Genomic DNA, 72,089 nt, shown 5'->3' with positions numbered 1-72,089 from the left:
ACCTTGTGTGCAGATCCAGGTGCTTTTGGTCCCGGTAGCAGTCACTGATCGAGGTTGCAGGCTTCGGAGATTGTTGAGGTATCTGCATGGAGATCGCAGATCTTGGCCCTCCTTCTTTATTCTAGTTGTGTTTCAGTTGTATTCAACAAACATTGTAGTAGACTATGTTATTTCTCTAGACGCTCATGTACTCCGTGACACCCTAATTTTGGGATGGTTGTATCGTAACATGAATCTTTCTTTTATATCTTAAAATTTTTATTTAAAATGATAAAAGTTTTTCCGCAAATGATTTGATTTTAGTATTGTGGTTTTGGGTTGCGTGAGTTGAGGCTTGCCTAGTTCCACGATAGGCGGTATCACGACTGTCACGACCCCAGTTCGCCCTCCGTGAACAATCATGACGGCACCTAGTCTCTACGACTAGGTAAGCTTAACAATTGCGAAAGAGAAAACAAATGATAAAAACTACCCAAAAACTGCGGAATAAAACATAATGAAGGTTCAAAATGCCGCTCGGAATATACAATATAATCTCAACTGAAACAACTCCCAAAACCCGGAATCTCATAAAATCACAAGCTATGGATAAGACATAGTGCTCTAACTCCAGAATGTCTAAGTCAAAATAAATACAGAAGGGCTATAACTACAAGAGAGAATGGAGAGGGACTCCCCGGTCTGCGGACGCAGCAGATATACCTCAAAGTATATGAAGAATCGCCTCGCCTCAAGGATAGTAGGGTTGGGTCGAAGAACCTGGATCTGTACACGAAAGATATGTGCAAGAAGGGCATGAGTACACCACAGCGATACCCAGTAAGTGCCAAGCCTAACCTCGGTCGAGTAGTGACGAGGAAGGTCAGGGCCCTACCAGTCATATACATATATATATAAGGAAACGAAACAGTATGAAGTAACACAGTAAAATAATAAGAATAACAACGATTACAACACAGAAAACATCACAGAAAGAATACAGTTCAACACAGAGATAGCAACCGGGGATCTACCAGGATACCGTCCTGTAGCCCCCAAATTTAAATATCCAGTGGATCTTTCGGGTGTCGTCACGTAGTCCAACTCATAGTGCACGGGGATCTACCGGAATCCCGATACGTAGTCCCAAATGTAAATACCCAGTACTGGGGGGAATCTACCGGGTGCAGTCCCGTAGTTCCATATAATTGTGCAGGGGGATCAACCAGAATATCAATCCATAGTACCAAATAAACAGGCAAAGGGGGATCTACCGGGAAATCGCCCGTAGTCCCAAAGTAAACACACAACAACAACACGAATAATATCCAATTCAATCCAATTTCATACCAAAGTAAACATGTAATTCTAACCTAGCATGCTGCACATAATTTAGATAAAGCAGTTTGAGCAAGTAGAACAATCGAGTCATTTAGACATGCTTTCCTAGCTAACAGTATGTTTAACTTTCAAGTAGTGTAAACAGGAAAGAAATACACAATTATTGTTACTTAATGAAAAACCGGATTTCCAATAATTAGCACATATACGCACTCGTCACATCACGTACAAGGAATTTCATATAACAACAATACCTATCCTAAGGGGAGTTCCCCCACACAAGGTTAGGCAAGCCACTTACGTCGAACCAGCTCAATCAACTCGAAATCACGTTCTTGCCACGAGTACCCGACATCAAATGGTCCAAATCTATTCAAAGTAATTGCATAATGTAAATGTAACTTCAAGCAACTAATTCCACTAATTAATTCGAAGCAAACACGCAAAATTAAGAAAATCACCCAAAAAGTCACCCGGGCCCACGTCTCGGAATCGAGTAAAATTTACAAATTCAGAATCCTCACACTCTCACGAGTTCATACATACCAAAATTATTCCAACCCGACACAAAAATCTTGATCAGGCCTAATAACTTTTCCAAATTTCTCCAGATTTTCATCCCAAATTCGAATTCAAAAGATGAATTTAAGCATAGATTCGTGGAAATTAATCAAAACTGAGTAAGAATTACTTACCCAAAACAACCAGGTGAAAATCTCTCCAAAAATCGTCAATCCCCGAGCTCCCAAGTCAATTTCCAAAGTTTTAGTTCAAACCCTCGATTCTGCCCTTTTTCTGACCACCGAATCCGCTTCTGCGGCCATGAGACCGCACCTGCGATCCCGCTTCTACGACAAACAGACCACACCTGCGACCTTTTATCCGCAGATGCGGCTGCAGTAACTGGGCCGCATCTGTGACCAAACCCCAAATCGCCTCAGACTGCACCTGCGGTCCTCCAACCGCTTCTGCGGTGCCGCACCTGCAGTCGCATACACGCAGGTGCGGTTATGAAAAGTTCAGCCAACTTCAAATTTCTCCTAAGTCAAATTCAACTTCCGTTAAGCACCCGAAACTCACCCGAGGCCCTCGGAACCTCAACCAATCATGCCATCCAATTTCAAAACATCATACGAACTTATTCCAACCCTCGAATCACATCAAACAGCGCTAAAACCACAAATCACTCCCCAATCCAAGCCTAAGGATTTCCAAACTTCCAATTTCTGCTTTTGATCAAAATGTCTATCAGACCTCGTCCGAATGACCTGAAATTTTGCACACACGTTCCAAATTACACAACGGACCTACTCCAACTTCCGGAATTCCATTCCGGCCTCGATATCAAAATCTCGCTATCGAACCGGAAACTTCAAAAATTCAACTTTCGGCATTTCAAGCCTAATTAAGCTACGGACCTCCATAACACAATCCGAACACGCCCCTAAGCAAGAAATCACCCAACAGAGCTAACGGAACCAACGGAAATCCATTCCGAGGCTGTCTTCACACTGCTCCGACTACGGTCCAAATTCTAAAGCTTAAGCTCTCATTTAGGGACTAAGTGTCCCAAAAACACTCCAAACTCAAAACGAATCCTCCCGACAACTCACAATAGCAAAAAAACATGGGGAATGCAGTTAATAGGGGAACGGGCGTTAATTCTTAAAACAACCGGTCGGGTCGTTACATCCTCCCCCTCTTAAAACATTCATTCGTCCTCGAACGAGCATAAAGACGTACCTGAAGTAGTGAAAAGATAAGGGTAACGGCTGCGCATATCCTACTCGGTCTCCCAAGTCGCCTCCTCGACCGGCTGACCCCACCACTGAACCTTCACTGATGCAATGTTCTTTGACCTCAGCTTTCGAACCTGCCTATACAATATCGCCACTGGCTCCTCAACATAAGATAGATCTTTATCCAACTGGACTGAACTAAAATCCAACACGTGCGGCGGATCACCGTGGTACCTCCGGAGCATCGAAACATGAAATACCGGACGAACTCCTGCCAAGATGGGAGGTAAGGAAAGCTCATAAGCAACCTCCCCAACACGCCTCAATATCTCAAAAGGACCAATAAACCTCGGACTCAATTTCCCCTTCTTCCCAAATCTCATAACGCCCTTCATAGGCAAAACCCGAAGCAAGACCCGCTCTCTGACCATGTAGGAAACATCACAAACCTTCTGGTCATAACTCTTCTGTCTAGACTGGGTTGTGCGAAGTCTATCCTGAATCACCTTAACCTTCTCTAAGGCGTCCTGAACCAAGTCTGTGCCCAATAATCTAGTCGCACCCGGCTCAAACCAACCCACTGGGGATCTATACCGCCTACCATATAAAGCCTTATACGGTGCCATCTGAATGCTGGACTGATAACTGTTATTGTAGGCAAACTCCGCCAATGGCAAGAACTGATCCTAAGAACCTCCAAACTCCATTGCACACGCACGGAGCATATCCTCAAGAATTTGAATAGTGCGCTCGGACTGTCCGTCAGTCTGAGGGTGAAATGTTGTACTCAACTCTACCCGAGTACCCAACTCATGCTTTACGACCCTCTAGAACCGTGATGTGAACTGAGTATCTCTATCTGAAATGATGGAAACTGGAATACCATGCAGACGAACAATCTCCCGAATATAAATCTCCGCCAACCGCTCCGAAGAATAGGTAGTATACACAGGAATGAAATGCGTGGACTTGGTCAGCCGATCCACAATCACCCAAATGGCATCAAACTTCCTCAAGTCCGTGGGAGTCGAACTACGAAGTCCATGGTGATCCTCTCCCACTTCCACTCCGGAATCTCTATCTGCTAAAGCAACCCACCCGATCTCTGGTGCTCGTACTTCACCTGCTGACAATTAAGGCACCGAGCTACAAACCCAACTATATCTTTCTTCATCCGCCTCCACCAATAGTGCTGCCCCAAATCCTGGTACATCTTCTCCGCACCCGGATGAATGGAATACCGCGAACTATGGGCCTCCTCTAGAACCAACTCCCGAAGCCCATCAACGTTGGGTACACGTACCCGACCCTGTATCCTCAATACCCCATCATCACCAATAGTCACATCTCTGGCATCATCGTGCAGAACCTTGTCCTTAAGGACAAGGAAATGAGGGTCATCATACTGACGCTCTCTGGTTGATCAAATAAGGAAGACCGAGAAATCACGCAAGCTAGAACCCGACTAGGCTCCGAAAGATCCAATCTCACAAACTGGCTGGCTAAGGCCTGAACATCCATCGCCATGGGCCTCTCCGCTGCTAGTAAGTAAGACAAACTCCCCATACTCTCCGCTCGGCGACTCAAAGCATCGGCCACCACATTGGCCTTGCCCGGGTGATACAAAATAGTGATATCATAGTCCTTCAGCAGCTCTAACCACCTCCTCTGGCACAAATTAAGATCCTTCTACTTGAACAGATGCTGCAAACTCTGGTGATCAGTATAAATCTTACAAGCCACACCGTACATATAATGATGCCAGATCTTCAAGGCGTGAACAATAGCAGCTAACTCGAGATCATGGACATGATAATTCTTCTCATGTTCCTTCAATTGTCTAGACGCGTAGGCAATCACCTTACCGTCCTGCATCAATACTGCTCCAAGGCCAATCCTCGAGGCATCACAATAGATAGTATAAGACCCCGAACCTGTAGGCAATATCAAAATTGGGGTTGAAGTCAAAGCTGTCTTGAGCTTCCGAAAGCTCGCCTCACACTTTTCCGTCCACTAGAACGGAGCACCCTTCTGGGTCAGCCTGGTCATAGGTGCTACAATAGATGAAGACCCCTCAACAAATCGACGATAATAACCCGCCAAGTCAAGAAAACTACGAATCTCTATAGCTGAGGATGGTCTGGGCCAACTCTACACTACTTCCACTTTCTTCGGATCCACCTTTATCCCCTCACTCGATACCACGTGACCCAAGAATGCCACGGAATCCAACCAAAAGTCACATTTCGAGAACGAGTCAAGATGTGCCCGGAACACACTATGCATCAAATGCATAAAGGCTGCTGGGGCATTGGTCACCCAAATGACATAACAAGGAACTCGTAATGACCATACCGAGTCCTGAAAGCAGTCTTCGGGATATCTGGCTCCCGAATCTTCAATTGATGGTAACCTGAACGCAACTCAATCTTAGAAAACACCCGTGCACCCTATAGCTGGTCAAACAAATCATCAATACGAGGCAAAAGATAACGGTTCTTCACTGTAACTTTGTTCAACTGGCGATAATCAATGCACATACGCATTTAACCATCCTTTTTCTTCACAAAAAAGACAGGAGCACCCCAAGGTGATACACTGGGCCAAATAAAACCCTGATCAAGCAATTCCTATAACTGATCCTTCAACTCTTTCAACTCAGGAAGAGCCATACGGTACGGAGGAATAGAAGTGGGTTGGGTGCCCGGCAATAAATCAATGCCAAAATCAATATCTCTATCGAGCGGCATGCCCGGAAGGTCAGCTGGAAACACATCAGAGAAATCCTGTACTACTGGGACTGAATCAATTGTAGGGGTATCAATACTGACATCTCTCACAAGCTAGATATGCGTCACACCCCTTCTCAACCGTTCGCTGAGCCTTAAGGAAAGAAATAACTCTACTAGGAGTGTGATCTAAAGTACCCCTCCACTCAACTCGTGGTACACCTGGCATAGCCAGTGTCACAATTTTGGTGTGACAATCAAGAATAGCATAATGGGGCGACAACCAGTCCATGCCCAAGATAACATCAAAATCTACCATGCTGAGAAATAATAAATCGACCCTGGTCTCAAAACCACTAAGAAAAACCAAACACGATCGATAAACGCAGTCCACAACAAGAGAATCTCCCACAGGAGTAGAAACATAAACAGGGGAATTTAAAGAATCCCGAGATACACCCAAATGCAGGGAAAAATAAGAAGAACATAAGAATAGGTGGAGCCTGGATCGAATAAAACCGATGCATCTCTATGACAAACCAGGACAATACCTATGATGACAGAATCGGAGGTGACAGCCTCGGTACGGGCAGGAAGGGCATAACATCTGGCCTGGCCTCCCCCTCCAGGGCGACCTCTACCTCCCTGACCTCCACCTCTAGCTGGTTGAGCAGGTGGGGTAGCAACTGGAGCTGTAATCATAGCCTGAGAGCTTTGCGGGGCACGCTGTGGCTGAGAAGTCTGTGAGGGTACACCCCTCCTAAGTCTGGGGCAATCCCTCACCATATGGAGTGTGTCACCACACTCAAAACAAGCTTTGGGAGGATGTGGCGGCTGTGACTGGCTCGGGCCAGGTCTGCTAGACTTACCACTGAAAGCACCCCGCGTAGGAGGCGTACTAGATACTGGAGGTGCATAATAAGGCTCCTGAGGCCTAGGAGGAGCTGGAATACCACCGGCTGCTGGAAGAGCTGAATGAACGGGGCGGCTCTTATAACCCCTACCATGATGAACTGCAGCTGGAGCATGGGCAACAGAATAATGGCCCGACTCTTGAGACCTCTTGGCCTCCCTCGCCTTTCTGTCCCGAGCATGCATACCCTCCACTCTCCTAGCAATGCTCACCGCCTGTTGATAAGAAATATCCATCTCCAACTCACGAGCCATGATAGACCTGATGTTGGGAATGGGCCCTTCAATAAACCGACGAACTCTCTCACGAACTGTAGAAATCAAAGCTGGTGCATGTCTAGCCATGCACACGGTGAAATCGGAGGGACGATTTCTCATCGACAAAATGCTTCAAAGGATCACCCCGGAGGCCTAGGACCTCGAGTCGGTCACTTCCCTCAAGATTTGTCGACACCCAGCCGAGGATAACATCGACCGAAACCCCGACGAACGTAGGAAGCCCCCGGAGAATACATCCGGGGTTGATTAAGTCTATTTGTTCAGCTCAACGTCGGCCCACACATACATCATAAAGCTAGTTGACTTTCCCATCCCATTTCCTTTATCGCACAACGTATCTTGTACTAAGTTAGGGCTCCCCCCTCTTATAAAAAGGGGAGTCGTTAACACCCTAAAGGATGGAGCTCCAACTATTCTACACAATATCAATAATATCTCTCTCTCTTTCTTCTCTAACTGGCTTATTCGTACTAGCTCGAGGCTACTCTTAGCACCATTAGTTTCATACTTGCTCTGCATTTATTGCTTGATATTGGCCATAAAGAGCCTTGCTCGATCATATTCTAACTTTTACCCCATTCCCGACTACCCCCGATAGCTCGAGATCAAGCCTAGATATTGGCCTCGAGGTCCTCCATCGACCAGTCCAAAGCCAGGGCAGCAAGCCCCTCGGTTTGATTATTGCCCCGTTTTAGCTTGTATTTTATCGTTAAACTTCATATTCTTAGCACCATCTGCTCTAACAACTAGCATAAAAATAGATCACGTATTTTTAGAATCCCATTTACAAATTTAATTGTTGTTACCATTTTCACGGTAAAAAGTTTGGCGCCCACCGTGGGGCTAAAAATAATAGTGATTATTTTCTTGCTCGGAGATCTTTGATTCCAGGTCAAAATGTCTGGCTCGGTAAACAGAGTCGAAAACGACAATCCCGAAAACCACAGGGAAAACGGCATGGGTGTTTCGGCTGTCCGCGCGACATCATAGAATCCCGATAACGCGCACGGGCCAATTCCAGCGGACTCGGATTCACAGGGCGCACAACAGATCAACAAAACCTCACACACCGACAGGAGCGTAGGGCATAGCGACCGACAGGAAGCCCAAAGAACCCCAGCCCGGGAAGAACAGGAAGTTAGTCTTCATGTTATTTTTGAAATGTTGCAGGCACAACAGTTGTCTATCGCTCAGTTACAAAGCCATCCGAAGACTCCCAGCACAGCAGCGCCGGAAACAGCTCCCCCCGTCGAAAAAGTACCCGAGAGATCAAGCAATAACGGATCGGTAGCCGACCCTGCCATAATAAAGATGCTTGAGGACCTCACCAAAAGGATCGAATCGGGTGAGAAAATGATAGCAGCCAGCGATAAAAAGGTCGAGACCTACAACTCTAGGGTCGATCAGATCCCGGGTGCACCCCCGGTCCTCAAGGGCGTGGATTCCAAGAAGTTCATACAAAGGTCGTTCCCCAAGGAAGCGGCCCCGAAGCCCATTCCAAAGAAATTCAGGATGCCGGAACTCCCTAAGTACAACGGTACCACTGACCCTAATGAACACGTTACTTCCTACACCTGCGCAGTAAAAGGCAACGATATAAAGAATGATGAGATTGAGTCCGTATTGCTGAAAAAATTTAGGGAAACACTCTCGAAGGGAGCCATGATGTGGTATCGCAACTTGGCTCCTAATTCCATAGATTCATTTGCCATGCTAGCAGATTCCTTCGTAAAGGCGCATGCCGGAGCCATCAAGGTAGCAACAAGGAAGTCCGACGTCTTCAAAATCAAGCAAAGAGAGAACAAAATGCTGCGGGAATTTGTGTCCCGCTTTCAGATGGAACGAATGGAGCTACCGCCAGTCTCCGACGACTGGGCAGTACAGGCCTTCACCCAAGGCCTGAACGAACGAAGCTCGGTGGCTTCAAAACAGCTGAAAGAGAACCTGATCGAGTATCCGGTCGTGACCTGGTCGGACGTGCACAACCGGTACCAGTCGAAGATCAGAGCCGAGGATGACCAGTTGGGAGCCCCTTCGGGCTCAGTATACCCAAACAGACTCCCGGCAAAGGAACCAAAGCCGAACAAAGAAAGGTGTCAACCATACCTCGAGGATAAGAGGAACGCCCCGAGGCGCAACCTACCCCGCAATGATCGGAGGATAAATCGAGGATAGAACCCTCGAGGGCTCATCATTAGAGCCATGATCGATTGAAACATAGTACCAACAGGTGCACCCCACCTATCAGAATACAACTTCAACGTCGATGTGTCAGACATCGTGTTCGCTATCAGTAAAATCAGAGACGCCAAATGGCCCAAACCGATACTGTCAGATCCTTCGCAAAGGAACTACAACTTAGTATGCGAGTTTCACAACACACACGTCCACAGGACCGAGGATTGTCATCAACTACGAGAGGAGGTAGCTCAGCTACTTAACAAAGGGCATCTCCGAGAGTTTCTTAGCGATCGAGCCAAAAATCAGTTCAGAGAAAGGGAGGCAACCAAGAAGAACAAGGCAAACGAGCCATAACACGTCATCCACATGATCATGGGGGGCGCCGATGCCCCGCAAGAACCCGTAATGAGAAGAACAAAAATATCCATCACTACAGAAAAGCAGACTCGGGGATATATCCTCGAGGACGCCCTCACGTTCAATGAAGAAGACACTGAGACCTATCTCAACCACACAACAATGCCCTGGTAATTTCCTTATTTGTAAATTCTTTTCAGATAAAACGTGTACTCGTGGATCCAGGTAGTTCAGCCAATATTGTCAGGTCGAGGGTAATAGAACAACTCGGATTGCTCGACCAAATTGTGCCCAACACTCGGGTCCTCAACGGATTCAACATGGCAAGCGAAACAACTAAAGGAGAAATCATCCTCCCGGTCACCGTGGCGGGCACGACTCAAGACACCAAGTTCCATGTCATCGAGGGAGACATGAGGTATAATGCCTTATTCGGGCGGCCATGGATACACTGCATGAGAGCAGTACCCACCAACCTCCACCAGATGATAAAATTCCCAACAAAGGACGGGATCAAAACCGTCTACGGGGAACAGCACACGGCAAGGGAAATGTTCGAAATACACGACGTGGTACTAACGTTCCTGCCTCCGCCCCCGAATAAGCCAATGGGAGAATCGGGTCTCACCCTTGATCGAACTTGACAAAACGAGGCAGAAGTCCATACCACGCCCTCGCCTCAGGAAATTACAACAAGTCAATCCCGAGGCATCGCCAGCGTATCTCACTTCAAGGTACGACCATCTCCCTTTTTATTTCGAATTCAGAACTAACCCTCGTGCAGGCACCCGACCAGAGCTGTCATAGCGCTTGCACTGCTTGAAGACCTCAAGGCTCTAAAAACGCACCCGTTGCACTCTTTTCCTTCGATCGAGTTTTTGTCCCAAAAGAAGGGTTTTACCGGCAAGGTTTTTAACGAGGCAACGTTTGCGAGCTGCCTAAGGAAAACTCCGCAAATACTCAAGACTCCTTTTGCAGGCAACTTTCTGAACAATGAGGGGTGTTCCCCCAGAAAGCTACCCAATCGAAAAGGTGTAATGGTTGTACCAAGCAAATACGTGTACTATTGTACCGAGCAATCAAAGAATATCTTTTGTCAAATACACCTTCGCAAGGTAAGATTACAATTCTCTCGCCAAAAATGTCCCGAACACTCGGGACTGACGCCGGTAATTCGCCGCTCAGATGGCCTCCGGGTCGAAAACTCCAAAATCACAAAGCCTTCGTGTAAGGCAGCGCGGAAATCGCCCAGCATCACCAACATCGGGGGTACCTTGAATATTCAGGGATTGTCGCCAATCGCCTTATAATGGAAAACCCGAGGCCGTAAGACCCCGAGCGGGCAGACTCGGTATAACCAGATCTATTCTACATAGCAACAAAAAGAGTAAGACCTCAACAGGAATGACAAACTGTAAGACCTCAACAGGCATGACAAACTATAGGACCTCAACATGCATGACAAAACTGTAAGACCTCAACAGGCATGGAAATTTTGTAAGACATTTCTATAGGCATAAAACTCAATCCCGAAGTTTAGGCTATACGTCGCATTTGTAAGAATCCCAAAAAGGCATACCCTCGCTGTAGACACCTAAACTATCACTCGGGATCAAATACGGCTCCGGCCAAACACATATGACTACGGTCAAAACGGCTGCTCCAGCCAAATTAACCCGACTCGGGGACGCCCGACTGTCGCTAACAAAATCGCAGGCCATTACTTCGAATATACTTCGAAAAGAACCGGTTAAAACAGGCTTCCCTCAACAGGAAAACGAGCTTCGACCATGTTAGCTCCAAAACACAAGGCTTCGAGCTACTCAGCCTACGAACTAAGAACCTTCTGAGGTGCTCAAACATCGCCGTTAACGACTTGAATCGAGGTTCTTCCTGAACCGATGACGGGTCAGGCAAAATCATTTCAAAAAGACCTTAACGAGAGGAAAACAAAGCCTACAAAAAGCCCACGGGCAAAAGCGTAAGAGCCATTATCGCCACCCAAACGAGCCTCCGGGCCGCACACTAAAAGGTCTCAACGACCAAACAGCGTAAGAGCCACTATCGCCAGCTCGAAAATTGAAAACTTGAGGATTAAAATGAGCTCGAGTCGTAACCCGATTCGGAGACCGGATCCAAAATAGTTAAACTACACATGCCTAAGGACACGGCCTAAGTGCCATTATCACCAGCCAAATAAGCCTCCGGGCCACGCACTTAAAAGGTCGCTTCGACCCAAAGCGCAAAAGCCATCATCATCCGTCCATGCGGGCACGAAAGAACATTAGGGTCAATTAAAGCTCGAGTCGCAATGCAACTCGAAGACTGGACCCAAAATAGTCGAAACAAAAATGCCCAAGGGCAAGGAGCAGGAAAAATCACCATCCGCCCATGCAGGCACAGGAGATTGGAAGCCAGGTAAGCCCGAGTCAAAACCTGACTCGGGGACTAGGCCTAAACAACTGGGCAAAGCGCAAAGGCCCCGATGCCTACTCACGTCGGAAATCGCACTTAAGAGACTCTATGCTTATCTAGTAAGCTACGGATCCATAGGGTTCCCGCCAGACACCGAGAACCAGCCTGCCTGGTCGAGAGCAATGAAAAATGAGATACAAAAGAGATAAAGCTTCAAGTTTTCTCTTATTTACATGTGCAAAAGGCGCACTCTCCATCTACAAAAATGCTCTGCAAATATCAAGTACGGACTGGAAAAGCGAAAAAATCCACGCTCCGCTCCAAAAGGCTACAGCCTGCCAGCCCCAGATTCGCTCTCTATGACGTCAGCAAGAAGGGACCGAGCATCGCGCTCGTCCGCCCTTGCTCGGACCAACTCCTCCGAGAGAACGAAGCCCCTAGCGCCGATCTCCTCGAGTACCTCTCTTCGGGATCTGCAACGGACATATTCCTTGACCCTTTTCTCGCGGTCGAGGGCTCTCTTTAACTCGGCTTGGGAATCAGCAGCATCCTATATATGAATCGCCATCTCCTGATCAGCCTTGGTTAGACTTAATGCTGCTTCAGCTCGGGCATCGATTATCTCAGCCCTGAACTTCGAGAGATCGGACTTGAGCTTCCCGATTATATCCGCTTGGACTGTAGCATTGTCACGAGCCAAGCGGAGTTGGGCCTCAAAGGCGCAAACCTTGGCCAAGGCGCCCCTCTCCTCTAAAGCTTGAGCCTGCGCCTGAGCCCTCAGTTCGCCACAAGCATTCCTGACGCAGTCGGCTTCGCCCTTAAGATACTCCCAGGCCTCCATCTTTTTCTGCAGCTAAGATAGGCAAAAGGGTTAACCTTAAGGACCAAAGAGAGCGAAGCATGTACTACGGAAGGATACCTGCTCCGTCAAATAGCTCTCGTAATTCGAGCTCTGACGCGCCTCATAACGCCAGTACATCAACTCAACCTCCTTCTCCTCGCTAAGGAGCCTAAGGGACTCGCCCTCGTCCAGAGCTTTCTGAAGCCTAGCCCCATGACGGAGCAGCTCAGACCTGAGCCTATCAAAGGCCTGCAAAAGAAAAACTCGATAAAGAAAGGAAGACGCGAAACGCAGAAGGACTGTGCCGAAACTCAGCATGAAGTGAAGCCGGCGAACTTCCTCGAAGGTAGAGCACACTCCTGTTGATCCTGCCACTTCGGCCCCAGGGGAACCAACCTCGGGCAAAGCATATTCACTCGGAGGAACCATCGTCCTAGAATCAAACACTTCGGGAACAGCAGGCTCGAGCAACGCCCTCTCCTCGAAGACACGAGCCCGGTGAGCCCCATTAAAAGCTCCACCACAATGCGGGTGCAAATCCCATTTATCGCCATCGTCCCTCAGCTCGGAGGAGACGACTCCTTCCTCCCTCCGGAAGAGCACTGCCTCGCCCCAAGGGACCGCCCGATACCTACAACGGCAAAGCCGGTACATAAGAAAGAGGAAAATGTTATCTCAAATATATGAAGGCCAAGGTAGGAGTAGCGCACACGCATACCCTGGTATTTCGCTTCCCATCTGTCACGGGACACAGCTCGCCACCTACGCTCATCGCAAGTTGAATGGGTTGCCAGCTTCCGGACCCAGCCGGGCAGATCGAGAACTTCGCCCGGCATCCATGAAGTTGCTGCAAAAAGGAAGGAGACACGATTACTCAACTAGTTTTCGCTATAAGCAAATCCAAGGAAGCACCAACATCTCCACTCTCGAAAGAGTCAAAGGGTAAGCGAACCGCGTCTTCGGCCAAGCCCGATTGAACCTTGCGGAGAGTTGTACTAGAGTCCATACCCGAAAATAGCAAGAACATACCAAAACTCGGAACGTCACCTACACATCCCGCGGTAAAGAAGAACTACCAAACTCTTTTGTTGTTTTTTCACTAACCTATATGCAGACAATCGGCCGGGGCGTTCGTAAGTCCTAACTCTACCCGGAGACCCCAAGGCCTTAACAGAACCTGCCGCGCTCTTTCCCCTCGGCCGGACTTCCGCCCCGAAGAGGGTCTCGCCAGCAAGGTTCTTAGCAGAGCAACATACCCCCTGAGGAGGATCCGGCAAGACCACAGGCCTTCTTCTGCAATCAAACGATGAGGGACGACCCTTATTTGAAGGCGCCATCCGCTTGGAAGGGCCGGTGAACGGAAGATTGAGTCTCGATAGGGAATCATGTACCAGACCAAACGATCCAGGGGGCCGCGCCCGCGCGGGCCGAGCTCACGACAATGAAACAGGATCCCTCCACCAAATGCGCCCCGGGATGCTCGGAGACTTAGCGCCAATAATTTGGCACCCGCACGACCCCAGGGTCGGAACTCCGGGCTCACAAGGCCCCAACAAGGCAACTCCGAGCTCACGAATAACGGACTTCGAGCCTAAGTAAACTCGACGACTCGGAGACTGTCGTCAATCGCCATACACTGGGAGAACTGCGATGATTCGAAGCCGATCGAAGACGGCAACCAATTGCACCACCTCCGGCCTTGAGGCAATACTTAACTTCGAAGACCTCCGTCATAGTAAGGCTGCACTCCAGAGAGCCAACAATGCCTTCACCAACACAAGATGGCACGCAACTTGGAAGATCTCCGCCAAGGGAAACCAGTCTGCGAAGAAATGAGCATTTTTTTACGACACTCGTACAGACCGGGCTCCGGGTGCTGTCCAGGATGGTCCGAGCGCGAGCGAGCCTCTGTTCAGGGGATGCTTTTAGGAAATCACCAGCATCCCCAGTCCGCGGGTCCCCGAGCAAATTTCTTCTCGAAGGTTATTATGAGGCCCGAAAACATTATCCACATTTCCACGTAAAGTTAGGGTCCCGGGGGCCCGAGGTTATTGGCCTTATTCGGGTTCAGTCCGAGGAACCACGAAAGGCCCTGCATGAAGTTGTTTCCACCAACCGAAGGTCGAAAGGAATACTCGCATTCAGGAACAGTATTACAGACGGCAACACAGGATCGTGCGTTCGGAGCTGCCACAAACATGAAAAAATACAACAAGTATCAAAGGCAGGAATCAAGGAAATATCTTTGTATTTATAAAATGTTCGCTTACAACGACCCTCGGGGGGTCCTTACATATGATTACAAAATCCCTCAAGGGGATCCTTACACAGAAATAAAGAAGTTCAAAGATATGCCTAAGAATCTAGCCTATTCCCAAAATGCGGCATCTCCAGCATCATCTCCTCAGGCGCATGACCTCAAAGACAATATCTTCCAAGTTCAATCCCCTCGGGGACCTCACCCCGATCCTCCCGGAATGGCATCTGCAGAAGGAAGGATATAGAAGAGGAAGGCGAGGGAGAAGAGCAAAATGACGAAGGAGAGGCCAGAAGAAGACAAGAAGTGGCTGGGTGAAAAATTTGGCTAGTACAAACTCCGCCAGTACTACCATTTTGAAGCCACTTCTTGAGACGTTGCCTCGGCCCAGGAGGCAACAGCCATCAGAGACTGTCGCCATACCCCCCAGGAGTCCAAAAGGGGTGTAACATGCCAAGCCGAAGAAGGAGGGTGAGCAGCGGTGTATAATCCGAGCCCCTTCTTGAGCAGCGGTGTATAATCCGAGTATCTCCCCAGGTCGGAGGAAATCGGACCTCTACTTCATCGCCTCGAGCAATTGGAGACAGTAACAATAGCAACAACAACAACAATAATAGCATCATAGCGGCGCAACTTCGTCCAACCAAAAAGGGATCGAGAGTTGGGTCATGACAGACATGACGAAAGATCTTAAGGCCATGGGCCTCAAACATAACGAGACAGCAAAGACCAAAAATGGCAGGAAAGGATGAAAGGATGAGTATCAAAGGAAGTTTGAATGAAAAGTTGATCACAAGAAGCCCCATTTATAGGGGGAGGGCAGAGTAACCGACGACGCCATCATCATCCTCGAAAAGCGTAACAGCAGGCGCAATTAATACGTTCATAGAAGCTGAATCGATAGCAATAACACGACCCCGAAGAACGAAGAGTCACGATATTTTGGATAATCCTGGAGAAGCAAAAAGGCGAAACGCCTCGGCACTTGTAAAAAGGGGTTGCGCCATCAGCACGATGTCATTTCGGGAGCCCGGGAAGTGGGGTGTCAAAAACATTTCTTATCGCTTCCCTCTAAGAAACGCGGAGACTATCTGTACACAGTAAAATCGGAGGGCCGATTTCTCATCGACAAAATGCTTCAAAGGATCACCCAGAGGCCCGGGACCTCGAGCCGGTCACTTCCCTCAAGATCTGTCGACACCCAGCCAAGGATAACGTCGACCGAAACCCCGACGAACGCAGAAAGCCCTCGGAGAATACATCCGGGGTTGATTAAGTCTATTTGAGCAGCTCAACGTCGGCCCACACATACGTCATAACGCTAGTTGGGTGTCCCATCCCATATCCTTTATCACGCAACGTATCTTGTACTAAGTTAGGGCTCCCCCCTCTTATAAAAAGGGGAGTCGTTAACACCCTAAAGGATGGAGCTCCAACTATTCTACACAATATCAATAATATCTCTCTCTCTTTCTTCTCTAATTGGCTTGTTCGTACTAGCTCGAGGCTACTCTTAGCACCATTAATTTCATACTTGCTCTGCATTTATTGCTTGATATTGGCCATAAAGAGCCTTTCTCGATCATATTCTAACTGTTACCCCATTCCCACTATCCCCCGATAGCTCGAGATCGAGCCCTGATATTGGCCTCGAGGTCCTCCATCGACTAGTCCGAAGCCAGGGCAGCAAGCCCTTCGATTTGATTATTGCCCCGTTTTAGCTTGTATTTTATCGTTAAACTTCATATTCTTAGCACCATCTGCTCTAACAATTAGCATAAAAATATATCACGTATTTTTAGAATCCCATTTACAAATTTAATCATTGTTACCATTTTTACGGTAAACAAGCCAAGATAGTGAAACAGACAGCTACTCCGAGACAGTCATAGTACCCTAGCACAAATGCTCAAACTCTTTGCGCCATGCGTCCCTGAGGCTCTGAGGGACAAACTCTCTCGAGAACATATCTGAAAACTGAGTCCAAGTCAGGGAAGCTGCCTCATCTGGAATGTCTAACTCATAAGCACGCCACCACTCATAGGTGGCTCCTCGAAGCTGGAAGGTAGTGAAGGGATCCTGATATAACCATGGTACGGAGGATACGGTAGCACTCCTCTAGAAATCCCAGAGCATCATCTGATGCTAGACCACTGAATACAGGAGGCTTGTACTTCTTGAACCTCTCAAGCCTCCGATGCTCATCCTTGGAAGCCGCTGCCCTGTCCTCGGGCTGATCTGGGGTTGCAGGCTGTACAGGAATAATCTCTGGGACCTGATCAACATGAACTCGCAGCTCAAGAGTGCGGGCGGCAGGAGTCTATGCTCCTCCCCCGGCCTAGGATGTGGCTGCAGCAAGGGAAAGCAACCCTGCCTGAGCTAGAGTGGTGTACATACTCATGAACTATGCAAGAGTCTGCTGGAGTGCTGGAGTAGTAGTAGTAGTAGGCGTATCAGGTGCCTGGGCTCCGGCGGGAGCTGCTGGTGGCTCCTCGGTGGCAGCTCGCACGGGTGCTCTGGCTACACCACGTGCGCGTCCTCAGACTCTACCCCGGCCCCGGCCCCGGCCCCGACCTCTGACGGCTCCAGTAGGGGGCGCGGGTGCCTGATCTCTCTGGTAGCACGTGTCCTCACCGTCTGTGAGAGAATAGAAGATAGAAGTTTAGAATTATAATATCAAAAATCTCGCACGAGAAGAAAATAAATTGAAGTGGATTTTTTCCTAACAGCTACATAGCCTCTCGTAGAAAAGTACAGACATCTCTGTACCGATCCGCGAGACTCTAATAAACCGGCTTGTGATTCATGACTACTATGAACCTAGAGCTCTGATACCAACTTGTCACGACCCTAGTTCGCCCTCCGTGAACTCTCGTGATGGAACCTAGTCTCTACGACTAGGTAAGCCTAACAAATTGTGGAAAAGAAAACAAATGATAAAAACTAGCCAAAAACTGCGGAATAAAACATAATGAAGGTTTAAAATGCCGCTCGGCATATACAATATAAACTCTCAACAAAAACAACTCCCAAAACCCGGAATCTCATGAAATCACAAGCTATAGATACTACATAGTGCTCTAAATCCAGAATGTCTAAGTCAAAAAAAATACAGAAGGGCTATAACTACAAGAGAGAATAGAGAGGGACTCCTCGGTCTGCGGACGCGGCAGATATACCTCGAAGTCTCTGAAGAATCGCCTCGCCTCAAGGATAGTAGGGCTGAGTCAAAGAACCTGGATCTGCACACGAAAAACATGTGCAGGAAAGGGCATGAGTACACCACAGCGGTACCCAATAAATGCCAAGCCTAACCTCGGTCGAGTAGTGACGAAGAAGGTCAGGGCCCTACCGGTCATATACATATATATAAGGAAACGAAACAGTATGAAGTAACACAGTAAAATAATAAAAATAACAACAATTACAACTGAGAAAACATCACAGAAAGAATACAGCTCAACACAGAGATAGCAACCGGGGATCTACCAGGACACTGTCCTGTAGCCCCCAAATGTAAATATCCAGTGGATCTCCCGGGTGTCGTCCCGTTGTCCAACTCATAGTGCGCGGGGATCTTCCGTAATCCCGATCCGTAGTCCCAAATGTAAATACCCAGTACTGGGGGAATCTATCGGTGCAGTCCCGTAGTTCCATATAACTGTGCAGGGGGATCTACCGGAATATCAATCCGTAGTCCCAAATAAAAAGGCAAGGGGGGATTTACCTGGAAATCGCCCATAGTCCCAAAGTAAACACATAGCAACAGCACAAATAATATCAAATTCAATCCAATTTCATACCAAAGTAAATAGGTAATTCTAACCTAGCATGCTGCACAGAATTCAGATAAAGTAGTTTGAGCAAGTAGAACAATCGAGTCATTTAGACATGCTTTCCTAGCTAACAGTAGGTTTAACTTTCAAGTAGTGTAAACAGGAAAGAAATACACAATTATAGTTACTTAATGAAACCGGATTTCCAACAATTAGCACATGTACGCACTCGTCACCTCACGTACAAGGTATTTCATATAACAACAATACCAATCCTAAGGGGAGTTCCCCCACACAAGGTTAGCAAGCTACTTACCTCGAACCAGCTCAATCAACTCAAAATCACGTTCTTGCCACGAGTACCCGACTCAAAGTAATTGCATAATGTAAATATAACTTCAAGCAACTAATCCCACTGATTAATTCGAATCTAACACGTGAAATTAAGAAAATCGCCCAAAAAGTCCCCAGGTCCACGTTCGGAATCGGGTAAAATTTACAAATTCAGAATCCTCACACTCTCCCGAGTTCATACATACCAAAATTATTCCAATCCGACATAAAAATCTTGATCACAACCCCAAAATTAGGCCTAAAAACTTTTCCAAATTTTTCTCCAAGTTTTCATCCCAAATTCGAATTTAAAGGATGAATTTAAGCATAGATTCGTCGAAATTAATCAAAACCGAGTAAGAATTACTTACCCAAAACACCCAGGTAAAAATCTCTCTAAAAATCGCCAATCCCCGAGCTCCCAAGTCAAATTCCAAAGTATTAGTTCAAACCCTCGATTCTGCCCTTTTTCTGACGAGCGAATCCACTTCTGCAACTATGGGACCGCACCTGCGACTTTTCATTAAAGTCCAGCTTCCGCACCTCCGACCTTTTGTCCACAGATGTGGCTGCGGTAACTGGGCAGCATCTGCGACCAAACCCCAAATAGCCTCATACTGCACCTGCGGTCCTCGAACCACTTCTGTGGTGCCGCACCTGCGGTCGCATACACGCAGGTGCGGTTATGACAGGTTCAGCCAACTTCAGATTTCTCCTATGTCCAATTCAACTTCCGTTAAGCACCCGAAACTCACCCGAGGCCCCCGAAACCTCAACCAAACATGCCAAACAATCTCAAAACATCATACGAACTTATTCCAACCCTCGAATCACATCAAACAACGCTGAAGCCACAAGCCACTCCCCAATCCAAGCCTAAGGATTTCCAAACTTGCAATTTCCTCTTTCGATCAAAAAGTCTATCAAACCTCGTCCGAATGACCTGAAACTTTGCACACACGTCCCAAATTACACAACGAACCTACTCCAACTTCCGGAATTCCATTCCAACCCCGATATCAAAATCTCAACATCCAAACAGAAACTTAAAAATTTGACTTTCGGCATTTCAAGCCTAATTAAGCTACGGACCTCCATAACACAATCCCAACATGCCGCTAAGCTCTAAGTCACCCAATGGAGCTAACGGAACTAACGAAATTCCATTCCGAGGCCGTCTCCACACTGCTCTGACTACGGTCCAAATTCTAAAGCTTAAGCTATCATTTAGGGACTAAGTGTCTCAAAAGCACTCCGAAACTTAAAACGAATCCTCCCGACAACTCATAATAGCAAAAACAAACACGGGGAATGCAGTTAATAGGGAACAGGGCGTTAATTCTTAAATCGACCGGCCGGATCGTTACAGTTAGCTCCCATAGGGCATAGCTGAGATAGGTGTGACCAATTGTACATACCTCTGCTATTGTTAAAGGTAACTTAGAATGCTTATATTTCTCTGCTTGAATTATAAATATTGTTAATTTCCACTAACTGGGTACCTCGTACCCTCCTTCACCTTGCTTTTGTTACTTGTTGAAACTTATAATTTTACCTTATGATACTCTCATGGCCTCTTATTCACGGGGGTATGTTTGGTATTCCTATCTTAGGGTCTTAAGCTGGAAATTAGCAAATTTGGTATGCACAATCTGATAGGGCCACGTCGTCAAGATCTCTCTCTATTAGTGCCATTACCTGTTGTTGTATTAGCATTGGCTAGCTGTAAGTTTTCTAATTGCAAGCATCTCTATAGTTAGCAAACATAAGTCTTGGCTCGAACTCTTATGACTCAGCTCTATAGCACAATTTGGATTTGAAATAAGGGTAACAGACTCCTAAATGCCTTGTAGCTTCATGTTTATATAATGTGGTGCACAACACATCTATAAACAAGTCTCTACTAGACATGGCTTGTAGACTCCCTAGGATAGAACTGCTCTGATACCAAGTTTGGCACGCCCCAAACCTGGGGAGGCGTAGCCGGCACCCGGTGTCATACTTGCCCGAGCGTACCACTCTGGAATTGTGAACTCTGGAGGGGTAACCCTTAACTTAGGCCGATGAGGCCATATTCTGAATCATCTAAAAATATTGTCTCTCTCATCCGAGGGTTAAAATACCCAAAAGCTCATATATATATATATATATATATATATATATATATATATATATATATATATATATATATATATATATATATATATATATATAAAACTGTGCAGGCTGACGAGGATGCCATGACCGCCTACTGATATACAAACAATACAAGACTCGTGTACAAGCCTCAAGAGATTGCTGAATTGTATCATGGTCGGGACAGGGCCTTGACCTACCCATCAAACATGTACATATAAAATGAACTCCAAGGTCTAGACCTGGTAACTCCGAGGAAGTGGAGCTTACCAACCGAGCTGATGTTTGACTCTGTCTACTAGGAAGGTCTATCCAGCTGTCTATCAGAACCTGCAGGCATGAAATGCAACGTCCCTAGTAAAAGGGACGTCAACACAAAATAATGTACCAAGTATTTAAGGCAACAGAATAACTAAAAGCTGAAATTGAACTAATAATATAATAACTGAAAGTAACTGGGAGTCAAAGATGATCTGAAGATATGCTTACTTGTTGATACTGACTCAACTCTCTTAATATAGTAAGTTAATAGTTGTCTGGCCCTATTAAGCTTGGTACATATAACTGCTTTGCCGTAGTAGGCTCGCTGTATGTCGGCCATTCTGGGCTCGCTCATAGGCGCTCGGCCACAGTAGGCTCGGTATATAACTTACCATCTGATTAGAGGTTGCCCAATAGGGGCCTATACACCAATTATAGCTCGATGATGGTGAAAATACTGTAATACCGCCCAATAGGGGCCTTCCCAGCGATTATAGCTTGATGGTGGTAAAAATACTGTAATACTGCCAATAAGGGCCTGTTCATCGATTATAGCTCGATTGTGGTGAAAAATATAATATATATATATATATATATATATATATATATATATATATATACACACCATCTGATCTATTGAATAGAGGAAGTCAATAATTAACTAAATATAATGTCCCGATAAGGGAGAATACGATAACTTATGAGACTAGGATAATATACATAAATTCAGGAATATTAACTTCTCTTTATGTCTCGTTATCAAACACATGTAGTTACGGTATCATGTCAAAATGAAGGAAAGGTTTAGCCTTAACATACCTTAACCTCATTGAGTCATTGATAGCTTCCAAGAAAAACTTCAAACAACTCAACTCGGTATACCATAGCATAAGGTGATTCAAAATCAGTGTTGAGTAAATGCTAAGTCTGTAACAAAGCTAGTAGCTTATTAATGTAAACTTGTTCAGCATATACCCTGTAAAAAGGACCTCTTCCAATACCATATACCAACAACAACAACCAAAGCAATACAATATGAACAACGTCAACAATAGGGTACAAAATATTTCATTAACAAGTCATCAACATATCACGACGAGCGGCAAGCTCGGATTAAATCCCTTTAGCACCCTTCCACTCCATTATCATTCATTATTGAACTTAGTAATATATTCAGTATAATAACCAATACCTTATAAAGGATTTTCAACCTTGTACTCAATTTTAAAGTTACCCGAAATAGTCCAACACAAGATAATATCATTGTCGACAACTTCCAAGTGCTATATAGCCATTTCCTTTTCTAGTTACCAATTTCCTCAACAAGATTGACATGTATACCAACATAATCATACTAACAATATCATATAAACCTTATTTTCCATAATTTCCATCCACTTAAGGTTCATAAGAGCAACTTTCAAATCAATCCATCAAGAACTACAACATCTCAAGCTAATCCAAGTATTATCTTGTAGTTTATCATCCTAAAAACTTAACCAACATACAAGAAAGATTAAGCACAATTAGTATGTTGTTATACTCATCTTAGACAGTAGCAACAACTTGAAATTTCATCCAAACACAGCCCACAAGTATCCTCAACGACACCACAACACTATAGGTGTTGTATTCTCGTCTTGAATCAACTTTTGGTGTTCAAGTTGGTGTGTAAACACTTGTAGTTCGCCTTGAAAATATAATATATATGAAGGAGGGACTGATTATTATCTTAATCAACAAGAACAACATGAAACCTCAGGTTAATTCACTTTGAAGAACCCTCCAAAACAGCCACAAGATGAAGAACTACGATCTAGCAAGCACCACGGGGTTTCTAGCATTGGATTCATGTTTTTATCTTAGGTTTTCACCCTAGAATCATGGATAAACCCTTGTAGGGCATTTAGAAGGGTTTAGTAACTGTTTTGGACGAGTAAAATGAATGAAAGCGATTTAGAATTGACTTAAATACAAGCCGGAGTTTTACACCGACTGTGTAGGTCGCATGGGAACTGCTTGTGCAGTCTCGCAAAAATACGAATATCTCTCTACTCCAATGTTGTATCGACAAACGGTTAAATGGGTTAGAAACTAGACTCGTATATATTTAATTTGGTTGGTATATCACCTTTTAATTTTAATTATCTTGTGAGAAAAGCTTTGCTACATTTGACCTAAGTTTCAGCATATTTATGAATGTAACTTGTGATAACTTTTTCCTACTTTTATTCCACAACTCGCTTGACTTCAAAACATAACACACAAATATCATAACTCATAACATAATCTCCTTATAATGTTAAGTACCCTAGTCTCACCCCTAAGGTATATGTTATAACATTCTCAACTTGTCGTCTTTTAACGAAACTTATTTTCTTTAACTCGTTTAGCTTCTAAGCCTTCCATCCTCTTGGTACTTGGAATTTATGATCTTAAATATTTGTAACCTCCATGGTAACATGTTTAACTTACTTTATAAACTTTTCAAAGATGATCTCATTTCTGAGCTTACATCAATTGACTTACGACGTACTCTTACGTATGAAAATATGGGGTGTAACAATGGGATCAGGAGGGTTTACTAATTTCGTGGTAGTTGTACCCAGTGCAACGTCGTGGAAGAAGTCGGCATGGAATTCAACAGGTGGGTTATCTCCTGTGAGCAGGTTAGCAGTTGCATGATTTTGATGAAGTTTCTACGAATAGTTCTACTTACTACCCTACAGAAGGTCGAATATGCGATTGTGGTTGTGTCATGCCCCAACCTGGGGAGGCATGGTTGGCACCCAGTGCCGTACTGTCCCGAGCAAAACACTTTGTAAATCATGATCGTTCGATGAAAACTAGAACATACATAGGCTGACTTGGCTGAACTTATTCTTCCTATAACTATCATGGGCCAACATGGGCACAACTCATAAGGTATGAATGTAAGTGGGAAAACGTTGTAGCAGTGAACCATCATATTCAGAAAATGAATACATAGGGGACGTTAAGGCCTCTAATATATTGTACATAATGAACCTGTGTCCACAAAGCCTCTAAAAGTATCTCTAGACTCGGCTGCACTCTGGATGAAATGGAGCTTTGCCAATCCTCAACTGGATATCAACTTTGTCTATGACAAAAGCCTGCCAAACTGGATACCAGAAGCAGGCATGAATGCAATGCCCCGACTGTGGGACATTAGTACAAAAAAATATACGAAGTATGTAAGGCAGATAACATATGAATAAATAAATTAAACTGAACTGACATGTATATATGATATACTGAAAGTAATCTAGAAGGTCAATGAAATCCTAGAATCATACTTACCCTATTCTGACTCGTAATATCTAAGTATTGAACTATCCAACTTACCTTACAAAGGATGTAGACCAAAAAGGGAAGGCTCTATTGGCCGAGAGCATCTAATGCCGTATATACATCTAATTCATTTCATGTTATACCAGAACCTGTTCCCATATGCTATATGTACTGGAAACCGTCATATTATGAAACTTAATCTATAACATTCTTCTAGCCATCATACCTTATATCTGAATAATTACCTCAGACATATCAAACATCTCTAGGGCTACATTGAAACATAAAAGTGGCACTTATGCATTTCATAAGAGACTGTCCGTTAGGCTCACTCATAAACATGAATAACTAGTGGCTCGTACGCGTAACATAGTAGACCATCCGTACGGCTCATAATACTTAGGTTTGTCTATGCGTGCAACTGAGACCGTCCATAACCAACCTTTATTATGCACCTATGCGTTCATAAATCGTCCATAGGGCTTCACTGTACACCTACGCGTTCATAGACCGTCCGTAGGGATCATGTCTTATACCATTCATTTTATATCACTCATGCAGACATCATTCAATCATCAATAGATAAACTCGTATTCATAAACATACAAGTTCGTGACTAACTCGTTACAATAACCAATCCTTATTCCTTAGACACTTTCTACGTCATCCTTGATATTCTATATTATTTAGCCATAAAGAGCGTTATAACTATTTTTAAATCGCACTTCTATCCTTATTTAACATCACGACTCGTTGCTGGGGATTACATGATTCTTTCTACTTATAGCTATGTAATATCATAGCTTGTGAGGCTATATATATATATATATATATATATATATATATATATATATATATATATATATCCATTCATCGATACATAACAAAAGTTGTGGGATTTACGCTCTATCAACTTATGTTCTTATTGCTAAGCTTATCATATTCTGTGGTTTACGACTTCTTATTTAACATATATCATCACTTAATATCACCCTCATATATAATCAACCTTACTTAACTTGAGAGCAACGTAACTACCTTCGTGGGTCTCTATCAGTTTTGTGAACACAAACGTGTAACTATCGAAACTCATGGAATTCTTTAGGTCAAATCATTCTTATATTTCTGTAAACTATATATTATGCTACCTTATTGAACTATTTGTATATAACTATCCCTCATTATTCGGACACTATATTGCTTCTGATTCGTCAGACCATTCGTACATAATGTTTAATTAACATCTAGACATCTTGTTACATATTAAATACAAGGACCTTTCGGAAGGCTCAATTTACTCCTTAAGGATACATGAAACAGCAACCAACACAATCCATTGAACATTCGTATAACTATACTCGTGAACGGGCCTTAGTCGTCGGAATAGTACATTACAAAGACTTGCCCCCTTGAATTCCTTATAAGGGAAACTTAACTTACAGAATCATGCCAAATAAAAGAAAAGAAGACCTTACATACCTCATAATATCCAGTCCAATCCTCAAGCTAACTTAACCTGCAACTCCTTTATCTACAAGCAATGAACAATACTATCGTCACAATATGAATGCCATCGCATTTGAATGACACACTTTATTCTACAATAAAACGGACAGCATCTCCCCTGTTTATATGACTTCCCACAAGTTACAACAACCAACAACAGCCCAAACAACATCAACAATACTTATAATAAGCCTTTCAAAATAGTTTAACAATCTCGACGAGCGGCAAGCTCGGTTTGTGACTAAACAACTATAGTTTTAAACCCATTCTTCCTTCCAAAATTTATCAATAATAATAACTTTCACATATTCAATTATCTCTACTAATTTACAGCCATAATGCAACTTTAAAACGACCCCATAGCAGCCCCAAAATTTCAACAACTCAAAACTTATTTTTCAGATTACTAAAACACGTTTCCGACTTGTCTTTTCTTTTAAATCGAGAAACACAACCAATAGTACATAATTAAACCTCTTCTCATATAAACCAGCCATTAATTCAACTTAAAAATAAGTTCACAACCAGAAAATAGTGACACCACTACCAACAACATACTACTCTTTCGAAACTCGCAAGTTCTAGTCGTTATGATCGAGCTAAAACTCGTAGAAGTTTAGATAAGAGAATAGAAGCATAAAATTACCTTGTACTTCTTATAACACACAAATACTAGTCCCTCTACATCCAAAACCAGTCCCCTAATGCAGCTACAGGAAGGAGAAAGAGAAACTAGTAAGTTGTCCGGGCTTTTCGGCACTAGAATCACGTCGTAACACCCAAAATAACCAAGGGATTGTGTGGGATTTTTGGGGAGGAGTTGCAAGGGTTCAATATATTTTTCTTGGTCTGAAAGATGGCTGAAAGAAATAAGTTGATAAGCCCTTAAAATTCCCCTCTTGGCCGACTTTGGAGCTTTTAATTGAGGCCTCTCTTTTTGGCAAGTAGGTGATGCACCTACTTGTCACCTACCAGTCTGTGCAGTCTAGCAAAAATACAAATATATCTCTACTCCCATATCGTATTGACAAACAGTTTAAAGTGTTAGAAACTAGACTCATAGATATTCAATTTGGTAGGTGGATCATCCCGTAATTCCATGTATATTGGGAGAAAATTTCTAATACATTTGACCTATTTTTCAGCACATTATGAGTATGACTTGTGATGACCTTTGCCAACTTTTTTCCATAACTCGCTTGACTTCAAAACATAACACATGACTATCATACGACTGAAATAACTCTAACATAACCTCCTTATCATGTTAAGCACCTCAATCTCTTTCCAAAAGTACGGGTTATAACATTCTCAACTTCTTGATCCAACGAAACTTATTTTCTTCAATTCCTTTAGCTTATAAGCCTTCCAACCATCTTGGTACTTCTTATTCATGATCTTAAATATTTGTAACCTCCAATTTAACATTATTAACTTACTTTATGTACTTTTAAAGATGATCTCATTTATGAGCTTACATCATTTGACTTACGACGTACTCTCACGTACAAATTATATGGGGTGTAACAGGTTGATAATTAGGAATGTTAATAAAAGGTTTAACAAGAGATTACGGGAAATTTAGTTGGTTAACGGTGGGAGATCATGGTAATTGAGACAGAGGAATCTTTGTGGGTTCTACATTTATGTGATGGTAGGTTAAAGCTAAGTGGGGGAGCCCACCGTCTATGCTTGGATCGTGTGGCTATCTGCTTGTATTGCTTCTGGTTATTGGTCCATTGGTGGATCATTTATAAATAAAAAAAGAAAATATCAGAGGTAATTAGAGCAAAGAATTTTATTAATGTGTGATATATTTTGCCATATCGATTCATGTGCAGAGTTTGGAAGACTCAGAGTTTATGCTTCTTGTGGATATGATGTACGAGGAAAATAATTCAGCCGGTTGCTTCTTTGAGAGGGTGTTCATGTGCTAGCAGAGCGTTGGAGTTTGGTTATATTCGGGACCAGGTCAGAGTGGGTGACTCTCGACAACGGTCCTAGTGGTTTCAAGAATTAAAGTGCAGTACCTAAGTATTTTGGGTCCGTTGTGTGGTGGAAGATCGAGTCTTTGAAGTGGATCATAAAAGGGGCTTGGAGTGTTCTATGTTATCATCGGACCTACAGTGCAGTATTAGAGGAAAGGGAGAAACAGTTTTGGATTTGCGGAAGGTCTTGCAAAATGGGCGTACCAGTTGGAGATGCTATTGTGCGCTTGAGGATGGTATGAGATAGTTCATGGATATTGAGACGATGTGGTTTCGTGATTCGGGTCACTCGGGATGAGTGCGAATTGAGTTCATTATGTTTTGAATGGAGCTATTATTATTTCTAAGGAAGGTCTAGAGTAAATTGGAAGAAGTTGGTCAGTTAGTTATGGTTTGAATCAGCATGATTGTGGCAATGATCAGTTCCTTTGGCGTGTTAAGTTAGGCATGTGGTTTGTGGTTGTACGTTCGGTCTTGGCATCCACCATAATTTGCTTGAATTGGGAGGTGTTTGATTCAAATTGCCTAGTTATGTGTAAATAGATCCCGTAAGAGTTATGGTGGTTTAGACCACAACTTGAGGTTTGTATTTACTGTGGTTATGGGAATTCGGTTGCCTGTCACAATGGCTCTTCTGAAATGATGTAAGTGAAACATTTCTAGCTAATAAAGTGTTTATTCTATTGGTGGTTTAGGAGTTATGATGAGATTCTTGTACTCTCGCATAGCGGTATGGTAGGTGCAGTGAGTGGCATGGAAATTGGAAGTTGAGGATCAAGGTTGCGGTTCGGTATTGACAAGAATGTCACGAGCTCGTATGAGTGGGGAAGAATCCAGATGTTCAGAGTAAGCTGGCATTTTCGTTAGTGTCACCTGAGAACAGTGTTATGTGTAAGAGGCTTTGTGTATTAATTTGCGGATTCTTGATTTGCCTTACATAATTGGTACGGTTGGTGGTATGGAGGAGCAAACTTTGCTACCTGGTGAGGAAGGTCGTAGGAGCGTATCCCTCGGGGAAATTTGTGTAAATGTGACATGTTAGTCACTTGATTGTTAAGAAATGAAACCAAATATGGAAATTTTGGTATTGTCGCTAAAGCTCTCTATTTATCTTGTTTCAGACTATGGAAGTTTATTCCTAATTTGACGGTTGATCGTATGACTCATGGATATGGTAATTGTGGATCTTTGGGAGGTTATAGAACCATTTGTAGAAGATCGGAATCGGCTTGAGGTTTTTTGGTAGGCCTAGTGTAAATGTATATTTTATACCAAATTAGATATGCTTATTCGTCATAGCATTGTGTACTGAGGAGTCTTCGGGCTTATTACCGTCGTGAGCTATTCCATGTAATACTCTATTGTGCCATTTGACTTTGGGAAAGAGAATCGATCGCTTGTGGGTTGATACAGCTTGATTATCCGCACATGTGTTGTAGTCTCGTGTATCTTATGGTGATATATGAGCAAGATGGCTCTCGAGATGCAGGTTATTTATCGCACCTTAGTTGTGCTTGGGTTTTGTAGCGTATGTCGTTATCCGTCTCTCTGGGATTTTAGTTTTGCAACTGGCGTGCTTGTGGTAAATATTTGGTACTTCGTAGGTATAAGAATTATGGCTTGATGGGTATTTCCTTATTTATTGTTATGTGTGGATCGGGTTGCATGCCGCAATAGTGATATGGTGAGTACGGTTCCCTATATCCATTCTTGTGTATTTTATTTCTAATTCTCTAAGAAAGTTTCACAGCGTCTGTTCGATCGTTTTATTCGTTACGCGGGCTGGGTAGTTCTTTTCCAGAGTTCGTTTTTCCTTATGTATCACATTCGAGTTTGTAGCTTGTTGGCACATTGATGATGTCATAAGAGATCATGGTCAGTGTTTGAGGTGGCTTATTGCCTGAGCATCTTGTATTAGGTGAGACGAGGCTATTGGACCTGAAATCGATGCGATCGAATTTGTGTAAGGTTAATTAAAGAAAAAGTATCACTATTCAGTTCAGAATGAGGTATTGGTTCTTTTCGAGTGGAGGACCGTGAGTTATTAATTTGATGGGTGGTTACGAGTTCCTCTGCATTCTTTCATCGTTGCAGTATTGTGAGGATTGAAACCGAGCTTTATATGTTATGAGTATACTACGGGCGTCGGGTCAGTAAATTTGCAACTGTTGTGCCTGGAGGAGGTTGCCTTGGGCAAGTGAGTTATGCGGTGCATTGCGCGATATCAGCATGGGTGCATGAGTATGTGTGGTATCAGTGTGTGGAGATTTATACGGTGTTCGTATATTAGAATCAGGTCTTGTAGAGAAATTTAGAGGTTGGAATTTGGTTCTAAGGCTAATTGACTAAATAAAAGGGAGGATCTTCAGTTTGGCTCAAGCTAATGTACTCAAGTGGGTTGTCTGGCATGGGTAGGTGCGAGAGGTGTTAAACAGTGATTTTAGACGATTTCGAAAGGCACGTTCGAGGAAGAACGTATGTTTAAGTGGGGGAGAATGTAACGAGTGGGTCGGTGGTTTTGAGCTCTAGCGCGTCGCTCGGCAATTTGAGGCCTTGAGTAGATTCACTTCATGTTTTATGACTTGTACGCATAGTCGGAATCGAATTTCGGGAAGTTCTGTGTTGATTCGGATGAAAAATTCTAATTTCGGAAACTTTAAGTTGGAGGAATTGATTAAGGTTTGAATTTTGAGTAAACGGCCATGGAATCGGGATTTGAAGGTTCTGATTGGTTCGTATGATTATTTCACACTTAGGCGTATGTTCGGTTTCAGTATCGGGTGGTCCAGGAGCATTCTGGTGCTTATTATGGAAAGTTGGCATATTTAAGGTTTATGAATTTCTTAAGTTTCATTTGAAGTGGACTTTGGTGTTAACGATATCCGTTTGAGGTTCCGAGACTTAGAATAGGTTCGTATCATGATACGTAAAGTTTGGCGTCATTTCAGAATGTTTCGATATGATTCGGACGCATTCGTCGAAGTGTGGATGTTTGAAAGTTGAAAGAAAGAGTTTGATCGTCGGTTCATGAATTTTATATTATTTATGGCATTTTGAGCCTTTGGATAAGTTTCTACAAGGTATTGGGATGTGTTGGTGTGATCGGACGGGATCCCTAGGGCCTCGGGTGTGATTCGGGGTGGTTTCGGACCAAGTTTGAGTGTTTTCATGTTGCTGGTTGCTGGTGCTGGTGTCGTGCTTTACGATCGCAAGTGGGCTTATACGGTCGTGAAGAAGGATTTTTGGACGGTTGGGAAATCTTTGTCGCGAACGCGACGAGGAGGTCACAAACGCAGAGAAGGCGTTGGGTTACCCTTCGCGAACGTGACAGGGAGTCGCGAACGCGTAGAAGGATGGGGAACTGGGGGACTTAGAGCCTTTAAGCCTTCGCGAACGCGGAGCTTTTACCACGAATGTGAAGCAGTAGGATCTGAAGGCATCGTAAATGCGGTGTAGGTGATGTGAACGGAAAGAGGAATTTTGGGGGCAGTGATTTAAGCCTTTGCGATCACGAAGATGCTCCCACGATGAAGGACGGGCCTGGGAAGAATGGTTTAAGTTAGGTTTTTTGCCCATTTCACCCATTTTTCACTTTGTTGGGCGACTTTTAGGGTTCTTGAGTAGGAGATTCTTGTCATCCATTGTGAGGTAAGCTATTCCCACCTATTGTGAGTTAAATACATGAGTTATATGCGGATTTATACTTGAATATTTATGGGAATTGTAGGATAATGAAGAAAAACCTAGAATTTGGTATTTTTGGAATTTGAACACGAAATTTGGACATGGAATTGGGAATAAATTATATACTTGAGTTCCTATTGTTATGGGTAATGTTTATCTTCGAAAATTTTTGGAATCCGGGCACGTGGGCCTGAAGGTTGACTTTATTGACTTTTTCAGCAAATTTAGGAATTATTATAAATTGATTAATCATGGGTAATAGAGTATATATTTATTGGTTTGCACGTTTTTGATTAGTTTTGGATCGACGGGCATCGGTTTGAGGTGTTAGAGAGGCTTTGGAGTTGGTTATGGAACTTCGGACCGAGGTAAGTCTCCTGTCTAATCCTGTGAGGAGGAAAATACCCCTAGGTTATGTATTTGATATGTGCTACTTTTTGCGGGCTACGTACGCACGAGGTGATGAGAATTCGTACGTAGCTAGACTCATGTTATGTTCGGGTAGACTTAGGTTCCCGTAATGCTATAAATGTACTATTTGAGTTTCCCCTTGCCTATTAAATTCCTTTATTTTACGTTACGACTTGTGACTAGACTTGCGTAGAGTGATAGACTTGCTATACTAGAGATTTGACGAGCTTCATGATTTGCCGCGGAATAATTGGGCTCCTTTTACGAATTTCTCCCGCGCTTTGCGTTTTCATCAAAAGTTTTTCCTTAAAATTTATAGCTCACACGTTTATTCGTGGGTGGGGTCAAGGACCCGTCAAATCTTCTTATTCTAATGGGATCGGGCCGTTTGCCTCGGTAGGATCACGTACCACACTCTTATGGGAGTGGTTTGTTTGCCTCGGCAGTATAATAGATGCATCTATGGTTCGTGTCGTTCGACCCTCAACAGTGCACACAGTATGATGGGATCAGGCCGTTCGCCATGGTATTTCTATAAACACTTGTGTGGATCGGGCCGTTCACCTCGGCAGCGTCGTGCGTAATATTTGGCAAGAAACCAGCACATCAATGTGTTTTTCCTGATTTGAGTTGTGATAACCTATCTGGTGAGGTCCATTCTAGATATACTTCGGTTGAGGAGGTAACTGCTTAGTCAGAGCTTGAGTTTACCATTCAGAGGAGGATTGTACCTCGTATTTAAATTCGTTCGTACCGTTTATCTGCTCTACCCCATGTTTGTTTACTTTTTACTGTATCTGTCTTATTGAACCACTAGTAAATGTCGACCCCCCGTCACTACTTCTCTAGTGTTAGGCTAGATATTTACTGGGTACGCTTGATTTATGTTCTCATGCAACACTTGCTGCACTTATTGCAGGTATATATATATATATATATATATGTTTCTGGTGGTCCTCTGGGCGCAGAGGCGTGGCTGTTGCGGGGACTTTACGGTGAGATGCATTCCATTTTATGATCCGTAGCATACAGAGTCTCCATCAGAGTTATTTATATTCTCCTGTCTAACTTGTATTCCAAACGATTGCTGTATTATTATTTTATTCCTTAGTAGATGCTCATGCACTTGTGAAACTGGGTTTTGGAGGTTCCTACTGGTTGTTCATTATTGTAGTTCACGTAATTATTATCATTTCACCTTAAAATTTATATTTTATGCTATTTAATTAACGGGAATTATAATTTCAAAGTAATAAAAATGAGTAATTAAGTTTATCAATCACCGTTGGCTTGCCTAACGGCGGTGTTAGGCGCCATCACGACCTATAGTGGATTTTGGGTCGTGACAATCTGTAGTTTTCCTACTTGTTTAATTATTTGAAAATATTAGACATCATGTCTAGGCTAAGTGCTATTTCTTTTAGACTTGATAGGGCTATTCTTGCTATCTCATAGCTACATGCTTTATTTGTATACATGTTCTCAGTCATGATGCTATATTTGTGTATTATATCTCTATCTCAGTACTTCTTATTTGATTCCTCACATGTTGGTGATTCCTCTTATGTGTAACACTCTTAAACTGAGTATTTTGCGATGTGTTTATCTGAGACATGAACGGTAAATGACTTGAGTTTGGTCCATAGATCCAGTTTGGTATTTATTTAGAGGTAAAGTGTACACCAGGCCCATATAGGCTAAGTATTATTGTTTTAGGCAACTTGTGCACCAAGGATCACTATTGGGCTAAATGATTATGATTAGCGCTTGTGCAGGATCCGTCCCTCCTGAATCTGACATACCGGCAGTGGGCTAATGTACAGTGTTTAATACAAGTACTTGATGATGGGTAGATATGCCAGTGTGAGTATTGATGGATACACTGTGACATTGTTGATTGATATGTATACTTGACATGTAGGCATAGAGATATATCTACCGCATACTAACTATGAAACAAAATATTTTATCCGTGTTGGGCTTTAACTATTATACTTGAAAACATGTCTAAATTTCTAAAAATGTGAACAAGCTGAACATGATATCATTGAGTTACTGGTTTCTACAATTTTTTCTTAATATTCTGAGTTGTTACCGATTATTGATATTTGTATTTGGCTACTTTTCTGAGCTCTTCATTGCTTTCAGCCCAAGGTCAGTGTTGGTACTTATTGAGTACATGAGGTAGGTTTTACTCATACTACACTCTGCACTTCGTGTGCAGATCCAATTACATTCGATTGAGGTAATTTCCAGACTTGAGTTGTTTCCAGCCTTTGGGAGACTACAAGGTAGTTGTTATGTCGTCTGCAGTCCTTGAAGCACACTTTTAGTTATTTCTATCTTTACTGTTCTATTGTTCAGACAATTGTATTAGAGGATTTTACTTGTATCTTGTTATTTCGTAGTGCTCGTGTACTCGTTGACACCAAATTTTGGGGATGGTTTAGCAGTTTTATGGTCATATTCTCTAATATTTCATGATATTTCTCCGTCGTTAAGTTATTAGATCATGTTTATTCGATTTCATTGTTAATATATGAATGTTGTCTTACCTAATAGATTGGGGTTAGGCGTCATCACGTCTAGTGTGTTTGGGTCTTGACAAGTTGGCATCAAAGCATTAGGTTGCTTAGGTCTCACGAGTCACGAGCAAGTTTAATAGAGTTGTGAATCGGTACGGAGACGTTTGTACTTATCTTCGAGAGTCTACCGAAATATTAGGAAACATCACTTTCTTGCATTCTTATTGTGAAAACTTGTTATTTCCGAAATTTGAAACTTGACTCTTCTATTCTCTCACAGATGGTGAGGACGTGTGCGACCGAATCAGGCAGATGGCCACCAGTACCACCAGTTAGGACCGTGAGAGGCCAGGTGTAACGACCCGATCAAACATTTTGTGTAATTGCAATTGTTATGCTTTTTTCATGCTTCACACATGTGTGTTTATGGTTTTATGACTTACAGGGTTAGTTAGTTTCGTTCCGGGAAGCTTTCGGGTTGATTTGGACCCTTTGATTCTTGACTTAGAAGTATAAAATAGAAAATATTAACCAAACTTTGACTTTTGTGAAAACGAGACTGGAACTGTATTTTTATGGCTCTGATAGCTTTGTATTGTGATTTTAGAATCGGAAGTGTACCCGAAATTGATTTTGGAAGTCCGTAGGTTGATTTTTGTTGATTTACTAAAGCTTGGAAATCTGAAGTTGAAAAGTTTGATAGTATGTTGACTTTTAGCTATCAAGCTCATAATTTAATTTTGGGACATGGAATAGGTCCCTTATGGAATTTAGAACTTTCCTGCAAAATTTGGTGTCGTTTGGAGTTGATTTGATAGGATTGGGATGTTTAGATGTAATTTTAGAAATTCTTGAACTTTACTTTGAAATTCACGTGTTTTAGTGTTCGATTCATGTTTTTAGATGTTATTTTTGTGTTTTGATCGCACGAGTAAGTTCGTATGATAATTTTAGACTTGTGTGGATGTTTGGTTTGGAGGCACGAGGTCTCAGATGAGTTCTAGACATGTATCGGAATGGCTTGAACTTAAAAATGAACTGTTGGCATGCTGGTGCTCTGATGTCGCAATTGCGAGCACCAGCCTCGCAATTGGGAAGATGAAAATAAGGGGGCAGATGTCGCAAATGCGATGTCCTCTTCGCAATTGCGAAGGCAATAGGATTTTAGGATTGTTGGCATTTGTGAATAAACATTCGCTTTTGTGATGAAGGCCACTTCACAATTGCGAAGCATTTTCTCACAATTGCGAGGTTGCATGAGGTTGTCCGGGTTGGCAAATGCGATCCCTGGTTCGCAATTACGAGGGTTGACAAATGCGAACCCTGTGTCGCAAATGCAACATCTGCAGCTAGTTAAAGGGTTGGGAGACGGGATTTTTGAACTCATTCTCTAATTTTTGAACCCTAAACTCGGTAGGAGACGATTTGGAGAGGGGATTTTTACCTACAAACTTTGGGTAAGTGATTCTAATTTGTTTCTAATCATATTCCATCAATATATCTTAGATTTTAACATCAAATTATGTGAATCAAAGTGAAAATTTGTGAAACTTTGTCAAGTTTTTGAAAAATAAAAACTCGAGTTTTGAGAGTCGATTTGGACTCGGATTTTAAAACTAATCACATAATAACTCGTGGGGTCGTGGGTAGTCGGAATCTACCATTGGACCCGGGTTTTGATCGAACGAGACTCGGGTTGACTTTTGTTGACTTTTTGGGGAAAAGTGTAAAGACCTTAGCTTTATCTATTGTAATTGATTTCATTAGATTTGTATGAGGATATTATGTCAATTTTGATTAGATTTGAGCCGTGTGGAGGTAAATTTTAAGGGAAAAGTTATTTTTGAGTATTGAATTGGCCTAGTTGAGGTAAGTGTCTTGCCTAACTTTGTGTGGGGGAACTTTGATATTGATTGATTCATTAGTGCTATGTCAAAGCCGTGTACGCAAGGTGACGAGTGGGTACACGGGTTGTACGTGGTATTTTACCGGTTTAGGCTACTTAGACTTTTTCCATGCTTTACTTGAAATGTAGTATCATGTTCTAAATTCTTGTAGTCAATCCATTCCTACTTGAGTAAGTCTATCCCTACATGCCTTGAATGATTTCGTTAATACTTGTTCCACGTTCTAATTGATAATTGCTCTCATGCTTAGTTGAACTGTTGTTTCTATTAATGTTACATGTTATCTCTCTCATTGTTGATTATCATTATTTGAAGGTATTTTTCGTGTTATCTCTCCCATTGTTGATCATCATTATTTGGAGTTATTGTTCATGTTACCCCTTCCCTTGTTGATTTCCAATATTTGAAGTCATTGCTACACGTTATCTCTTCCATTGTGAGTTATTCTTATTCAACATCGTGGTTATACATTGTCTCTCATTGTTGAGTAATTGGTGTTGAAATTGTGAAAGTCGTTGTCACGTTGAGGCGAAATTGTTGTTGTTGAAACATCTTCCTTGTTGAGCATTTTTACATTCATTTTTGTTGTTAATATTCTTATACCCGTTGTGATGGAGCCGTGTGCCATTGTTCTGAAAATCTTGATGTTTTTTATTGTTGGCATATTGTGATATATGGGCACCTGTGGTGCGAGTTGTTATTATATTGTGATATTGACTCACATGGAGCGGTATAAGGCTTGGGGTTAATGTACATTCGCCGGTATAAGGTGGGGCTTATGTGCGTATTACTTGTAGGGAACTATGTGAAGCCACGCGGCGTCATAAGGTGGGATAAAGTGTGTATATCTATTTTGGGAAAATATTTTCAAAACCTATTACAAATGTAAGGCTTATGTGGAGGTATAAGGAAAGATTGTGATTGAAATTGAGAAATGTGAATACGAGGCGGTACCTCGGTTGTGATACTTGATTTATACGAGGAGGTACCTCAGTTGTGATTCTTGATTTATACAAGGCAGTACCTTGGTGGTTATTCTTATTGTACACGAGGCGGTACCTCGTTGTGTTATTTTATTATTTATCTCATGTTGCAACGAGCTTTGTCGGGAATGTTTCTCGTTGTATTGTTTTTCCTTGTTCTAGTAGTTGTTGTCCGTATGAGATTATTATGGTTCTCTTCAGTTTCTTCTTTTATTATATCTCCATGTTTAATTTCCAGTATTAGTTCATGTTATTACCTTGTTTCGTATCAGCCATTTCTTCATTTTCCATTATCTATCCTTATTACATTTTCATACTGTTTATTTATATCCTAGTAGGTGTCATGACCTAGCCTCGTCACTACTCACCAAGGTTAGGGATTGATACGTACTGGGTACCATTATGGTGTACTCATACTACTCTTCTGCATAATTTTTGTGCAGATCCAGGTAGGTCTACCTGTGCCAGACGCTAGGGTTGATTTGAGTTGCTGCTTTGGGTGACTTCAAGGTATACCTGCCCCACGTCTGTAGGCCCCAGAGTCACCTTCCCTTTTACTCTTGTTTATATTCGTATTTTCTTTCAGACAGTGATATAGTAGTTATTCTAGTCTGACTATGTAAAGCTTATGACTTAGTTCCACCGGTTTTGGGAGTGTATTGTTGTTAATCTCTGTTTTAGGAGTTTATGTCAGTTATTCAGACTTGTTTTTAGTATTTTGTTGATTATTCCTGTCAAATTATATTGAATTTTAGGCTTACCTAGTCATAAAGACTAGGTGTCATCACGACATCCTATAGAGGAAAATTGGGGTCGTGACACCGGGGCTGCGGTAGAGGCCGAGGTGTGGCTCATACTAAAGCAAGGGCAACACATGTGGAGCCACCAGTCGCTCTAGCTGGGGAGCTTGTACAAAATGTTGTTGAGCAGGCTGGGCCAACTCAAGCACCAGCAGTGCCCATCGTTATTCATGGCCTTCATAAGGCCTTAGCCGAGATTTTGATAGTGTACACAAGCCTGGCTCAGGCGGTTTCGGTTTCAGCTGCACCAGCCACTTCACAAGCCGGAGGAGGTGCCCACACTCTTGTCGCCCGTACGCCTAAGTAGCTAGCTTAGGGACTACAAACAACGAGGTTACTACCAGCCCAGCCGATTGATGTTGCTCGGGCCGTGGTTGGTTCACCTATGAATGATGAGGAGAAAAAGAGATTGGGGCAGTTTGGGAGGCTAAAGCCTCCAGAGTTCAGCGGGGAGAATTCAAAGGATGCTCAGGATTTTCTAGACCGGTGTTAGCTGATTCTTTGCATAGTGGGTATTTGATACCAATGGAGTTGCATTTACCACTTTTTAGCTGACAGGGGAAGCCTACTGATGGTGGCAAGCCTATGTGTTGAGCAGGCTAGTTATGTCCCAAAGACTCGCAGAGAAGAGTTGCGCAAAGACTTTGAGCATCTACGCTAGGGAGCTATGACTGTGACTCAGTATGAGATGAGATTCGTAGATTTAGCTTGTCATGATATATGATTGATTCCCATATATAGAGAGAGAGAGAGAGGATCAAGAGGTTCATTTATGGCCTCAACTATGGCCTACTTTATAGTCTGGCTCGAGAGGCCGAGACGGATACTAGGTCTGACCAGGTGGTTGATATTGCCAAGCGTTTGGAGTTAGTTCGCAGGCTTGAGCATGAGGAGCGGGAGGGAAGGAGGCCCCGTGTTTCAGGTGGTTTTGGTGATACCTCATCTGGAGGTCAGTCACATCACAGTAGAGAGTGTCCTTGCATGCCTGCTCAGATGCTCGTCAGGTTCCTTGTGGTGTATCATCTAGACACTATTCTTATAGCACTTGTCCAGTTCAATCGTCTTTCATTGCACTCCAAGCTTAGAGCTCATACCATGCTCCATTAGTTTAGGGTTCATCAATATCGGGTTCTTCCAGTGGTTATTCTAGTTTTCGGGGTCTGATTTAGGCCCCACCATCATTTCCTTCTCAAAGTTGTTACGACTGTGGAGAGTTGGGGCATATGAGGAAGTATTGTAACTGTCACTATATAGGTCTAGTGTAGCAGGAAGGACAATCTATGACCCCTGCGCCAGTTGCTACACCACCTGCTCTACCAGCTCAGGGTGGAGATCGTGTGGGTCGAGGTCGCCCTGGAGGGGGAGGTTAGACCGGTGATGGTCAGGCTTGATATATGCTTTCCCCCCTAGGACAAAGGCAGTTGCTTCCGATGTTGTAATCATAGGTATTGTTTCAAAATGCCACAAGGATGCTTCAATATTATTTGACCCTGGTTCAACTTATTCATATGTGTCACCATACTTTGCTCATTATTTCGATATGCCGCGTGATTCTTTAGTTACACATGTTCATGTATCTACGTTGGTGGGTACTCTACTATTGTGGACCATGTATATCGGTCATGTGTGGTGGAGAGTGGGGGATTAGATATGAGAGTTGATCTTTTACTGCTTAGCACAGTTGATTTCGACGTGATTTTAGGCATGGATTGGTTGCCATCATGTCACGCTATTCTGGATTGTCACGCCAAGACCGTGACCTTGGCGATGCCGGGGTTGCCTAGGGTTGAGTGGAGAGGTTCCCTAGATTATGTCTGCAGTAGAGTGATTTCATATCTGAAGGATCAACGGATGGTTTAGAAGGGATTCCTTGGCATATGTGGCCTTTATGAGGGGTGTTAGTGCTGATACTCCTACCATTAAGTCCATTTTAGTAGTGAGAGACTTTCTAGATGTGTTTCCTGCAGACCTGGTGGGCATGCCAACCGACAGAGACATTGATTTTTGTAAGGATCTGGTGTCGTACACTCGGTCTATCTCTATTCTACCATATCGCATGGCACCAGCGAAATGGAAAGTGTTAAAGGAACAACTTCAAGAGTTGCTTGATAACGGTTTCATCCGGCCTAGTGTGCCGCCTTGGGGTGGCACGGTCCTATATATGAAGAAGAATAATAGTATTATGTTTATGTGTATTGATTACCAAAAGTCGAACAAAGTTACCATTAAGAACAAGTATCATTTACCACGCATTGATGACTTATTTGACCAACTTTAGGGTGCTAGAGTGTTTTCAAAGATTGATTTGAGATCAGGGTATCATCAGTTGAAGATTCGAGATTCTGATATTTTGAAGATGGCATTCAGGACCTGCTATAGGTAGTACGAGTTTCTTGTGATATCTTATGGGTTGACCAATGCCCCAATAGCCTTTATGCACCTGATGAAAAATGTGTTCCAGCCATATCTTGATTCAGTCGTTATTGTATTCATTAACAATATATTGGTGTACTCTCGCAGCCAGGAGGATCTGAGCAGCATCTAAGAATTATACTCCAGACCTTGAGGAAAAGACGTTATATGCTAAATTCTCCAAGTGTGAGTTTTGGATTGACTCAGTGGGGTTCCTGGGACACGTGGTATCTAGTGAGGGGATCAAGGTAGATTTGAAGAAGATTGAGGTAGTTAAGAGTTGGCCCAGGCCATCTTCAGCTACTGAAATTCGGAATTATCTTGGTTTGGCAGGTTACTATCACCGTTTTGTGGAAGGTTTCTCTTCTATTGCTGCACCATTGACTTGATTGAACCATAAGGGTGCCCCATTCATGTGGTTTGATGAGTGTGAGGAGAGCTTTCGGAAGCTCAAGACTGCCTTGACCACAACTCTAGTTCTAGTTTTGTCGTTGGCATCGAGTTCATATACAATTTATTATAATTCTTCGCGAATTAGCATCAGGTGTGTCTTGATGCAGGAGGGTAGGGTGATTGTTTATGCTTCACGTCAGCTAAATCCCCATCAGAAGAACTACCCCGTTCATGACTTAGAGTTGGCAGCCATTGTTCACGCATTGAAGTTTTGGAGGCACTATCTCTACGGTGTGTTGTGTGAGGTATTCACAGATCATCGAAGTCTACAACACTTGTTTAAGAAAAATAAAAATAATCTAAACTTGAGGCGGTTGGAGGTGTTAAAAGACTATGATATCAATATTTTGTATCATCTCAGGAAGGCCAATATGGTGGCCGATGCCTTGAGTAGAAAAGTTGTGAGTATGGGTAGCCTTGCATATATTCCAGTTGAGTGAGAGACCGCTAGCATTGGATATTCAATCTTTGGCCAATCAGTTTGCGAGGTTAGATGTTTCAGAGCCTATCCGGGTTCTGGATTACGTTGTTTCTCGGTCTTCTTTGTATGAGCGCATCAGAGCGCATCAATGTGATGATCCCCATTTTCTTTTCCTTAAGGATACAGTGCAGCACGGTGATGTCAAGGAGATTTCTATCAGTGATGATGGGGTGTTGCGGATGCAGGGTCGGATTTGTGTGCCCAATGTGGATAGGTTGCGTGAGTTGATTCTTGAGGAGGCACACAGTTCGTGGTACTCCATTCATCTAGTGCTGCCAAGATGTATCAGGATTTGAGGTAACATTATTGGTGAAGAAGAATGAAGAACGATACAGTAGAGTTTGTGTCTTGGTGTTTGAACAGCCAGTAGCTGAAGTATGAGCATCAGAGGTCGGATTTTTTGCTTAAGAGACTTAAGATTCCCGAGTGGAAGTAGGAGCATATTACCATGGATTTTGTTATTGGGTTCCCACGGACATTAAAGAAATTCGATGCAGTGTGAGTTATTATGGATAGACTAACCAAATCTGCCTACTTCATTTCAGTTTTGACCACCTATTCTTCAGAGCGGTTGGCTAAGATCTACATCCAAGAGATTATCCACTTGCATGGCATGCCCCTTTACATAATCTCTAATCGAGGCACGCAGTTCAAATTGTATATTTGGAGGGCAGTGCAGCTAGAGTTGGGCACACGGGTTGAGTTGAGTACAACATTCCATCCCCAGACGGACATACATTCTGAACGCACCATTCAGATCTTGGAGGATATGCTACGCGCATGTATTATGGATATGGGGGTTTCATGGGATTAGTATTTACCACTTGCAGAGTTTTCCTACAACAAAAACTACCAATCGAGTAATCAGATGGCTCGTTATGAGGCCTTAAATGAGAGGCGGTGTCATTCTCTAGTTGTTTGGTTTGATCCGGGAGAGGTTAGGTTGTTGGGTACTGATTTGGTTCGGAATGCTTTGGTGAATGTCAAGTTGATTCAGGATAGGCTTCGCACAACACAATCTAGGCAGAAGAGTTATGCTGGTAGGAACGTTCGTGATGTTGCATATATGGTGGGTGAGAAGGTTTTTCTTAGAGTCTCACCCATAAAGTGTGTGATGAGGTTCAGGAAGAAGGTCAAGTTAAGCCTTTGATATATTGGTCCCTTTAAGGTGCTTGTGAGAGTTGGAGAGGTTACCTACAAATTGGCCTTGCCACCTAGTCTATCGGGTGTTCACCTACTGTTTATGTTTCTATGCTCTGGAAGTATTATGGTGATCCGTCACATGTTTTGCGCTTCATCATGGTTCAGTTAGATAGGGATTTGACTTATGATGTGGAGCCAACGGCCATTTTGGATCGGCAGATTCGAAAGTTGAGATAAAAAAATAAAGCATCCGTGAAGGTCCAATGGAGAGGTTAGCCAGTCGAGGAGGCTACTTGGGAAATCGAGCGGGAGATGCGGAGCAACTATCTAAACCTATTTGAGACTCCAGGTATGATTCTAGACCCGTTTGAGGACGAATGTTTATTTAAGAGGGGGAGAATATAACGACCCAGCCGGTCGTCTTGTATATTGTAGCATCGTTCCCCTATGTATTGCTTCTTCTATGCTCGTTGGCGGTTATGTGACTTGTCGCGGTGGTTGGTTTGGTTTCGGAGATGTTTCAGAGTGAATTGAGACACTTAATTCTAAGGTTGAAGGCCTAAGTTGAAAGAGTTGACCGAATTTTGACTTTTGTGTAGACGACTCTAGAATGGAGTTTTGATGGTTCCAATAGCTTCATATGGTGATTTTGGACATGGGCATATGTCCGGAAATTTATTTGGAAGTCTGTAGGTCTTTTTGGCTTGAATTGGCGAAATTTTGAACGTTGAAGGTTTGGAAGGTTGAGAGGTTTGACTGAGAGTTATTTTTGTTGATACCGGGTTTTGATTTTGGTTCCGGGAGTTGGAATAGGTCCGTTGTGTCATTTGAGACTGGTATTCAAAATTTGAGGTCATCCAGAGTTGATTTAGTATGGTTCAGCATTGGGTTATAGAAGTTGGAAGTCCATTAGTTTCATTAGGCTTGGATTGTTGTGTGATTCATCGTTTTTGCATTGTTTGATGTGATTTGAAGGTTGGATTAAGTTTGTATCGTATTTTAGGATTGGTTGGTATGTTTGGATGTGGTCCCAGGCTGTTTCGGATGGTCGTCGGACCATGATTTGGACATGAGGAGTTGCTGATATATGGTGTCTGGTTTTCTCCTTCGCGATCGCAAGGAGAAGGACACGATTGCGCAGCGTGTTCTTGGTGGCAGGCATAATGTGCTTCGCGTCCGCAAAGTGGTGACGCTTCACGAATATTTGGATGATCATGGTTTTCACAATCGCGAATGCGCGTTCGCATAGTAGAGTGGGTTCAGCTAAGGTGTCAAGTGTAAGCCTACGCGATTACGAAGTTTGTTCTACGTTCACGTAGTTCTGGAGCGTGTATTCATCGCGTTTGCGACTCTAAGATTGCGTTCGTGTAAAGAATTTTGGTGGAGCTGGAAGTTGCTCTTCGCGATCGCGAGTGTTTTCCGCGATCGCGGAATGCAAATCACTAGGCAGACTATTAAAACCCCATTTCGAGGGTTAGAGTCATTACATCATATTTTGAGGTAGAGAGCTCTGTTTTGGGTGATTGTGGAGGGAATTTTCAAGATTTGTATCGGGGTAAGTATTTTTTACTCGGGTTTATTTATTATTCAAATTCTATCTTAGTTTTGATCATTTATTTGATGAATTAAAGTGAAGAAACGAGGGATTTTGTTCAAACTTTTCAAAAATGAAAATTGAGGATTTGCAAGTTGATTTGGAGTCAGAATTTGATGAATTTGGTATGGTTGAACTCATTATTAAATGGGTGTTCGAAATTTGTGAGTTTGACTGGATTTTAGGGTGCGGTTTCGGGGTTAACGTTTTGGGTTGACTTTTTATTTTTGATAAAGATCGAAACTTTATTGTTTGAAGTTGTTTCCTATGCATTATTTGTTGATATTGAGTGATTTGTGACTAGATTCGAGTCGTTTGGAGTCCGATACGCGTGGGAAAGGGCTTGTTGGAGTATTGATTTGCGCGTTTTGAGGTAAGTAACACATTTAACTTGGATTTGAGGGTATTTAACCTTGAGAACTATGTTATATGAAAGATATTAGGCTGACGTACGCGTTAGGTGATGAGCGTGTGTGTGTACCGGTGTATGTTCATAATTTGGGGAGGCCTTTAGGATATTACCGGGCTTGTTTTGCCATCATATCCTGTTATATTTGTATTTTCCCTACTTGTTTAATTATTTGAGTCGTGATCCATGTTAGACATCATGTCTAAGCTAAGTGCTATTTGTTTGAGACTTAATAGAGCTATTCTTGCTGTCTCAGAGCTATATGCTTTATTTGTATACATGTTCTCAGTCATGATGCTATATCCGTATATGATATCTCTGTCTCGGTACTTCTTATTTGATTCCTCATGTGTTGTTGATCCCTCTTAAGTGTAACGCTATTAAACTAAATATTTTGAGATATGTTTATCTGAGACATGAACGGTAAATGATTGAGTTTGGGTCATGGAGCCGGTTTAGTATTGATTTTGAGGTGACGTGTATGTCAGGTCCATATTGGTGTATTATTATTTTGGGCGACCCGTGCACCAGGACTCACTATGGGGCTAAATAATTATGATTAGAGCTTGAGCAGGATTCGCCCCTCCGGAGTCCGATATACTAGTAGTGGGCGCAGGTGGAGTGTTTTATACACGTACTTGATGATGGGCAGATATGCTAGGTACCCATACAGTACTAAGTGTGAGTATTGATGGATCCACTGTGACATTGTTGATTGAAATGTATACTTGACATGTAGGCATATAGGTGTACCTTCTGCATGCTAACTGTTAGATGAAATGCTTTATTCGTGTTGGTCTTTAACTATTATACTTGAAAGCATGTCTAAATTTCTGAAAATGTGAACAAATTGAACATGGTATCATTGAGTTACTGGTTTGTACGGTTTTCCTTTTATATTCTGAGCTATTACCGATTATTGATATTGGCATTTGACTACTGTTCTGAGCTCGTCACTGCTTTCAGTCCAATGTTAGTACTGTTATTTATTGAGTACATGGGGTCAATTGTACTCATACTACACTCTAAATTTCGTGTGTAGATCCACATACATCCGATCGAGGTGATTTTCAGACTTGAGTTGTTGCTAGCCTTTGGGAGACTATGAGGTAGCTGCTATGTCATCTGCAGTCTTTGAAGCTCTCTTTTATTTATTTCTATCTTTACTGTTCTATTGTTCAGACAATTGTATTAGAGAATTTTACTTGTATCTTGTTATTCGGTAGTTCTCGTATACTCATTGACACCAAATTTTGGGGATGGTTGTAGCAATTTCAAGTCTTCTCTACAAGTTCCTGAAACCCTTTCTTGCTATAAATAGCAGATACTATCTGCTAAAGTCATTTTATACATCTTTGCAACATGCTACTTACTATTCAATTTATACATCTTTGCAACATGTAACTTACTATTGGTTTAGATTCCAATTGTATCATCATACAACTAACATTAAAAAAATTTGCTTCGCTTAAAATACTACGCCTTCTATCAACTTCAACTCAAATAGTTATCCATACGCCTATTAAAAAATTTCAACTTTAGTCTTATAACCGTCTTAGATATATGTACATCTTTGAGCCTAAAAAATTACTATCATTCTAGGAAATATTAAAGAGATTATAGAAATTGTTGCAGATGTGAACTGCTCATGTACTAAGAGAGAACAATCTCATTATTATTAATAGTAACTATAATTTAGGTCTATGAATCAATAATTCAGCAAGTACAGCAAAAATGAGTTCAAAAGGTAAATATTTAGACTTCAGTCGAAATTGATAAGTTTGGTCATTGGCCAATATCGCTCTAAATCTTGAGTATTCACTATCGGTTGGTGATCTAATGTGACAAATGTGTGCTGCAGTCCGGCAAGTCTTCCCCGCAAAAGCTTAACGAAAAAATTCCTAATAAGCAAAATGGTATTATAATTTCTATTAGTAGTATTACACCATAATGCTTTACAAGCAACAACAGCATCTTTTTTACCTAATTTTTCACTAATAAAAAAAAAAGAGGCTAATGAAAACGACAAAGAAATGAAAAAGCAACAGTATTGATTTATTGTATTTTCTACACAGTAAATTTACATTCATAAATCACAAAGCTGAAGTTTAATGTGCATCACCGCAAGGGAGGATTGATGCACTTTTACCATGTTAAATTTACGTGATTTGCCACAGCTCTTCGTCCTCACAGCTCTGCTCCACAACTCACATCTTCATCCTTCTCCATAAACTCAAAAATCAAAAGCTGAATTTGAAGTGGGTGGAGGGTGTGTATTTGAAATGAAGTGCTACTGTATTATTTATGGGCTTGATTTTTTTTTTTTTATTGTCAATATTACGTTAGAAATGCTGAAGTTACGAGATTTAATGGAATAGAGAACGTGGGTATAAGACCTTCGTAAGGGAATGTGGATGTAAAAGAAATAAATGTTATAATAATAATAAGGAATGACATAAATTAGATGTATTTAATTTTTGAAGATTTTCTATATGTAAAGAGAATAGAAAACGTTTTTGAAAAAGAATGAATAGTATGTTAATGATGAAAGAAATAAATAAGGCATGCTTAACTCTTAGCAAATTTTAAATGCAAAAATAAGAAAATATATGTAAAATTTAAGAAAAAAAGATAAATATGATCCTTGGACAAAGAAACATGCCACATCATTATTCATTTTTCTAGCTTTATTATATATATATAGATTTTCCAAATAAATAAATGATATAAGGTAATTAAAATCTTAATTGATTTTAAATTTCTAATTAAGACTTCCCACTGTTCAAATCAAGAAGGATTTAATAAATAAAATTTTAATTGATTTTAAAATTCTAAATATTAAAAAATTTAACATAAACGGTATTATAATTATGTTACATAGTTGAAATAAGGAAAAGATTAATATAACATAAGAACCAAATCAATTTAATATCCAAGTATTAAGATTTTCTGCATAATTGCGTTAAAATGATATCCAGAATCATATGTTCCAAAAGTTAATTACGTTAACCTTCCCTATGATATGCTAATAAAGTGGCTCAATACTCTCTTGCTCGGGTAGCTTTAATATGGTATACAACTCGTGTAATTTGGGTTACGTTTCTTATTATTCATGTTTAGTTGTGATCCAGAATCATATTTTCCCGATGTAACTCTACTTTTGCTTGGTTGTTTAATAAATATATATTACCTTCAGAAAAAAAGACCATAAAGTAATTAAAAATCAAATAATCTCATGCAACATTTTACAGCAATAACGATGAAATATACGTAACACTTTTCATCAACTGTCAAATTAATTGGATGTATACCTCTCTCCTTTATATAGATGAAAATTAATAATTATTTTATTGAGGTTACGGAGGGGTTAATTGTGTTTGACTTTTCAATAATCATGGTTTTTACCGGCGGCCATGTTCTTTAATATGGATGTAAATGAAATTTTAAAAGTATAGGGAATTTGTCGTAGCTATAAGAAAGTAGTGGAAATATCTCTCACCCACCAGCAGTTAAACTCTCATTTTGTTTGTTAATTTAAAAGGATCCCTTCTGGATTTGTTTTATTTTTCTATAGGGGTGGCACACGGATAGGTCAGGTCGGATACGGGACGGGTCGAAAATGGATAATAAAAAACGGATAAATTATCCGACCCGACTCATACTTAAGACGGATAAAAAACGGATTAACAGACGAATAATATGGATATGATTACTTTTGGGAGAAATTCTAGTTTTCCAAACTTGAGGAACCCCGAATTTGAGGTTTTACAAATATAAAAGTTAAACCCATTGATTATCGATTTTCTAAATGGATAATATAGTTTTTATCCATATTTGACCCATTTTTAAAACGTTGATTATCAACCCATTTTTTAGTGGATAATATGGGTGGTTAACTATATATTTTTTTAAAAACATTTTGCCACGTTTTTAATAATTACTGCCTTTTTAACTTAAACCGCGTTTGTGTTGTTGTTGTTGCCTTATATTTTCGAAAGTATATTAACTATGGCAGGTCAGTATTAACTATGTTGTTGCCTTATTGGTAATGACTGCTACCAGAACCAGTACAAATCTTAGGAGAGAATGAATAGTTTACACGCTCCGTTTTGACACCATATTTGCATGTTTATTTTGATTTGGGTTCTCATCTATTTCACCAACCCATTTGATAATAAAATAATGTTGGCTGGCAAAGTTATGTAGTCTCTTTCTAACACGAGGTCAAGAGGGCCAATATGTACTACGTAATAGTATAGAGAAGTTTATTTCCAATTAATATACTTAATGGACTTCTTTGTCTTTTATCAAAAAGAAAAGTAAGTGGGATATATTAAAGAAACTAACAGGAACAAGAGAGCAAAATTAAAGAAGAAGAAAATTGGTGGTTGGTGCACAAACCCTTGATCTTTTAGACCTATATAAACCCCAGGCATATGAATAAAATATAAGCATCAGTTGGTTTTCCATTCTAAGCAAACAAAAAGAAAACTTTGTGCTCCAAGAGAATATAATGGGTAGCCTCTCATTTGAAAAGGTACTGTTCATTGCATGCATAAGCCTCGTCACTATCTTGTTCTTACCATTACAAACAACTCATTTTGTTTCGTTCCATAAGCTATATATTTTTGCAAAATATCTGTCCCTATCACCAAGAAAGAAATGTGATGTATTCATTTTCCATTTGGATTTCATTGAGGCTGATATACATGGGAATCAAGATTGTTGAATCGTTTAAAAGTTTAAATTGTTAAACATAATATAATTATATCTTAAACTGTACGGTAATACTTGGCAGGACTTTGAGCTATCAGCCATAAAACCAAGAGGTTTGTTTCCGAATGGCGACAACAAGAGGCAGAAGGTGGAGCCACCTGCCCCAAGGAAGAATCTGCAACTTGCTGTGACGGAGCCAGGCTTCGGAAATGACGGCTCTAATTTCTTGGACTCTATCTTGGTCAATTATTTAGATACACTTACTCAGCAATTCAATTTTCATATAGGTATTATTTCCAGCCTTAATTTCTCGCTAATGACCAATTAACCCTCTCAATGACATGATTAGACTAAATTACTTCTTTTCTTCTTCATCTTATATATTAGGTTATCCGGTGAATATTTGTTACGATCATTATGCCACTTTAGCACCACTTTTGCAATTCCACCTTAATAACTGTGGTGACCCTTTCATTGAGAACACTGTGGATTTCCATTCAAAAGACTTTGAAATGGCTGTTTTGGATTGGTTTGCCAATCTATGGGAAATTGAAAAGGATCAATATTGGGGCTATGTTACCAATGGTGGCACTGAAGGCAATCTCCATGGCATTTTATTAGGGTAAGTGTTGGCATCCAACCAAGAAAGTACAATTCTATAAATTATATATATATATATATATATATATACTCCATTGTTTCCATGCACTGATACTTCTTCACATTGTTTTTATGCAGGAGAGAGCTACTTCCTGATGGAATATTATACGCGTCAAAAGACTCTCACTACTCGGTATTCAAAGCTGCAAGAATGTATAGAATGGATTCGGAAACGATCAACACATTAGTAAATGGGGAGATGGATTATTCAGACCTAAGAGAAAAGTTGCTTCAAAATAAGGACAAACCAGCTATTATAAATGTTACAATTGGTAAATATGTTTTCCAACCTCTATCCGTTCTTTTTTCTTTCCTTCATTAGTCTTCTTACAATATTTTCCTAATTAATTGTAGGAACTACCTTCAAAGGAGCTGTTGATGACCTTGATATTATTTTTCTAACACTCAAAGATTGTGGCTATTCACAAGATATGTTTTACATCCATTGTGATGCAGCACTAAGTGGGTTTATTGTCCCCTTTATAAACAATGTGAGTTTTGCTTCTTACTTAATTTTGAAAAATTCTCAAGTAATTAATATGCAGAGCGACATTCTGATTATTCTTTATGCAATTTGACAACAGATGATAAGCTTCAAGAAGCCAATTGGAAGCGTCACGATTTCTGGTCATAAGTTTTTGGGATGTCCAATGCCTTGTGGTGTCCAAATAACAAGAAAATCCTACATCAATAACCTCTCAAGAAATGTGGAGTACATCGCTTCTGTGGATGCCACTATTTCTGGAAGTCGTAACGGTTTAACTCCAATTTTTCTATGGTATAGTCTGAGCGCTAAAGGTCAAATTGGGCTACAAAAAGATGTTAAAAGATGCCTCGACAATGCCAAATATTTGAAAGATCGTCTTCAGCAAGAAGGGATAAGTGTCATGCTAAACGAGCTTAGCATCATAGTTGTAATTGAGAGGCCTCGTGACCATGAATTTGTCCGTCGTTGGCAACTTTCATGCATGAAAGATATGGCACATGTTATTGTAATGCCAGGTATCACCAGGGAAACGCTGGAAAATTTCGTCAATGATCTAGTGCAACAAAGAAAATTGTGGTACCAAGATGGAAGAGTTGCGCCCCAATGTATTGCAGATGATATTGGTGCTCAAAATTGCTCATGCTCTTATCATAAAATTGACTATATTATTTCTTAGAAGGCCACGAAGACAAGATCAACTCCAACTTGGATTGCAATTACAGAGCTCTAAATTTGTTGTCATCAAGCGGGTGATGACAAAATACAAGATCAACTCGAACTGCCGTACAAGTGTACAACCTTTAAAAACGAGTTTTTTTAAAAAAGTTTTTACCCCACTTTAATTCCTTCGTGACTCAAACAGTCAAACCTATAACCTAGCTCAGAATGGAGATAGAAGAGGGTGTTTACCTCTTGAACAATCTTCTCTTGTCACAAAATATAAGTAAATTCTTCACAAAAATATACTCTTTCTCCTACAATTTACAACTTATGTCATATGTGTACTGATCAATTACCGATAGAAATTAGCTCGAATTGTCAAAAAACATATACGAGATAAAATGCTTCACACCCAACAATGTGGGACTCTAACGACATTATTAGTTTTTCTATATATGGTTATAATCTTCTATTTTCAATCTGAATTATTGGACCTTGTTACGAAAAAACCAAATGTAATTTATGGATTAAAAGCCAAAAGATGGTATTATACATATAATTGACCTTGTCTGCATAAAGATCTCATAATTACCGCTTTTCTAATAGTGAGGTTAGCATAATTGACCACATGTTTCTGTTAATAAATAAGTATGTATTACTATAACATTTAAAATCATTATTTGGTATGAGCAGCGGTTGAAATGACTAATTCAAAGGTTGACTTGTGTATTTTGAAAGAAGTTTTTTTTACTCCGTCTGACCACTTTTCTCTCTCTCTTTGCTTTTGTCTTTTGCTAATTTCAGTGGGTTTTCCTATTGAACATTTACGTTAGAGTGAAGTAGATTCCACTACGTGTCGCCTGTGTTANGTTTTGACTTCGACAGCCTAAGATCTCCTCGTCCCCCCCACCCCCCCCCCCTCCCCCCGGCAACCACCACCATACCAGTTTTGACTCGACAGCGACAATGTTCTCTCATCCTCGCCCGCCTCCCTACTTCTGAAAGGTTAATGGGGTACGTTTTATGTGCGTGTAACATCTTGTTTGGATGCATGATTTTTACCTATTGTATCGTATTATTATTTTAAATATAATATTTATTTTAATTGTTATTTAAATTTTATTGTATTGTATCGTTAAATTCGATGTTACGTAATGATGAAAAGTGTCACTTTATGTAATGAGCAATTCGGTGTGGTCGCGTCGTTACCTTTTTCTTTTTTCTCATCTTGCCTTTCTATATTATTAAATAATTCTATTTATTCTTTATCACACTTATTATATAATAATTATACCTCGTACCTCATTTTTTTCGTTATAATATTACAATATTCTTCATACTGTTGGTCCATGACATTATAAAACAACGCCAAATACAATTTATCCAAATATTGTATATATCAAATAATACGATACGATACGATACATTACTTTTGAAAGGTAAAGAATCGATTTGACAATTCTCTTTTGAATATTTCTATTTGCGAAATCATTATTGTTATTGTTATTGTTATTTTAGGATACACCCAGACATAAGAAGGGGAGTTGAATTGTGTCTAACCTGATTTTCGCTTTTTCAAAAGACCAGGTTCTTTAAACTATCCAAACAGATACAAGCAGAAAAAACTTACGAAAAATTAATCAACACAGAGATTTATGTGAAAAAACTTCTAGCTTAAGAAAGTAAAAACCACGGCCTACGCAGTAGCATTTTCCTCAAATCTCCACCAAACTTCAAAGAGTAGTTTTTAGGTTATAACTCTATTACCAAGGGGAGTAATCCTAGTACGTTAGCCCCTACAATCAACTTAATGTAGCAACCTCTTCCCAAACTAAACTTTAGTCTAGGAAGCTTACAAAAGTAAAGTTTCAGCAAAAACACACTATTACACTTCTAAAAAAGCAAATAGGTTACAATTCAAAACACTTGACTTAACCTAACAACTAAAGAACTTGAGTAGCTTTATCTTTAGGAACTGGTTCTTCAATTGATTAGCTTGAATCTTCAAAAGTAGCTTTTTGTTGTGATTGGTTGTAACGACCCGATCGATTATTTTGAGCTTTAGTATTACGTTCAGTGATTTGAGACTTTGAGTATCTTCAAATGATGCATAATGACTTACGTGTATGGTCGTTTTAATTTTCGAGTGATTCGGGATTGATTTGGAAGAATAACTCTCGATTTGGAAGCTTTAAATTGGAAGAGTTGACCAATATTTGACTTTTGGATAAACGGACTCGGGATTGCGTTTATATGATTCCGATAGGTTCATATGATAATTTTGAACTTGTGCGTAGGATTCGATTTTGGAGGTTCCTAGAAGGATTCGACACTATTTGTCCAACGTTGGTAATTTGAAGAACTTAAGAGTTTATAAGTTTGACCAAGAGTCAACTTTAATGTTATTGGACTCCAATTGGTGTTCTGAGACTTTGGATAAGTCTATATAGTTGAATTGGACTTGTATGCATTGAAAGTAATTCGAAGTGTTTAACTGCAATTCGGACACTCTTTTGAAAGAATGAAGATTTAATAACTTAAGAGAAATTATATTTCGTTCGAGACTCAATTCTTTGTTGTGATGTTCCTATGTTTGAGGCTTTGTATAAGTTTGGATAATGTATTTGTACTTGTTGGTATGATTGGATGGGGTTCCGAATGGCTCGGGTGTATTTTGCATCATTGGTTGAGAAACTAGTTAAGGATTTGGAGTTTGACCATGGTCAATCGGGTCAAGATGACCTCTTTTTGGTGTTTTGAGTGGGTGAATAGGTTCGTAGCATACTTTATGATTGAACTGCATATATGGTTTGTGTCCAGGAGGTTCCGAATGAGTTTTCCGTGCTAAAACGAAGATTCTTCTGCAGCTGATTTTCTGGTGTAAAATAATTACGAAAATGCCATTTTTGTCCCTTAAATTTTTAAACTTCTTTAAAACTTTAAAATATCATATCTCCCTCATTTTAAAGTCAAATTGAATTATTCAAAAGGCTATCTTGGGTGTAATATCGTAAGAATTATATTGGGCTTATCAAATATGAGTTTCGGGGTCATCTAGGATCTAATTCCAGCTATAACAGCTGCTACATTATTTTACTTGTTCCGGAATTTAGTCACTTTTTCTCACATGGTTTTGGAGCTCAAATTGGGCGATTTTGGAAGGAATTTTGCCAATTTAGATTGGACTAAGTATTTTTTTTTTACTCGAATTCGATTATATTACATGATTCTATCTTCAATTTTGGTATTTAATTTTGTGAATCTAAAAGAGAAATTGGGGGTTTTGTCTAAACTTTTCTAAAGTGAATAATTGAGTTTTTGAACATTGATTAGGAGTCGGATTTGAGTAAAATTAGTATGGTTGTACTTGTAATTTAATGAATTATCAGAATTTATGAGTTTTGTCGGGTTCCGAGGTGCGGGCTTAGGTTAACTTTTTTGTTGACTTTGAGTATTTGATTAAAGATTCGACCTTTATCGTTTGGGTTTGCTTCCTATAGTATTATTTGATGATCTTGAGTTATTTTTGGCTAGTTTTGAGCCGTTTGGAGGTCGATTTGTGCGAGATGGTGCTTCTAACGTACTGATTTGGCTTGTTCGAGGTAAGTTATCTTTCCTAACTTTGTTGGAGAAATTTTTCCTATTAATTGATAGTGTTTGCTAGATACGAGGTGATGCATATATGAGGTGACGAGTGTATATGCTTCTGTCAGGGTTAATCATGCTTGGGGGTAGATATACGATTATTTGTGCCTTGTAGGATTAAGTTACCTTCTTGTTTCGCGCTTTACTTGACTTCTAGATTAATATGAATATGAAGTTAAATGCTCGAAATCTTGATTTAAATCATTATAATTTGATTAAAATTTGACGAACTTTTTGTAAAATTATTAATGTGCTAAATTTGGTCGTCATTATACTTAATCACAAATACATTGCTACGCCCATTATTCTCGAGAAATTGAAATCTATACTTGAGTTGAAGATCATGTTTTTGAGATTGGTTGAGATTCTTGAGGTTTGTTGAATTGTTATTGGCTTGAAAGTTGTGATTTATGTTCGTTTGGAATATTCGCTTAATCACTCTCCTTGATGTTATTCATGCTTCCTACCTTGCTTGTTATTGATATACATGTGCTTGGTGACAGAGGCAGAGTTAGGATTTAAAGCTTATGGGTTCAGGATTCTAGTTCTTTTAAGTTAATGGGTTCTAAAAAATTAATTTGCATATTGTTAGCCCAAGTAAAGGTGAAGTTTTGAAGACTGACAAAGGAACTCAGACATGGACCAGGTCCATCTTGTGAAGCACAGTTGTGATCAAACCCAAACATGTGAGATGCACGTGAAGGAGATAAACCTAACTTATCAGAAGTAATATCTCCTGATCATGATTGAAAAGGTTGCATATTGGATAAGGAGAAAGATTCCTTACACAAAGAGAGCACGGGTTAGGAAAATGATAGAGTTAGAGTATGAGATCAACTAGAACTCTTCCATCATGGAAGAGTAACATCTGTATCCTAGTAAATCTCTAATTACTAACTCCTTAAATATCAGTGTTGTTCTCTTTTACAGGTAATGCACATAAGCAGAAGTTAAACGTGAATTGAGAGCAAAAGAGCAAGGCGATTTTGCAAGCAATTTATGTGTGATTCAAGCGTGCAATCCTGAAGCTACTTGAACCAGATAGAAGAACCATTTCCAAGTTTCTATCTTTTATTCTAGTTCAATTGTATTAGGTGATTTTACATAGTACCTTTCAGCTTATTAGGTACTTAGAGTTTTCCAAGTTAGAGTTAACTTGAAGTTGTTGCAACAGTTGAGGATGTGTGCCACAACGGGATTAGAGTTAATCCTAGGTTTACAGAAGAGTTTTGTAAATGTAATTTTTGGCTCGGTGATTTTAGTGGAGAGTTGGGAAAAATCCTACTGGAAGGTAGGTCATGGTTTTTCACCTTTTAAGCCAGGTGTTTTCCACATAAAATCTTTGTGTTCTTTATTTTCTGTATTTATTATTCCGCAACAGTAGTAGTTGGAACACATAGAAGAACCAGGTCCTTCTATAATCAAGTTAAGCGAAAATTAGGTACCACACAAATCACCCCCCCCCCTCTTGTGTGGTATTGAAGTATAAAACATCAATTGGTACCAGAGCGGGTTATCCTTGAAGAGGCTAACACCTTAGGAACAGATCAAGATGAGTGCACCACCTGGAAACTGGGAATGGCAATCCACTGCTAGGCCTCCACTCTTTAATGGCTAATACTATTCCTGGTGGAAGAACAGGATGAGAGACCACATCATAGGAGAAGACTATGAACTCTGGGACATAGTTATTGATGGTCCCCTGGCTACTACAAAGAAAAATGCTAAAGGAGTGGACGTGCCAAAGACGAGAGCTGACTGTACTGCTGAAGATTTTAAGAAATGGGAAAAGAATGCCAAGGCCAAGATATGGCTTGTGTGAGGGCTTATTGTCCCCTTTATAAACAATGTGAGTTTTGCTTCTTAATTAATTAATTTTGACAAATTCTCAAGTAATATGCAGAGCGGCATTCTGATTATTGTTTATGCAATTTGACAACAGATGATAAGCTTCAAGAAGCCAATTGGAAGCGTCACGATTCTGGTCACAAGTTTTTGGGATGTCCAATGCCTTGTGGTGTCCAAATAACAAGAAAATCCTTTATCAATAACTTCTCAAGAAATGTGGAGTACATCGCTTCGGTAGACGCCACAATTTCCGGAAGTCGTAACGGTTTAACTATTTTGAGCGCTAAAGGGCAAATTGGCCTGCAAAAAGATGTTAAAAGATGCCTCGACAATGCCAAATATTTGAAAGATCGTCTTCAGCAAGAAGGGATAAGTGTCATGCTAAATGAGCTTAGCCTTGTGGTTGTAATTGAGAGGCCTCGTGACCATGAATTTGTCCGTCGTTGGCAACTTTCATGCATGAAAGATATGGCACATGTTATTGTAATGCCAGGTATCACCAGGGAAACGCTGGACAATTTCGTAAATGATCTAGTGCAACAAAGAAAATTGTGGTACCAAGATGGAAGAGTTACGCCCCCTTGTATTGCAGATGATATTGGTGCTCAAAATTGCTCATGCTCTTATCATAAAATTGACTACATTATTTCTTAGAAGGCCACCAAGACAAGATCAACTTGAACTTGAATTGTAATTAATTATTTACCCCACTTTGATTCCTTCGTGACTCAAACATTTGTTTACCGTGAAATTGGTAATAACAATTAAATTTGATTATGGGATTCTGAAAATATGTGATCTATTTTTATTCTAGTTGTTAAGTAGTTGATGCTATGTGAAAGACTTAGAAACGAGATAAGAGTTTGAGAGCAAGGCGATAACCAAACCGAAAGGTTAACTATCGCGGCCTCGAGCTTGTCGATTCGGGGGCCTCGGGGTCGATCCTGATGCTCGGCTGGAAGCTATCGAGGATAATCGATGGGCGACTAATAGGTAGAATAAGATCAATGACGGCTCTTTATGGCCAATAATAAGCAATAAATGATGAACAATGAATGTAAGCAATAAATGGAGCAATGAAATCAAGGGAATGTGTTAGAGAGCAGAGACAATGTTCTTGTGTATTTAGTATGGAGCCACAGATGTCTACAAAATGACAAGGATCCCCTTTATATATGAGGGGGCATCCCAACATAGTACAAAATACATTAATTACAAAGATATGGAGATGAGACAGCTAGTTGACGCACTGATTCGGGTTTAGACTAGCCTGACAGACTTTGTCGGCTCTAGCTACACGCCTTGGGAACTCCCCGCTCTTTCCCCATAACCGTAGGTCTATACTGCTCCGAGGTCAAATGGCCCTTGAGAGATGAATCTCGATCATGGCCTCGAGTCTTCGAGACATGCTTGCGAGGCGTCGTAACGACGGTAAATTGGACTCTCTGATTTCACCGTATACAGATAGTCCCCGCGTTTATTAGAGTAGAATGATAAGAAACAACCTTGATAACCAGGTTTACGAATTTCCCGCGATGACAGTATACTGATGATGCAAGCCTCCGTGATAACCGAAACGTCCCATCATTTCATCTTTCCAGAATCATTCAAAGCATTACCGTTTCTTATTCTTCAAAGCAATAATGTCTCCGTCGGTTCATCTCCCAAGGACGCATTAAATGCGCCTGCCGATACGTCTTTCAAAGACAATAATGGCGTCGTCGGTTATGCTTCCACCCTTCCTATAAATGGGAGCCTTCTGGAACCAACTTTTTATTCAAGTGTCTTCCCATATCTATCCATCCTTCTCTTCTCACCATCCTCATCCATTGTTATCCATCATGTTAGAGGCCCATGGCCTCAAGGTTACATGGCGGTGTTCCCATCAGCCACGCCATGGCCTTTTTCCTCGGCTTTTTCTTGCCGAGCGAGATTACACCGTCTTGTCATGTTTCTGTTATTGTTACTGCTGTCGTCATTGGCTCGAGATGACGAGGTAGGGGGGTCGATTTTCTCCTGGCTCGGGAAAACGTTTGGACTCTACACCGCTGCTCACCTCCCCCGACTACCCGGTGCGGCGCCTCACTCCTTTTGCTTTTCATGGAGTGAGGTGGTACTATCTATTAACTGTTGCATCCCGCACCGGTGTAACGTCTCAAGAAGTGGCTTCACAATAGTAGTACTGGCAAAATCCATACTAGCTAGATTTTTCACCCAGCCACTTCTTCATTCCTTTCTACTTCTTCTGCGTCACTTTCCTCTTCTCCACCACTTTCCTCTTCTTCATCTTCTCCCTTGAAGATACTGCTTTGGAAGACCGAGATGAGACCCCCGAGGGGATGGCGCTCGAAGATACTACCGCCGAGGATACTCCCTCGAGAATAGGCTAGGCTCTAGGCTCTTACTATATATGTACCTTTTTGCTTCTTTGTTTCTGTGTAAGGACCCCTCGTGGGCTTTTGTGATCACATGTAAGGACCCCTCGTGGGCTTTTGTAATTAAGTGTTTATGAATATAAAGATGTTTCTTCAATTTTGTCTTTGATTTGTGCTATGTTTACTTCTATTTGCGTTTGTGGAGATTTTGAATGCATGACTCTACCGGTTGGTGCGAATGTCGAGCCCGGGTACAAGTATCTCTCCGGCTCTTGACCGGTTAACCCGATTCCCTGTAGAATCTTTTGACGTCCCTTAGACCAAGCCCGGGATAGATCGATAAACTTGGGTCGTCGGGGACCCTGACTCCGAGTTGAATAAAAGTAAGGCTTCGAACTCTCGGAACGAAACATAGCTCTTTAAAATCCCGCGATACTTCTCGAGAGGGAGTTTGCTCGAGTGTCCGAGAATAGAGATAGCTTGATCTGAAGACGAAAGATATGCCTAAGGCTTTATCGGTAGCTTTTGAGCGGGAGTTGACTCGAGCTTAGGTAGTTCGAGGTCTGGAGAATCGGGTAGACGATCCGTACTCGCAATAGCTGAAATTCTCGAAGTAGGATGCCACCCCGAGGTTAAGCTCATATACGAGCGGCTCCTTTTAGAGCTCAATTTCTTCTTGAGAGAGGTCCTCAAGATAGGGTACAATCTCGGGACTTGTAATGGTGGCAATGGCTTCATGGAGCCTATCTTCCTTTGGATGGAGGTCCTTGAGATCGGGTACCATCTCAGGACTTGTAGTGATATTAATGGCTTCTTGGAGCCTAACTTCTTTTTTATGGAGGTCCTCGAGATCGGGTACCATCTCGAGGCTTGGTTGATGCCAAGGCTTCCTGGAGCCTAACTTCTTTTTGATGGAGGTCCTCGAGATCGGGTACCATCTCGGGACTTGCGATGATGCCAAAGGCTTCCAGGAGCCTAACTTCTTTTTGACGGAGGTCCTCGAGATCAGGTACCATCTCGAGGATTGGTTGGTGCGGGGGTCTCCGACCCCAACACATCACATGGCATTGTCAAATTTACGACACGGCTACAAAGCGACCGAGGCGATCCCGCCGGCACATCTTTCCGAAGTGATATCGGCCAGTATTTTTAATCGGCCTCTGAGGTAGGCAGATCGTCGTTGCTCTTTCCATATATAGGGTTGTTTCCGCCCTTTTGGAGATTCCACCATTCTGAGTAGTTACCCTTTTTCCCTGGGTTAGGCCTTTCATTATTTAACGCTCTTGTCCAAATTCCTGCTCCAGTTTTCTAATTTTGCCACAGTCATGACTGCTACATCAAGATCCGTTCGGCAGGGAGGAGAGAGTTCTGCCTTCGATTCTTGCCTTGTTGGCGGAGCGTCGCTGATGTCAGGCGGGCCTAACTCGGGGCATTTTGCTTCGAGAGGGGACTTCTTGTCAGAAAAGTACCCCAATGCTCAGGATTCACGGGATCATACCTTGAAATTTTCTTCTTCGATAGGAGAGGGACACCTTGAGTTGGTGAGGAAAGACTGTGGATGGGGGAAAAGGTAGTACTGCAGATACCTTCCCCGGAAGAGAGCATCACGGACCGCACCAAGGGGTTTTTAAATGTGTACATGTATCCTTTTACACTGGGCCCCCTTAATAGGGTTGTGCTCGATTTCTGTTTAAAGTATCAGGTTACCTTGGCGCAGATTCACCCGTCATTTTGGCGGATAGTGTTAATGATGAGGTTCTTTGCGGAGAAGGCAGGGCTTAAATTCACGCTCAGTCATCTTATCAGGCTGTACCAGCCTTTTCATCATCAAGGTCTGCTAACCTTACGATGCCGGTCGACCACGCCTTCTGTCGTTGATGATGAAGAAAATGGAGATCGGGAGTGGATGAGTCGATTCGTCCGAGTACGGATCGTTGATATTATCCCCGTGGAGTTTATGTCGTTCCCTGAGGAATGGAATTATATACGTAAGCGATACACTCGCGCCTTCACAGTTTTTTAATTATGGTGAAGGTGTGTCCCATAAATGCGCCTTCTTTTCCCCTTCTGTAGCAATCTCATAGATGTCGTGCGAGGTCCCTGATCTGCCAGATTGGGCTCGGGAATTGGTGACCCGCTTGACTTACGATGAGTGTAAGTGGCGAGCTTTGTCAGGGGAAGATGGGAAGCAAAACATCATGGTACGTGTTGTGCGATTCCTTTCCTTTTTTTCATTTGGAAAGACACTTTCTCTTTCTACGTACTAATTCTGTTATTGTAGGCATCGGGGAGCCTTCTGAGGTGAGGCCGTGCCCCTTTGGAGGGTTGCTAGCTCCTGGGCCAAAGAATGATAACAATAAGCGAGAGGCGCCTTTGCAGGGCGACGACGCTCAAAGCAAGGCGAACCTGGATCGGGGGCCCGGAGTGGAAGTATTGACTGAGCCTGCCGCACCCGTGATTCCTGGTTTTGGAAAGACAGTTTCTTCTTCGCTTCCGTCTTCTTTTTCCGTCGAAGGTACTTCGAGGGATACTCGAAACCCGGGGTCATATGCACCGAGCGACCGTGCCTCGCTCGGGGTCGACTCTTTCGGAGCTGGTGGAGCTAGGTTAGCAGATGTGCGCTCGACCTTCGAGGAAGCCCAGCGGCTTCACTCTGTGGTGAGTTTTGGCACAGGCCTTTCGAGTTTCGCGCCTTCCCTTCCTTACTGAGTTTTCTTTTGCAGGCCTTCGAAAAGCTTAAGTCCGAGCTGCTTCGCCGTGAGGCCAAGCTGTGGAAAGCTCTGGATGTGGAGAAATCCCTTAGGCTCCTTTGCGACAAAAAGGAAGTTGAGTTGTCACACTTACGGTATGAGGCGAGTCGGAGCTTGAATTATGAGAGCTATTTGAAGGAACGGGTAGTTTTTTGTTGCGAGCGAGTGTGTGTTCCTCCTTCTAGCTCCTGAGGCTATTGTTTTGTTTATCTAAGTTGTAGAAAAAGACGGAAGACCTGGAGCGCCTTCGGGATGAAGCTAGTCGAGCTAAGCGCGAGCATGATGAGCTAAAAGCTCAGGCTGAGGATCAGGCTTCAGCGGGGAAAGGTGCTCTGGCTAAAGCTTCCGCCTTTGAAGTTCAACTTTGCTTAGCTCGTGATAATACCTCGGTTAGAATAGATATGATTACGAAGCTCGAGTCCGAGATTTTCAAGGTCAAGGCCGAGGTTGTGGATGCCCCGGCTGCAGCCGTAATGAGCTGAACTAAGGCTGACCAGAAGGTGGCATTCTATTTAAAGGATGCTGCCGATGCTCAAGCTGAGCTGAGAAGGATCCTTGACCGTGATGACAGGAGCAAAAAATATGCTCGGTGTAAGTCTCGGAGGAAAACCCCCGAGGAGATCCGTGCTAGGGTATTTGACCTCTTGGAAGAGTTGACGCGGGCGAGGGCGGACGAGCGTGGTGCTCGGTTAGTTCTGTCAGATGCCGAGGATAGCGAAGATGAGGCCGACGGTCCATAGCCCCCAAGGGGGTCATAGATTTTACTTTCTGATTCTGTATATAGAATTTTCAAAGCACGTTTGTAGATGGAGCTTGTGTTTTTCGTATACGTGTACAAAAGAAAACCTTGCGGTTTTATTTCTTCTGTATCTCATTCTGTCTTGAATTTAGCCAGATGAACTAGTCTTAGAGTTAGAAGGAATCCTTAGATTCATAGTATGGCCTTGAGGCTCATTGGGCTGGCCCGTAGGCTCTTACGCGCTTGGCCGATGCGAGCCTTTAGTATAAGCCGGGGTTTGAGCTCTTACGCTTTTGCTCTTAAGCATACTTAGTTAACTGTTTTGGGTTCAGTCTCTTAATCGGGTTTCGACTCGAGCTCATTCGACTATCAAGTTTTATAATTTCAAGCTGGCCCTTAGGCTCTTACGCGTTGGGTCGGTACGACCTTTTGTGTGGGCTGACGTTAATGTCTCTTACGCCTTGGGTCGATGCGACCTTTTATGCGGGCTGGCGGCAGAGGCTCTTAGGCGTTGTGTCGGTGTGACCTTTTATAGGCGTTATTTTTCCCTCGTTAAGGACTTTTTGAAATAATGTTTTCCTGACTCTTCGACGGTTCAATAAAAACCTCGATTATGAGTCGTTATGTGGCGATGATCGAGCACTTCGGGAGGTTTGGCTCGGAGGCTGAGTATCTTGAAGCCTGTAATTTGGAGCTGGCATGGTCGAAGCTCTTTTGCCTATATCGAGGGTAGCCCATTTAAGCGGTTCTTTTCGAAGTAGATTCGAAGTAATTAATGGCCTGTAATTTTGTAGCGACGGTCGGGCGTTCCCGAGTCGCGTTAGTTTGGCTGCTACAACCTTGTAAGCGTAGTCATTTGTGCTTGGCCGGAGCCATTTTTAATCCCGAATGAAGTAGTTTCGGTATCTATGTCGAGGGTATGCCTTTTAGGGTTCTTACAAGTTCTATATATAGCCTTAACTTTGAGATCGGGTTTATGCCTTTAGTAAGGTCTTACAAATTTTTCATGCCTTTGAGGTCTTACAGTTTTAGATACTTGGTACAAGTATGGTTCATGCCTTGCTTGAGGTCTTACAGATATTGTTGTTGCCTTATATAGGTCTTATGAGACCGAGTTTGCCCGCTTGGGGTCTTATGGCCTCGAGTTTTAAATGAGCGGTGATTGGTGACAGTCCCCGAGTCACTGTGGGTACCTTGGCTCGGGAGCCATTACTTGTAAACTTGGTATTGCCTCATTGAGGGCTTATGATTTCGGAGTTTCCGACCTAGAGGCCGTGCGATTTTTGAGATTTTGACGCCAGCCCCCGAGTGTTCGGGACGCTTTCGGCTTTGGAGACGTTTTGTGATTTTGATGTTGCCTCGTTGAGGGCTTATGAGTTTGGAGTTCCGACCCGGAGGTCGTTCAGGTGTTGAATTGTTGACGCCAGTCCCCGAGTGTTCGGGCATTTTTGACAGAGGAGTCGTTTTTGCAAAAATTTCGAGTTTCTTTTGAAGCGTGAAATGCTTTGATGAAAAGTATTCATCGATTACTTGGTACAAGTATATACGTTTTCGCTGTTAGGGGCCCGGCTATTCTACGTGGACACGGTTCGTTCGACCATTTGACCCAATACTCATTTTCCTACTGATACCCTATTCGCCGTATCTTTGCTTCTCCGAGTAGATGGTCTTCCGGGGGGGATGCCCACCAGTATTCGAGGTTGATTGCAAAAGAGCCTTGAATACATGTTGTGTCTTCCTTAGGTAGCATGTGGATGTTGCCTCGTTAAAAACCTTGCCGGTAAAATCCTTTTTGGGATAAAAACCCGGTCGAAGGAAAGGAGTGCAACGGATGCTTTAAAACCTTAAGGTCTTCGAGATGGGTTAGCGTTTCGACTGCCTCGGTCAGACGCCAGCATAAAGGTTAGTATGAAATATATAAAATAAAAAGGGAGATGGTCATACCTCAGTGTAGATTATGCCGGCGATGTTTCGAGCCTCGATGTGTTTCAGTCGCTTGTGATGAGGATCCGGTACGGTCCTCTGCTTTGTTTAGTCGGTCTCAACCGAAGGTGTAGTTCGCTATCGCTAGTTTACTGTTTGATTGCCCTTTGGATCCTTTGAGGGTGGAGGTACTGGTGTCGGCGTTACATCGTGCACCGCGAACATTTCTCTTGCCGCATGTTGTTCCCTGTAGACGGTTTTAATCCCATCCTTTGTCAGGAATTTCATCATTTGATGGAGGGTGTATGGTACTGCTCTCATGCAGTGTATCCACGGCCTCCCGAGCAAGGCGTTGTACCTCATGTTTCCTTCGATGACATGGAATTTGGTATTTTGGATTGTGCCGACCACGTTGACTGGGATGGTGATTTCCCCTTTCGTTGTTTCGCTTGCCATATTGAATCCGTTGAGGACTCGAGTGGCGGGCATGATTTGGTCAAGTAGTCCGAGTTGCTCTATCACCCTCGACCTGATAATGTTGGCCGATCTACCTGGATCCACAAGTACGCGTTTAATTTGAAATGTATTTACAAGGAAAGAGATTACCAGTGCGTCGTTGTGAGGCTGAGACAAGGTCTCAATGTCCTCGTCGCTGAACGTGAGAGCATCCTCGGGTATAAACCCCGAGTTCGCTTTTCTCTGGTGAATGATATTTTTGTTCTTTTCATCACGGGCTCCTGTGGGGCATCGATGCCTCCCAAGATCATGTGGATGACAAGTTGTGGCTCATTCATTTCGTTCTTCTTGGCCGCCTCTCAGAACTGATTTTTGGCCCGGTCGCCTAGGCATTCTCGGAGGTGACCTTTATTGAGTAGTCTGGCTACTTCTTCTCGGAGCTGGTGGCAATCCTCGATCCTGTGGCCGTGCGTGTTGTGAAATTCACACACTAAGTTATGATTCCTTTGCGAAGGATCAGATTGTACAGGTCTGGGCCACCTGTTGTCTCTGATTTTACTGATGGCGAACACGATGTATCGCCAACGTTGAAGTTATATTCTGACAAGCGAGGTGCCTCTGTTGGTCCTGCGTGCCTATCAAATCCGTCTCTGTTGATGAGTCCCCGAGGATTCTGTCCTCGGTCCATCTTTCGATCGTTGCGAGGTATGTTGCGCCTCGGGGCGTTTCTCCTATCTTCGGTGTATGGATGGTACCTTTCTTTGTTTGGCCTCGGCTCCTTCGCCAGAATCCTGCTTGGGTATATCGAGCCCGAGGGGGCTCCTAGTTGGTCGTCCTCGACCATGATTTTCGACTGGTATCGGTTGTGAACGTCCGACCAGGTCACGACGGGATATTCGACCAGATTCTGTTTCAACTTCTTCGAAGCCACCGAGCTTCCCTCACTCAGACCTTGGGTGAAGGCCTACACTGCCTAGTCGTCAGAGACTGGTGGTAGATCCATTCGTTCCATTTGAAAGCGAGATATGAACTCTCGCAGCATCTCATTCTCCCTCTACTTAATCTTGAAGACGTCGGATTTCCTTGTTGCTACCTTGCTGGCACCAGCATGTGCCTTAATCAAAGAATGCGCCAGCATGGCAAATGAATCTATCGAGTTTGGGGCTAGGTTGTGATCTAGAAAGTTTTTCTCCAAACTTTTTCAGCAAGACGGACTCAATCTCGTCGTCTTTCAGGTCATTGCCCTTCACTGCACAAGTGTAAGCGGTAACGTTTTGGGGTCCGAGGTCCCGTTATACTTCGGAAGCTCTGGCATTCTGAACTTCTTTGGAATGGGTTTCGGGGCCGCTTCCTGTGGGAACGACTTCTGGACGAACTTCTTTGAATCCACACCTTTCAAGATCGGGGATGCGTCCGGAATTTGGTCGACCTTGGAGTTGTAGGTCTCGACCTTCTTATTATTGGCTTCAATAATTTTCTCGCCCGATTCGATCCTCCTTGTGAGATCCTCGAGCATCTTTACGTTGGTGGGATCGGCTGCCGACCCGTTGTTGCTTGATCTCTCTGGTACCTGCTCGGCTGGGGGAGCCATCCCCAGTGCTACCTTGCTAAGAGTTTTCTGGTGGCTTTGCAGCTGAGCAATAGCCAGGTGTTGTGACTGTAACATTTCAAAAATAAGGTGAAAGCTAACCTCCTGTTCCTCCCTAGTTGGGGTTTTCTGAGCTTCTTGTTGATCTCCTTGGTGCACGCTCCTATTAGTGTGGGAGCTTATATCGACATGTTGGGCGTCACGTGATACCGCGTCCACTGGAATTGGTCCTGGTGCGTTCTCAAGGTTTCGTGGTGGCACACCAACACCTGGAACATCCACACCCTTCTCTCCGTGGTTCTCAAGATTGTTGTTCACTGAATCAGACATTTTGACCTGAAATCAAAGATCTTGGGCAAGAAAAAGTGTGAAATATAACTTGCGTTTTGTAGCACAACCAGCAAGAAAATAATCACTATTATTTTTAGCCCCACGGTGGGCGCCAAACTGTTTACCGTGAAAGTGGTAAAACAATTAAATTTGATTATGGGATTCTAAAAATATGTGATCTATTTTTATGCTAGTTGTTAAGAAGTTGATGCTATGTGAAAGACTTAGAAACGAGATAAGAGCTTGATAGCAAGGCGATAACCAAACCAAAAGGTTAACAATCGGGGCCTCGAGCTTGTCGATTCGGGGGCCTCCTGGTCGATCCTGATGCTCGGCTGGGAGCTATCGAGGATAATCGATGGGCAACTAACAGTTAGAATAAAATCAATGACGGCTATTTACGGCCATTAATAAGCAATAAATAATGAACAATGAATGTAAGCAATAAATGGAGCAATAAAATCAAGGGAATGTGTTAGAGAGCAGAGAGAATGTTCTTGTGTATTTAGTATGGAGCCACATATGTCTACAAAATGACAAGGATCCCCTTTATATATGAGGGGGCATCTCAACATAGTACAAAATACATTAATTACAAAGATATGGAGATGGGACAGCTAGTTGACGCCCCGATTCGGGTTTAGACTAGCCTGACAGACTTTGTCGGCTCTAGTTGCACGCCTTGGGAACTCCCCACTCTCTCCCCGTAACCGTAGGTCTATACTGCTCTGAGGTCGTGCGTCGATAGCCCTTGAGAGATGAAACTCGATCGTGGCCTCGAGTCTTCGAGACATGCTTGCGAGGCGTTGTAACGGCGGTAAATTAGACTGACCGATTTCACCGTATACAACATTCAAACCTATAACCTAGCTCAGAATAGAGATAGAAGAGGGTGTTTACCTCTTGAACAATCTTCTCTTGTCACAAAATATAAGGAAATTCTTCACAAAATATACTCTTTCTCTAACAATTTACAAGTTATGTGTACTGATCAATTACGGTAGAAATGAGTTCGAATTGCCAAAAATCATATAACAAGATAAAATGCTTCGCACCCAACAATGTGGGACTCTAACGACATTATTAATTTTTCTAATATGGTTATGTGTTTCTTCTTCTATTTTCAACCTGAATTACTGGGCCTTGTTACGAAAAAACAAATGTAACTTATGGATTGAAAGCCAAAAAGATGGTTGTTTGACTCAAAAGATATAAAAACCTTTTTGAACAAATCAATCAAAGATGAAGGGGTAAATCTTAGCCAAATAAAATAAATTCCAGATCGAAATGTTAATGACAACAATTATATATGAGATGAAAGAGGCATGATAGATCTTATTATGATTGAATATTTTCTTTCTCATCCATTGATGAGAAAGAAACTTTACATTTATTCTTTGGGGTCATTTTCCCCTTTTTTCAGATACAAGGGAGGAGCTTTTTTGTTCTCTTTTTCTCAGGAGGAGGGGGACCGCCCTTGGTGAGGAGCTTTTCCTGACTATATATAGTCGAGATTTCTTTACTCGCTGCTTGACTTGACGCTTTACCGTCGTTGATGTACCCTGGTCATTATTTTAGGTGTTACCCTTCCCGATTTGTCGGATATCTCAGAGGAAAAATGGAGTGGGATCTGTTGACTTGTAACACCTGGTTATCGAGGCGGGATGTTGGGCAACTTGGTCATGGTGGTCAGATTTTGACCAATACAGTTAGTCCCTCCATCTGTCGGGGTCATCCTATGTCGGACTCGGCAAACGGACCATGTATGCTGCAAAGTCGAGAGAAATCTGACCTACGACCTTCCAGTCCTTAGTTGCATTCTATGGGTTTTAGGCGGAGTGGTGGTGCTCTTTCAGTCCTCGTGGACCGTTACGCCGGTTTGGGAAATGAGACGTCGGTTGGTGCTGAAGCGTGGGTTTGTGATTACCACCATTATGACACACGTTTCTGGGAGACTGAAACGTTTCGTGCCCTATCGGACCCGAATGGCGACTCTTGGGTTTCGTGCTCAGGGAATTTATGTCTCTTATAAATAAATGAAACTTGTCATTTGATTGATTCACTTCATCTTTTGCTTGAGAGAGTTCTTCAGATATAACTTTTTTCGATATCTCGAATTTTTGCTCACCTTCTTGCTCATTGAGATCTTTCATCTCTTTTTCTTATTACTTCTTTTTGGAGCGTTTTCTATTAAAAAGAATGGCTGGTGATTCTTTTCAAGACAACCTTCCCACCATTAATCCAATACCGAAGAGTTCTGTTCAGGTCACCGGAGGGGCGGATGCGGCGGAGGATGAGGAAATTCCTTCAGTGATTGAGATCTTGCCTCGTCCGGGGAGAGAGGCGACTGACTTTAGCTCATGCGGCGGAGCGGAGCCGGAACCTGTCCGTTCTGTTGTAAAGGAGAGGGGGATTGCAGAGCTGTAAGAAAGTTGGGGAATCCCCGATTATGTCGATATGCGGCCGGTGGAGGGGGCGACATAGTTCACTTCGATCGTCCCGCGTACTGCGTGTTCTACGCCTACCCCTTCATTGTAGGGTACACCCTTCCTCTTCCCATGTTGGTGGTGGATTTTTGCCGTTTCTACGAAGTGTGCCCCGCACAGCTTTCAACTTATTTGTACAAGCTGTTCCTTATGCTGCTCAAGTATGTTGAGCTCGCTGGTCGTGAGGTCACCTTGAACCACATGCTCAGCATTTTTGCTCCTCAATTGATTCGTGGTTCGATGATTCATATGCGTCCTCGGAGTCGAGGAGTTTGGTGGCTAAGATGAAACGACATGACCAATCGTCGTTTCAATGAGAATTACTTTTATGTGCGGACCGAACACATTGTGGCGGACCCAACGGGATTCCTTGAGAGATGGAACTTCGCACGTAAGTTTGTATCTTTAGTTAGCAAAATGTTCGACCGTTTTCTGTGAGTATTAAACTGTCTCGTCTTTGCAGCTGAGAGATTGCCCCCGCTACCTCTCAAAGGGATTCGTGAATGGGTGGAGGCCATTCTTCCCCATACAGCGGGAATTTGCACATGGTCGACCTTCCATGAGAGGTTTGGACGCAGGCCCCTTACAGGTGAGATGACGCCTTTATCTGCTGTTCTCTCTTCTTCTTTTTTTTGTTTTAGCCTCTTATGCATCGTGCGTCGTTTCCAGGGAAGGTGCAGAGAGACAGGGACCCTCAGCTAGCTTTTCGCCAACCGGCCGCATCTGCTCGCCCTATCTCAGTATCCACTGTACGACCTTCATCGAGGGCTACTTCAGTGGAATCTGCGGCCTTAGTCACTCCAGCGAGGGCCGCTTCCTAGGACGAGGTCCCGACCAATGTCATTCGCCCAACGGATGAGCCACCGTCTACTGGAGAGGAAAAAGGGCCATCAAAGAGAAGGGGAGTAGAATTTGAGACCGCACCCCCAACGGTAATTCATCTGGATGACTCTCCCCCGACGGGCTCTGGAGAGGGTGTTATTGCAGCTCCCCCTATAGGGGCGGAGCAATTCGTTGGAGTTGCCGGTGCCGGCGATCAGCAATTGGAAACCCCTGCCGCCGTCTTGGCTCAATTGGAAGTCCCTGCCGCTGTTGATGATCAACACATTATCGTGGTAGAGAACCAGACTTCTGGGGCCGCTGTTGTGACTTCAGACGTGCCCTCATCTTCTGCAGAGGATAGTGCCTCCTCTTCAGCAGCAGAGAGGGGAAAAGGTGTGGTGATTGATGACTACGAGTCGGAGTCATACCTGGACCCCGTCGATGTTAGGATGTTCGAGGAGGGTCTTAATCGTTCGGTGGTTAATGCGGGGGGCTCGACCCGTATCCTTCAGATCCCTTCCGGCGTTAATCTCTTGGCAGAGGGGGAAGAGTTAGTGCCGCAATTCAGCCTGTTATGCTCCGAAGCTGAGAACGAGTCCCTTCGGGATGTTCCCGATGCTGAGTTGAGGGACGAGGTGGCCGTCATGGGCTTAAGGGTACGTTACGTTTTGTTTTCGCTTTATGCTTTCGCCCTTTCCGAAGATACTTGTTTAACCCCGTCTTTGCATTTTCCAGACATACATGGTGGAAGTGGAAAGCATTCGCAGGGCCAACATCCGGGCGAGGGTCTTCTTGAAGATGCTGGAGAAATACCGTCGCTACCGTGGCAGGTGTCGCGAAATGCATGAGCAGCTGAGGGCGGACCCCCATAATCGGGCTCTTGGGGAGGAGTTGGAGAAAAGGGACTAGGAATTGATGCAGACCATCTGCAGCAAGAGCGAACTCGAGGAGCAACTTCGCCTTAAGGACGAGGAGCTCAAGTTGGGTAAGGGGATCGCAGCGGAGTGTGAGCACTTGCAGGGTAGGTTGAGGTCGATGCAGTCGAGATGGACCAGAACTTGGTCAAGGTCGAGGCGATGAGCATGGAGTGGATGAGAAAATTGACCGCAATGGAGAGCAAAGTCGCTGGATTGGAAAACATTGAGAGTGCCTTGTCCAAGTCTTTGGCGAGGGTGACGACACTGGAGAACACCATCCGCGTACTTCAATCCGAACAAGAATCGGAGAGAGCGACAGCTACCCTCAGGGAGGCGAGGCTCGAGGAACGCATAGGTTCTATTGATCAGGAGGAATCAGTTCTGGGAGATCGGGTCGTGGCCCTGGAGGCAGAGAATGAGTGATTACGGGCTCAGGTTGAGTCGTCTTCCGCTGCCGTTCCTCGCCAAATGCACGAGCTCTGGGTTTACGCTAAAGCCCAGCGGGACATATTTAAGAATTTGTGGGAGGCGGGCACCGTGGCT

General features: G+C 42.5%; 1 protein-coding gene and 1 pseudogene across 1 annotated transcript; both read left to right on the top strand.

The window, feature by feature from the left end:
* Positions 1–49,575: 49,575 nt before the first annotated feature.
* Positions 49,576–51,998, top strand: LOC109239718 (histidine decarboxylase-like). Its single transcript, XM_019406301.1, has 6 exons — positions 49,576–49,681; positions 49,943–50,147; positions 50,248–50,482; positions 50,599–50,792; positions 50,875–51,011; positions 51,105–51,998. The coding sequence occupies exons 1-6, from the start codon at positions 49,658–49,660 to the stop codon at positions 51,681–51,683; spliced, it is 1,374 nt and encodes a 457-aa protein (XP_019261846.1). The 5' UTR covers positions 49,576–49,657; the 3' UTR covers positions 51,684–51,998.
* Positions 51,999–54,325: 2,327 nt separating this feature from the next.
* On the top strand, positions 54,326–57,827 carry LOC109239711 (annotated as a pseudogene).
* Positions 57,828–72,089: the final 14,262 nt, after the last annotated feature.

This window comes from Nicotiana attenuata, unplaced genomic scaffold (genome assembly GCF_001879085.1).
Source record: "Nicotiana attenuata strain UT unplaced genomic scaffold, NIATTr2, whole genome shotgun sequence".
Lineage (NCBI taxonomy): Eukaryota > Viridiplantae > Streptophyta > Magnoliopsida > Solanales > Solanaceae > Nicotiana > Nicotiana attenuata.
Note: the sequence above shows the minus strand (reverse complement) of the source record. Positions and strands in the feature narration are given on the sequence as shown.

What these genes read in the sequence shown, in the direction of transcription:
- LOC109239718 (XM_019406301.1), top strand. Translation starts at nt 49,658, where the DNA reads ATGGGTAGCCTCTCATTTGAAAAG. An exon ending in CTCCATGGCATTTTATTAGG is followed by an intron (nt 50,483 to 50,598) that starts GTAAGTGTTGGC and finishes GTTTTTATGCAG; the next exon opens with GAGAGAGCTACTTCCTGATG. An exon ending in TTGTCCCCTTTATAAACAAT is followed by an intron (nt 51,012 to 51,104) that starts GTGAGTTTTGCT and finishes ATTTGACAACAG; the next exon opens with ATGATAAGCTTCAAGAAGCC.